This window comes from Podarcis liolepis (assembly GCF_965112155.1).
Source record: "Podarcis liolepis genome assembly, chromosome: 3".
NCBI classification, from domain to species: domain Eukaryota; kingdom Metazoa; phylum Chordata; class Lepidosauria; order Squamata; family Lacertidae; genus Podarcis; species Podarcis liolepis.
In genome coordinates this window covers 101,167,565-101,239,653 of record NC_139557.1, presented here as the reverse complement: position 1 = coordinate 101,239,653, position 72,089 = coordinate 101,167,565, and the positions used below count along the sequence as shown (strand labels likewise).

At 44.5% G+C, this 72,089-nt stretch overlaps 3 long non-coding RNA genes across 4 annotated transcripts; all 3 read left to right on the top strand.

Annotated features, from left to right (window-relative positions):
• The first annotated feature begins 5,494 nt into the window (after window positions 1-5,494).
• On the top strand, window positions 5,495-6,274 carry LOC310702858. The gene is made up of 2 exons (XR_014523712.1): window positions 5,495-5,616; window positions 5,777-6,274. It is a non-coding gene; the product is annotated as an uncharacterized lncRNA (long non-coding RNA).
• A 13,194-nt stretch (window positions 6,275-19,468) lies between these two features.
• LOC310702829 lies at window positions 19,469-21,986 on the top strand. Of its 2 annotated transcripts, none has more exons than XR_014523648.1 (3): window positions 19,469-19,661; window positions 20,653-20,772; window positions 21,803-21,986. It is a non-coding gene; the product is annotated as an uncharacterized lncRNA (long non-coding RNA). The 2 variants fall into 2 exon arrangements; XR_014523649.1 differs by having other exon boundaries at window positions 19,482-19,661; window positions 20,656-20,772.
• A 23,833-nt stretch (window positions 21,987-45,819) lies between these two features.
• Window positions 45,820-68,495, top strand: LOC310703026. Its single transcript, XR_014523904.1, has 2 exons — window positions 45,820-46,122; window positions 68,220-68,495. It is a non-coding gene; the product is annotated as an uncharacterized lncRNA (long non-coding RNA).
• Window positions 68,496-72,089: the final 3,594 nt, after the last annotated feature.

The window sequence follows — 72,089 nt, the reverse complement described above, 5'->3', positions numbered from 1 at the left end:
ATCCTGGACCAATAAATGAACTGAAGCAAAACTATCCTTTAATACCTTTGATTATCTGATCCCATAATGGAATTATCACAGTTAAGACAGCAGAGGGATCCATTCTGCAGCATAATGGTGTATCAGACTTACACAGTTCACATCTCAGAATGTATTGCAGAGGCTTCTCTTGAGCAGCTTCTCAGTTATGTGGAGAAACACCACTCTTTCCTTTCTAACAAATTTAGCACCAACATACCTTTCAACACCCATCTGGCCTGAAACACAGCCACATTCACGAAAATTGTGTATCGTACATTGACCTCATGGATCTTTAGTGCATGATCATATCCCATGCTATTTTTCCAGGTACCTAAACTCACAAAACACCTCCTTTGTTCTCTTATAATGGTAATGGTGCCCACCTGAGAGGTGCCGGAACTGAGTTCCAGAAAGTCCTACCTGGGAAAAAGCATGCACTGCCACAGTAGGATTTTTCACCAGAGTGATCTGCACCCACTTCCACTAGCACAGAAAGTAGATCTGCCTAGGAATCTGTCTAAGCTAAGTGTTCACAATGTTGTTGTTTTTTCCTGTTTGCAGAAGGATTGTGTGCATTTGCACACTCTACGCAGGGCTACCTCTGAAGGCGAACAGAAAACCTCAGGTGCACACAGAGAGAGAATATAATGCTTTTATATAATTTGGTCTTTCTATCATTGTTTGCAGACTTGAGAGGGCTCTCTAGCTCGAAAGATTAAAGCTGCTTGGAAGTTGACATCTACAACTCATCTTTGATCAAAACTCCTTCTCTCAGCCCTGGAATAAGGAACTTACCTTCAGGAGGAAGATAGATGAAAGCACAGAAGGCAAGGAGCAGGATTTGAGCCATCGGGATCAGCTTGGAATCAAGAGGATTCTGTCTGCCACGTAGCAATTCAGAAGGAGGTTTCTTGATCCCCACTCACTTCCAGCTAGATGGACAAACTTTCTGCTTTTATTGCATTGATGACATGACTGCATAGGCCCCTCAAGCCTATGCCTATTTTTGGCATGGACAGAGAGTCTTGTAGTTTTCTTGGCATGGATCGGACCTCTTAGGTGCCATGAACTCACAAACTGGCTGGACAGTGATCAAGAGTGGACTGGGAGATTGCAACACCACTAGGACTGAAACCAAAATGCATTGGTTAAAATGCCCCCCTGCTGTGGATGTGTGGTAATGGAGAAAGGACTGGCATTTAAATCCTGAAAATGTTGGGTGGCCGCTAGCAAAATTGACCTTGGGTGGGACAGAATTTTGCCACCCAGCCCCAAATGTCTCAGGTGATGATATTTTTGCTAATAAGAGGTTAACTCCAACTTTGAATTGTGTGATTACTGACTGGCATGTTCTGGTGACAGCTAGGTAACAGATGTATCTTTGTACAATAGTCTGCTTTATAGCTATGCAAAAGAGAGAGATTTACACACACACACAAACAAAGAGGCATTAATATAGTTCAAGGGCACAGTTCATAAACATGTCCTTGGCAGTGTGCAGCAGAGCCAGAGAGTTGTGCAATCTGGAGGGGATGTGGACTTGGGAGAGCTTCAAGGGCCGGAATCGATGCAGGGAATATAAAGGAATATAAGGGAAGAAGTCAGAGTACTTAAATAACATTTAAGAGTGCTTATAAAATTAATTCTGGATCAGGCATGCACACAGTGCACTGATAAAGCACTGCTCAAAAGGCAATGTACAATTGCATTAAGACTTCCCTGTAATGTCACATTTGGCAGATTCCTTTTGCCTGCAGTTTTCCTAATTTGCTTCCCATCTGGGATGGTCAGTGCAAATGAATGGAGGGGGGGAGGGAGCAATAGTTACATACACTTCAGATTAAATGTCAAAACCTCTTTCCACCCAATCTGTTTTATTTTCGGTTCAGCATTGTCCAGAAAGGATAAGGGAAGCAAAATCCATGCCTGATTTGAGTTTAGGATTCTATGACTGAAAATGAATTTATTTCCATTGTCTCAAGGGTGCACAACACACTGGCATAATGTTTATGACTGATCACCCCACTATGTGTGTTGCATACAGAACATCACATGTTCAATCCCTGGCATCCCCGAATATAAAAGGATCAGTGAGCAAGTGGGGTGGGCGACAGGCCTCTGGCTAAGAACCTGATTAGCTTCTCCCATTATGAGAATTCAAAGGGCACCATGTTAGTTAATTCATTAATTTAAAAAACCATGAAAAGCCTGATTTATTGGGCCTCCCTCATTTATCTTCTCTCCTCCTAAGGGGACGTGATGTTCTCTTGGATTTTGGTTGAGGTATGCCATCATATGGGGGCGGCGAGGAAGCACCTACTCCATTTTGGTGAAGGCCCATGCCGCGGCTTCTTTTGTCCACATGAGCCGATCCCATTCAGATGTGTCACAATGTGTGTGTGTGTGTGTTTTAATGAAATGGGGGTATTATATGTAAACTCAATTAGAATCAGTTCTGGAATAGATACCAACTGATATATTTCATTCAAGTTCATTTAAAATGAGCTTTCGTGAATTAATTATTATACAGTGGTACCTCTGGTTAAAGACACTTTAGGTTACAGACGCTTCAGGTTACAGATGCTTCAGGTTGCAGACTCCGCTAACCCAGAAATAGTACCCCAGGTTAAGAACTTTGCTTCAGGATGAGAACAGAAATCACGCAGCAGCAGCAGTGGGAGGCTCCATTAGCTAAAGTGGTACCTCAGGTTAAGAACAGTTTCAGGTTAAGAATGGACCTCCAGAACGAATGAAGTTCTTAACCCGAGGTACCACTGTATATGGTTAATGATTATAATGGTGGTGTTGTATCCCCACAATTATATATTCTTTTTTCTGTAAGTGGGCTGATAATGATTGCTTGTCACACCACTCCCCCTTTTCCTTTGATCATCCTAAATGGACATGATGTTGTCTTGGGTTCTTGTTGAGATGTGTCATCAGTGGGATTAAAGAAGGCGCTTGATCCAGTCTGCTGATTTGGGATTTGCTTTGACCCAGAACCCTCCTGATTCCAATATGACTCCAAACAATCAGATCCTGCTTCTTACAATCTGTGTCCTGCTCCTCCTCAAACCTGGAGGTCAGATTGACTGACAAGGGAAGAGGGAAGAATTTTCACTCAAGTGTAACCTGCAGAAAGCAAACCTTGTGCAATTCCTTGGCTTGGCTTGGCTGGCAATGGATCGACATGTCAAAAAAATAGATGAGAGTGGCCCAATTGCTTTCTAAATCCGGCCCGTGGACGGTCCAAGAATCAGCGTGTTTTTACATGAGTAGAATGTGCATTTTTATTTAAAATGCATCTCTGGGTTATTTGTGGGGCATAGGAATTTGTTCATATTTTTTTCCAAAATACAGTCCGGCCCCCCACAAGGTCTGAGGGACAGTGGGCTGGCCCCAAGCTGAAAATGTTTGGTCACCCCTGCTATAACTAATTGAAATTAATTTAAAAATAGGATTCATAGTTAATTATATACACGTAAATGCACTTATAATTGTGGGGTTGTATCTATTACAGCTTCTTATTTTGTCCACAAGTGGGCTGATAGGACCACACTGCATTCTCTTTGATCCCCCTCAGGGGACATGATGTTCTCTTGGATTCTTTTGGAGATGTCTCTTCATGGGGATAAAAGGAAGCCTCTTCTCCAGTTTGCTGAAAGCCAGTGTGACTTGAGCTTTGCTGTGACCACAGAACCCTCTCAGTTCCAAGATGGCCCCAAAGAATCAGATTCTGCTCCGTGCAATTTCTGCCTTTCTCCTCCTCACATCTGGAGGTAAGGTCTTTAAGGAAATGCTGCAGTGTAGAGCACTCCTGCTCAATGCTTCTGACAGCCAGCCACATGCTCCTCCAAAATACTTCCCTTGCCCCTCTTCCTCCACTCCCCACCTAGTTAGTATTCTGCAACCACTGGACATGCGTGTTCCTCATGGGGCTGGAACCCCACCACAATTAATCTCTCCCCATAAAAGGTAAAGGGGCCCCTGACCATTAGGTCCAGTCGTGACCGACTCTGGGGTTGTGGCGCTCATCTCGCTTTTATTGACCGAGGAAGCCGGAGTACAGCTTCCGGGTCATATGGCCAGCATGACTAAGCCGCTTCTGGCGAACCAGAGCAGCGCACAGAAACGCTGTTTACCTTCCCACCGGAGCGGTACCTATTTCTCTACTTGCACTTTGACATGCTTTCGAACTGCTAGGTTGGCAGGAGCAGGGATCGAGCAATGGGAGCTCACCCTGTTGCAGGGATTCGAACCGCCGACCTTCTGATCGGCAAGTCCTAGGCTCTGTGGTTTAACCCACAGCGCCACCCAATCGCTCCCCATACTTCTCTTGTATTTATCCCTCTCTTCACATGATTATGTGACCCCCTCCTGTACTTTGGGTGGTTCGTGATGCCTCGTTGTCAATGGTGCTGTTTTGGATGCTTAAAAACATTTATTCTGAAACATTGGAAATAGGGGGGATGACACAACATACATATCATTGTGAAGCTACAGAACTCAATCATAAATGTGGGGCAGAGGAAGCAGTCATAATAAATTATTGAATCATAGAATTGGGAGGGACCCTGAGGATCATCTAGTCCAATCCCCTGCAATGGAGGATGCTCCATTGGTGCATGCTCTGGTTATCTCCCGCTTGGACTACTGCAATGCACTCTACGTGGGGCTACCTTTGAAGGTGACTCGGAAACTACAACTAATCCAGAATGCGGCAGCTAGACTGGTGACTGGGGGCGGCCGCCGAGACCATATAACACCGGTCTTGAAAGACCTACATTGGCTCCCAGTACATTTCCGAGCACAATTCAAAGTGTTGGTGCTGACCTTTAAAGCCCTAAACGGCCTCGGTCCAGTATACCTGAAGGAGCGTCTCCACCCCCATCATTCTGCCCGGACACTGAGGTCCAGCGCCGAGGGCCTTCTGGCGGTTCCCTCATTGCGAGAAGCAAAGCTACAGGGAACCAGGCAGAGGGCCTTCTCGGTAGTGGCGCCCGCCCTGTGGAACGCCCTTCCAGCAGATGTCAAAGCGATAAACAACTACCTGACATTCAGAAGACATCTTAAGGCAGCCCTGTTCAGGGAAGTTTTTAACATGTGATATTTCACTGTATTTTTGGTTTTTATGGAAGCCGCCCAGAGTGGCTGGGGAGGCCCAGCCAGATGGGCGGGGTATAAAAAATATATTATTATTATTATTATTATTATTATTATTATTATTATTATTATTATTATTATGTAGCTGTCTCGTTTTGGTATCGAACCTGTGACCTTGACATTTTCAGCACCATGTTTGAACCAACTGAGCTATCTGTAGGCTGATGGTTCTTCAAATTCGTCACCAAATAGCCCAAACAGTAAAAAGTTGTGCTGTGAGAAAATTATTGCACAGAATGTACAATTCAGTGTGAGTTTGAGCAGTAGTTTGGAATGTGCTTAATTGTGAAAAATTGTCTTTTGGAGCATATCCTTTGCTATGTCGGGACTGCACAGTGACTGAAGAAGGATGTATTGGAGTTGAAGGCTCTGACCGGATTTGCATAGCTGACCCTGAACTGGAAAGTTGCCATATAGCCAACGCCTATGAAGGTAAGAAACCTCACCCTCATTCTTTAGATTCACTGTTCTCTGTGTTCATGCCTGATCTGTGTTGAGGACAAAGAAACTGGACTGTGTTATACTCTGGATAGTTAATATGACCAAAGTGGCTCACTGCATCTTTTCCTCTTCTTTTTCTGGCTCATTTTAGAGGGGAAAATAATCTGGACATATGTTGGCTGTGGGCCAAAAGAAGTATGTGATACCAAACAGCAGGTGACCAAGCATATCCATGTTGAGTACAAATGTTGCGAAGAATCAAAGCCTTCAGTAGGCCTTGATTTCTGCAATGACGGATTATAAATGAGGTAAAACTCGCCAATGGAAGATTTGCAACATAGCTAAACATGTTAGCCACCTCCACTTATTTTGGCATCACAACAGAGGACCCACAGAAGCAGTTAGCACTTTTCATATATGTATGTAATTAAAGTTGAAAAATTGTAGGATATAGCATACAGATGAATTGAGTTTCCAACAGTCATTTACATGGATCAACGCGTGTTTCATAAAGTATGCATTTAATGTTCTTTAAAGTCAATATGATGTTCTTTTGTCACAAAATATTATTCTGTGCCATAAAGGGGAGCCCAACTAGTAAGAGAGCTCCTGGAATTCACATTCCAAAATAAAAATAGCCCAGGAGAAAGCCAATTTTTCATTGACATCTTTATTTTGGACTAAGCTGTGAAGAGTGAAGGCTGGTCTTATTAATGTCAGAAGATCCCTGCTGGATCAGAAAGAAAATGAATATCTAGTTCAGTATTCTGTTTCCCATTGTGGCCAAGCAGATGCCTCTGGGAGCATAATATGGAGGCAGTCGCTGTCTCCCACTGTTGATCATTAGCAACTGATAACATGAGCTAATCTGTCCCAGGCCATGGAAATACTATATAGATATAGACATCTGCCTTGGTCTGACCACCCCTGGAATACTGCCACCAATTCTGGGCACCACAATTGAAGGTTGTTGACAGGCTGGGACATGTGCAGAGGAGGACAACCAAGGTGATAAAGGATCTGGAAACTCGGCCTTTATTAGGCTTCGGGGAATCAGATCCCTCTCATGGTGGCAGCAAAGAATCTGAGAAAAACAATGAAAAGTTCTTACCAATTAGTTTATTCAATAATCACAATAGGTTAAGGACACCTTCTGGTGAGGCTAAAACACTCAAGGATGATGTGCTGTAAGGCCACTGAAGGGAAATTCTGTATCATTGTATAAAAATGAACACTATAAAACAATTACAAGCGGCCATTGTAAACAATAAACTGAGGAAATTTAAAGCTGTTTTCATTAGCTACTTAAGGAAAAGCAAATACTCACAGATGAAAAATGAAACGGAAGAAAGCAGTTATCAGAATGGGTTACCTCCTGACGCCATCTCCTTCCTAATCTCTGCCCCGCAGCAGCAGGACCCAGGGTGAGTTACACAGCTTGAAATTCAGAATTAAAAACAGTTCAATCAGATCACTCAGGTGTCAATCATCTCAGGTGTCAAAAGCCATAAATAAAATAACTTGATTTTCAATAAATAAATTAGACATAATAAAAAACTAACAGTGAAAAAGATGAAGGTGTTAAGCAAGACAAGTGGGGGGGGGGAGAGAATAAGCATGTGCGCTTTATTGGCTATGGTTGTCTCAGTGGCTGATTTAAAAACAAAACAAAACACTATGGTATAGCCCATAGTCCAAATAATGGTTCCCCACACCTGTAGTAGAACCAACCAGCCCTTGAGTGGGGTGATAGTGACAGCATTAGGTCAGGGGTGACTTTTACTGCCCTGAATTATTATTTCTCCCCATCACCCAAAACCTTCCTGGTTTCACAGCCTATAAATGACATAAGCCGAGGCTGATCTATTTGGGTGGATAAGGAACTGCCCCAGCAATCTCTTCCAGCCAATCAGGGTGCAAGTCTGCCTCTCACTCTGGCTCCATTAGCTGTTTGTCTCCTTGCCTTCTGCCCTCCCAGTCCAACTGTGTAGCAGCCTCTATTGAACAGGGTAGTAAGGAAATGAGGGCCACATTTTGCTCTGCCTTCTAAAGTGGCTTCATCTTGGAAACAAGATCTGGTAACCCAGAGCTCCAAAATTGGAGGGGGGGGCAGCTGATTTTTTTCTTAGAAAATTTTTGCACAGTGCTTTTGCACCCTGATAAATCAACCAAGTAGTCAGGTTGGCCATCCACTGACCTGATATGAACTTTCTAGTTCTTGGGCTGCCAATTAATGTGGTCTATTGGTAAGCGTACACTTTTGCAACAGTACACTTCTTACAGCAGATGAAAATGATAGTGGAGGTGCATTTTATGGGGACAGACAGAAACTGGTCACTGGTCAGGATGGATTATTCTGCTTTCCAACTGTACCATTTAAATAAGTACAATGTGCTTTGTGTACTCTGTTTATTGTCCTTTTTGGAGTGGTGTCGAGGACTGAATGCAACTTCCTAATATTAATGAAAGGAGCTTTGTGTACCTAGCTCCAGCATAGGCAAACTCCATCCCTCCAGAAGTTCGGGGACTACAATTCCCATCATCCCTGACCACTGGTCCTGTTGGCTAGGGATGATGGGAGTTGTAGTCCCAAAACAGCTGGAGGGCCGGAGTTTGCCTATGCCTGACCTAGCTGATAGGCAAAAACCTATCAGTTTGGTTATGAAAGCAAACAATATTTGTCTATCTGTTCACCAGCAATGCCCTCACCATACGGACTATATGGTCTATAGTCCATATGGTCCATAGGGCATCACATTCTACAGTACCATGCATATTGCCTGTGCTATTTGAGCTGCTGTCATGGGGGAGCTGACAAAAAGCACACTTGGCTAAGAGCAGAGAGAAACAAGGCCAAGCAGATGCATATGAAAGGATTCCTTGAAGAAGCTGGACATGAGAAGGAGTTCATTTCCTTCATACACATAAATCACCCCATAGATGTGCTAATCACTCTGATCCTAAACTTCTGCTGCCTTGTAAGATATTGTGGGGAGAAGAAAAGACTAAGGAGTAAACCCTGCACAAATCCAGAGTGGAGTCCCTAAGATGGTTGGATAGTGTCTTGTACGCATCCTTCTGGCAACTCCTGCAGCCAAACTGGTGCCAAACATATTGCTCTGCTTTCCTTTGGACCACATCAGTGAGGCTGAGATGGGGGTCTTCTCAAATGAGCAGCCCAGGACCTCCATATACACTGCCCAGGCTTGCCCCCAAGGAGGTCACTTCAGTGCTGCTAACACAGAGGTTTGACTTCACCCACAAACTCCATTCTCTCTCTTTTATGTTGTAAAATAAAATAAACCATGGGGGAGGGGGGAATCTATCTAAATACTTAATTCCATCTGTTGTAGCTGTGTGCAAAAACTCTCTGGTGAAATTCAGTGCATAGCAATGAATGCACAAAAGCTGGCATAATATGTGAAGAAGTCACCATTCAGTCAATCATAGGGTTTAGATCCAGCAAAATCATCCCATTAATGCAAAGATTTATGCCTGTGCAACAACACTTTCTCTCCTCTTTCTGTGCTACTGCCCAATGTGTTTTGCATCTCCACTCTCATTAACCCTCCAGAACAGATGTGGGGAAGACCCTGGGGACACATGGGTAGAGGAGAGCAGCGCTAACAGAAACACTAGTAGCACAGCCTCCACTGTCCCTTATTGTTATGGTGCTTTGTTCCTCTCACCAGCTTTCCCTTCCTGCTGCTCCTGCAGGTGCACAAGGAATTCTGGGAGTAGAGTTCTTCAGATGCACAAATCTCTCTGTCTCTCAAACTACAAGACAACCTTATTGGTGGACCATGTGTCCACAAGCGTTCAGGCAGTCCCTAAGGTACCTTGAACCTAAGTTGTCCAGGGCTTTGTCAATTAATACATGACCTGACTTGGTAGCAAACGGGCACTCTGTGCAGATGACATGTTGTCAGCCAGGTACCCAAATCCTCAGCTTGATAGCTGAATTCTCACGTGATCTGCTCAATAGATAGACAGATAAAATATCAGTAAATAGGTTTCCATAAATATTCTCAAGCAATACCTAAAATTTAGTCATAGTTCCCCCTCCTCTGAATGTTTGGGTACTGCCAAAGTTTACAGATAACATTCAGTTGCAAGATAGCAATGGAGGGGGGATGTTTTTATATGGGAGGGGGGGATGCTTTTATCCCAAATTACTGATATATATGGGAATAATTTATAAACTTTAGTGGGATCAGTTTTGGACTGCTATAATTCATTTAAAATATGATTCATGAATTAATCATTATTATATATACTCATGATTGTGGGGCTGTATGTATCACAGCTGCTCATTTCATCCACAAGTGGGCTGATTGGACCACGCTGTATTCTCTTTGATCCTCTTTCATCCTGCACTCCTGCTGCCACCACCTTCCCTGGCTTCCTTCCCACACTCTGCAACAGGAGTCAGAGCTGGAGTAAATGTGCTGCCGTGAGTGGCAGAAGGGCTGAACAGACTGGGAGCAATGAGCATAAGTGAGCGGTGAGTGATGCTGAGGAGAACAGGCTGAGATGACATCCTGTCATTGTCATCCCCAATGGTGCAAGCCTTCCTGTCCTGCAGAAGATACCTCGTGGTAGATGAGCAGGAGGTGGCTCAGACAAGATGCAAGGTCTCCTTTCCACTCCCACTGCATGACCAGCCCCCCATCCTCTGACAACTGAGGTTCACTCCGGATGAGCCTAATCAGGCTGTGTCTCAACCCACTGTACATACACAGACAGTTTGTGATTTCATAGTCCATTAGACTCACTGCCCATGCAACGAGTAGAGGCAAAATGACCCTTGAGCTGCTGGTGCAGCCATGTCCTCAATGAGATAATAAGAAGCAGCTTGTCTGTCTTACTGGATGAGAATGTAATACAGTATCTCCAAGAACATTGTGGCTCGAGATAAGAGAAGCATTTCTTTCTAGAACAGGGATACACCCTGTACAAGCCCTGTTTTAGTCACATGCACATTGCAACCCATCAGCCCAATCTTCACCTATGTACTCTATGTGAGTGACCAGTTTGTGATTTCAGAGCCCACAACTCTCTTCACCCATGCAAGGAAGAAGGACAAAATTATCCTCAAGGTGCCTGTGCAGTCATGTTGTCAATGCAATAAAAGGAAGAAGCTTGTCCATCGTGCTGGGAGTGAGTGTAGATGAGTGCTCCTCCTTCTGCATCCTGGAGTTCTGCTGCGGCAACACAATCCTCCTGATTCCAATATGTTCTCCACTGACATCATTCACAGGCTGTGAAACCAGGAAGGAGGAAATTCGGGTGATGGGGAGAATTCAGGGCAGTAAAAGTCACCAACTTCCTAATATTAATGAAAGGAGCTTTGTGTACCTAGCTCCAGCATAGGCAAACTCCATCCCTCCAGAAGTTTGGGGACTACAATTCCCATCATCCCTGACCACTGGTCCTGTTAGCTAGGGATGATGGGAGTTGTAGTCCCAAAACAGCTGGAGGACCGGTGTTTGCCTATGCCTGACCTAGCTGATCCTGGCTGGCTGGGGGGGGGGGCTGTCCTATTTAGGACCCCTCTCAGGTAGATACCATTGCCATTATAAGAGAACAAGGAAGGCATTCGTGGTGATTCCCGGCACAACCTTTTCCAGAAAATTAGCACTGCTTTAGTCCATAATCTGGCTCTTGAGTCACTGTGTATAAAATGAAGCTCAGTGCTTCCCATTCATTATAAGGGCAAATATAGCAATGGTTATAACTTTTCCCTCTTTTGCTCAGAGTGGATGCAATTTGGAGGGGCAAGAGCCCCACTAGAGGGGCAAGAGCCCCATTAGGACTTCCAAGGTGTTGGAATCCAGAGGTTTGCTTGCAGGACACCTTTGAAAAGTCTATAAGCTTTTCCTTCTCTCCCAATTTCGAAATGGCAGCTGCAGTAGTTTGGGCAGCTGCAATAGGCGGTACCATTTTCCGGCTGGGGAAAAGAGGGTGGTGCAAAAGGAGCATAAATCTCCAGGAAAGATGGTGGTGGAGACAATATCCTCAGCATTAACCATCTCACCCCAAGGGTAATTGGTGGGGCTGGTTCTTTTTTCCACTCCTAGATTTTTTCCAATATACAATGCAGATCTCTACGTTGAATTGCATACGGGAAGACATACATCTATATGATAAACAAAGATTGCTTAACAACCCCTTCCAAAATCTGTGGGAAACAATTCACTATGATTAAATGCTGGATTTTCCTGTCAGATATGCTTTTTTGACATCTGGAGCCACTGAGAAGTATCAGAAATTTCTCATCCTTCCCTGGATGCGTTGTTAACTGTTCCCATAGACCAGGGGTCCTCAAACTACGGTCCGTGGGTTGGATCTGGTCTGCCAGGCTTATAAATCCAGCCCGCTGGCCAAAACGCCGCACCGGGTTTACTTCAGCGTGCAGGGACTGACTGAGTGAAACGCTTCTGACTGACTGAAACACCACACTGGGTTTACCTCAGTGGGCGGGAACTGACTGAGTGGGCAGCGAGGCTTCCGACTGGCCGCAGGAAGCGTGGCAAGGTAAACCCAGCGTGGTGTGGCAATTCCGTTGAAAAGAACGAACGCATGTGCTTAGTCCCTTTGGCCCGTTGCCTTTTACACATGCATGCACACCCACCACTGAGGTGTGGTCAGGACGTGGAAGTGGGCGGGGCCTTTTGGAATTTTGGCACAAGAGTACAAACTGGGCATTGAGAGGATTCATGCATGAGCACTGGGCAGGACACACACCTGAGGGAAAGGAGCAAAGAAAAAAGGGGGTGCTGCATTCAGGAACTCTCGGACGGATGGAACAAAGCAATTCGCTCTCACACAGGTACACATGAGCCCTTGTTCTCTGGGGCTCCATGGAAATTTAAAATAAAAAGAGAAAGGGTGGAGAGAGGTAATGCACCGGCGCTTTTGTGTTTCCTCACTGGCAGCAGCAGCGGGGGGGCGGGGGGCGGGTGTGGTGCTGATATCACCAACTTCCGGGCAAGACCCTTCACTAGAACAGAGAAAGTGTGTTTGTGCTCCTATAATTTAAGCTCCAGATATCTTGATGGCAGAGGAAGGGAGGAAAATACTGCTGCCAGTCCTAATCCAAAAGTATTGCAATATTATTATTATTATTATTATTATGTTTTTCTAACAGGACTGCTAACTTTTCAACGCCATTTGAGCAGTTTCTCTCTCTCTCTCTCTCTCTTGTTGTCAAGAGGACATTCCAAGGAGATGCCCCAACAACCCTGATAGAATCATCTGTCTGTTCTGAGCATGCCCAGACCTGTTTTCATGAAGGCCAGATCTCCCTAGCTTTCAGCATAGAGAGAACTTTGAGCATGCTCTGGTAGCGAGAGAAGCAACTGGTAGCACAGTGTTTCCTAATTTAATGAGCTCTTTCTGTTTAGAACGTGGACACAGTCTCTCTCTATAATAAATGCTTATTTCTACTTAATCATTTTGCAATTATTTTTGTGAATTGGGACTTGTAGGATAAAAACTACAGGTTGTCTTCTTTGTTGTAATCTCTCTACTCATTGGATACAGAATCACTGGTTCTTTGGGGCCCTGGACAGAGGGAATCAATTAAGTTCCCCTTCATATGTCAGTCATTGTAATTCATTGCAACTCTTTGCAGGATAGGTGGGATCAGTGCTCCTTTCCTAGAAAAATAGGTGCTGGTACTCGCCATGATGTTGTTACAGTAAGTGCCACACTTTTTAACAACAACAAAAGAGGTGCTGGTACTGTGTACCCTTGAGTACCCCCTGGGGGGGGAAGCACTGGGTGGAATGGAGACAAAGTCATTATCTAGGGCTGTGCATGGCCTGATCTGACCTGGGGTAATCCATGGCTGACCCAACATGACCTGGATTTATGTCCCAAAATGAATCAGGGAGCAGCCCTAATGTTAATCAGGGTTTTAAACATATGGTCAGTTCAGGGGGAAAGATGGAGTTGCAGTGGGATATGGACTTTGTGTCCAAGGAGGAAAATACTAGGGTTGTGGTCCCTGCCAGGCTGCACTCCTGCCACCAACACCTTCCCTGGCTTCCTTCCCACACTCTACAACAGGAGTCAGAGCTGCAGTAAATGTGCTGATGTGAGTGGCAGCAAGGATGAACAGGCTGGGAGCAATGAGCATAAAGGAGTGGTGCTGAGACCAGTCTGAGATGGCATCTTGTCATTCCAAATGGTGTAAGCCTTCCTGCCCTGCAGAAGATGCATCATGGTAGAAGACCAGGAGGTGGCTGAGACAAGATGCAGCCCTTCACCCTCTGACAACCTTGCTTCACTCCAGATGGGCCTGACCAGGCTTTGCCTCAACCCACTCCTATCAAAGCCTCAATCAGCCTTAACTGGATCAATTCAGTGCATAATCTAGACTACCTTGATCCAAATTTTCTTTGTAACACATACACACACATAGAGAGAGAGATGTTCTAGGGGGGAGATAATAAGGACTCACCCTTTTTCAGCCCTTCTACACCTTCTTTGCAATGGGAAGCAGGTCTTCATTACATGAGGGTATTGGAGAAATGATGATTGTAAAAGTGAAGGAAGCACAGACTGCAGTCAAATTAAGTCAGTCGGGACTTATCTGTATGCTTCCATGCACCAAAAAGAATTCAAGCTATTGCTTTATTTGGAAGTATTGGTTGGAATTATGTTTTAGAAGCAAAATTCTAACCATACAGATGAGATCAAGAGATGATCCAACAGTCAAGAAGGTGGTTTTGCTCTTACTGTAGAGGGAAGTGAGAGGTAGATGGGGCTCATCAACCTAGAAAAGTAGTCCATCAAAAAGAAGGAAAACTCTTATCGTAAACTCTGCTGCTTTGTGGGGAGAAGAAAAGGCTAGGGAGTAAACCTTACACTAATCCAGAGTGCAGTCCCTAAGATGGTTGGATGGAGTCTTGTATGCCTCCTTCCAGCAACTCCTGCAGCCATGCTGGTGCCAATTGTTTTGCACTGCTTTTCTTTGGACCCATCAGTGAAACTGAAAAGGGGGGGTCTTATCATCTGGGAACCCCAGGACCTCCATACATACTGCCCAGGCTTGCCCCCAAAAGAGGTCACTTCGGTGCTAACACAGAGGTTTGACTTCACCCCCAGGGGCACACTCCATTGTCTCTCAAGAATCATGCATGCCAACAACAACAACAAATCCAATTGTGCTGCTTATTTTGCTTATGGTTGGTTTCTTGCCCCACTCTACTTTGTGTTTAATCCTCTTAAGGGAACATGATATCCTGTTTGGTTCTTTTTGACACCTGTCATCGTGGAGATAAGAGGAAGCATCTGTTCCAGTTTGCTGAAGGCCAGAGTGACCCACATTAACCCACAGAAACTTCCTGATTCTGAACTAGCCCTGAAGGAACAGATCCTGATCTTTGCAATCTGTACCTTCCTCCTCCTCACACCGGGGGAAGAGGGGTGGAAGAAGATTTTGCACTCAGGAGTGACAAGCAATTCCTAAGAGATTCATTTTACAAGAACTTAACCGGGCTGGCAAAAGAATCATGTGCCCGATAACAACGAAGAGTAGTTGTTCGAGAAAAATGAAAAGGGGCTTTTAAATATCATATCCAAATATTTATTTTAATCCAATGCAGCTGTGTGCACAAAAGCAGCCATAATGTGTGAAGAGGTCACAATTCAGTAAATCATTGAGTAGGATCCAATGCAGTCATCCCACTAGTGCAAGGATTTGCACCTGTGCCACAACACTTTTCTCCTTTTTCTGTGCTACTGCCCAATGTGTTCTGCATCCCCACACCAACCCTCCACAACAGATTTGGGGAAGACATTAGAGGCACATGGGTAGAGGAGAGCAGCGCTAGCAGTACAGTGGTACCTCGGGTTACATACGCTTCAGGTTACATACGCTTCAGGTTATAGACTCCGCTAACCCAGAAATATTACCTCAGGTTAAGAACTTTGCTTCAGGATGAGAACAGAAATTGCGCAGCAGCGGCACGGTGGCAGCTGGAGGCCCCATTAGCTAAAGTGGTGCTTCAAGTTAAGAACAGTTTCAGGTTAAGAATGGACCTCTGGAACGAATTAAGTACTTAACCCAAGGTACCACTGTAATTGGGACGTGGCAATTAGGACTTGCCGATCAGAAGGTCGGTGGTTCGAATCCCCTCGACGGGGTGAGCTCCCATTGCTCGGTCCCTGCTCCTGCCAACCTAGCAGTTTGAAAGCATGTCAAAGTGCAAGTAGATAAATAGGTACCGCTCCGGCGGGAAGGTAAACGGCGTTTCCGTGTCCTGCTCTGGTTTCAACAGAAGTGGCTTAGTCATGCTGGCCTCATGACCCAGAAGCTGTACGGCAGCTCCCTCAGCCAATAAAGCGAGATGAGCGCCGCAACCCCAGAGTCGGCTACGACTGGACCTAATGGTCAGGGGTCCCTTTACCTTACCTTTACTTTACCACTGTAATTGTATTTCAACAGCATCCACAGTCCCTAATTGTTATGGTACTTTCTCCTTCCTCTTCCTCTTATCTCTGCACTTGCACAAGGAACTCTGGAAGTAGAGTTCTTCAGAGAGCATGTCATCTGAAGATGTATAAATCTCTCTGTCTCTCAAACTACTTGTCCTAGTCTAACTGCAAAAACACCCTGGATCAGCAAGTGACAATTTGCAAAGTATTCCACAAGACTGAGCCGATGGCAATAAGGGCTAGGTTTCTTCTTGCTGCCAAATGAAGCTTGCAAACTCAAGGAATAATAATAGGATTCTTTTCCTGTATTGCAGTCATGGGGTTGTTTCTATCACATGACGGTGTATGTTTTCATTCCACATTGTGGGAAGTGACGGAGACAGGATGTTTGTATTACTGTGTTTCCATGATGTAGGACGCTTGTCCTTTGTTCTTTCTCTTTGCTGTCTGATGCTGAAGAGGAAGGAGCTGAGTTACGATGCTCTGAGTGTGTATATGTAAATAAGCGTGTTGTTGTTTAGTCGTTTAGTCGTGTCCGACTCTTCATGATCCCGTGGACCAGAGCACGCCAGGCACTCCTGTCTTCCACTGCCTCCCACAGTTTGGTCAGACTCATGTTTGTAGCTTCAAGAACACCGTCCAACCATCTCGTCCTCTGTTGTCCCCTTCTTCTTGTGCCCTCAATCTTTCCCAACATCAGGGTCTTTTCCAGCGAGTCTTCTCTTCTCATGAGGTGGCCAAAGTATTGGAGCCTCAGCTTCACGATCTGTCCTTCCAGTGGGCACTCAGGGCTGATTTCCTTAAGAATGGATAGGTGTGATCTTCTTGCAGTCCATGGGACTCTCAAGAGTCTCCTCCAGCACCATAATTCAAAAGCATCAATTCTTCGGCGATCAGCCTTCTTTATGGTCCAGCTCTCACTTCCATACATCACTACTGGGAAAACCATGGCTTTAACTATACGGACCTTTGTTGGTAAGGTGATGTCTCTGCTTTTTAAAAATAAACGTAGTTTAGCCAAAATGCTGTGCTACTGTGTCTGTATGCTGACTGCCTATGCTCTGCTGATCCTGAAGTGTGGTGATGCCTCTTAGGTATCAGTCACTGTGATGTACATGCTGAAGAAAGCTTTTGAATCTCCTGAACCATGAGGGAGAGAACATGCCAGTCGAGCATGTGTCTCTGCCAGGCTCCTACTCATGTGTAGGACCTCCTGACACAGTGATGCTCTCAGTGATCAAGCTGGGATACAAGGGTTCAGGCAGTCCCTAAGGTACCTTGGACCTAAGTTGTTCAGGGCTTTATTAATTAATATTAAGCCCCACATTGGGCAAAGTCAGCCTCCCACTACAGATCAAGTGCTTCAATACTTTGTACACCTGCGTAACTTGGGGCGCACAGCTAAGACTTTAAATATTCAGTCAGCCGCTATTTCCATCTTCAGTAAATCCATTTGTTTTATGGACCCCTGTCCTGAATTTGTAGTCCACAGGGTGATTGAGCGATGGCGCAGGTGGCAGCCACCAAGCGGTGAGGGTTGAAGGCCTATCACGTTCAATCTACTTTGCCAAATACTTTAAAAAGTAAGAGTAATTTATTGGTCAAAATATGACTCTCGCTTGTTCTCTGCTGCTTTCTCTGTTACCCTCTTTGGCGCCCTAAGAGTGAGTGAAGTTGTTAATGAGGGTGATCCGGGATGCTCCTTTAGGGGGCTGCATTTGGAAGACGTAAATTTATCTAGTTCAGAGTTGGTGGTCTGCATCCGTCAATCAAAAGCCAACCAAATGGGGAAAGGTGCCCTTATCCGGTTCACAGCATCAGAACATAAGGTCCCTGTCCTGTTAAAGACACCAGGAAATACATTTACCTTAGGCCCCCTGGTTCGGGTGTATTCCTGATACATCAAGATGGTACCCACCTCGCCCACCATCAGTTCAGGCGGGTGATGTATAAGGCCATGGCATCCTGTGGCCTCCCGGTCAGAGAATATACTGCTCATTCTTTCAGGATAGGCACTTCCATGATGGCTGCTCATTGAGGCCTGCCTACAGACAGAATCAAAGACATGGGTCGTTGGAGACTGGATGCTTACAAAGGCTATATTCGTCATGATTTGTAACCAGACTTCACCACTTCTAATCCTGCACTGTCATTGTTTTATTTTCAGGGGCTATTGGTGCTCATATGTGGATGGTGGGTCTCAGCATTGTCCACTGGGCCCAAGTGTGTGCTGTGGACAGTGGCTTGGGGGTGCAGCCTGCCGATTGCCTTATAACATCCGAGTTTCCTGGATATTGAGGCATGGAATGCGATGGGAAGAGTTTCTGCTGGTCGTGAATGCCTGGATAGCTCACTCGGCCCTCCCAATTGCTTTGATTGTGCAGCTGGGAGAGTATTACTTGGTCTTCAGGAAAGGCTTGGACTTGACTTGGAGCAATAAAAGGGACTTTGATGAGTTGACAACAGCATTTCCAAACATAACACTAATTAGGACAAATGCTCCTGTGGTGTTGCAGTTTTTGTCCAGCTGCCACTAACTAGGCCAGGAAACTCGTGAACTGAGTGGTGACACGGAAGGTGGAAGAGCTGAAGGGTCAGGAGATTGCATACCCCACCATTATGTTCAGCAAAGAGGCCTTGTTCCATGTTGATGGTGTACATCTTTCCAATTGGGGAAATGATGTTTGGTTGGCCATAGTCCTTGAGGGCATTAGAGGTTGGTTGAGGGTGTGAGGGTATAGGCGGTGAGCCTTACCAGCATGAGTGACATTAGGCATTGGTAAACCTGGTTTGGGGGAGGGGAGGTGTGGCCATCACCTGCCCTCCCATTCTAAAGGGTATTCCATTAAAGGAATCCAGGGGTCGTGGTTCCTGTCTGAAGCCTCCGGTGACCCTGGAGGAGCTCCTAGTTGATGTGCATCAGCAGGGCTCCCCCTGCTGGTGGATAGCCCTCGTGAGACTTCCTGCAGGCAGGAGTCAGATATAGTTGGTTCAATTCCAATCCCTAAGCCAATACTGCTCACATTGGCTAACCAATAAAGTTGTGGCCTAAATTTTGCCCATATATGGTGTCCATCTGTCAGTATTCAACATAAGGGGGAAGCCTCGGGGTCTTGGCACACAATTGCATTCAGTTGCAAGATAGCATTAGAGTGGGGAATGTTTTTATATGTGGGCATTATTTATAAACTTTAGTAGGAACAGTTCTGGATCAGGATCTGGAGCAAATATGAAATGCTGTAACTCATTCAAATTAATTTTAAAAATAGGATTCATAGTTAATTATATACACGTAAATGCACTTATAATTGTGGGGTTGTATCTATAACAGCTTCTTATTTTGTCCACAAGTGGGCTGATAGGACCACACTGCATTCTCTTTGATCCTCTTCAGGGGACATGATGTTCTCTTGGATTATTTTGGAGATGTGTCTTCATGGGGATATAAGGAAGCCTCTTCTCCAGTTTGCTGAAAGCCAGTGTGACTTGAGCTGTGCTGTGACCACAGAACCCTCTCGATTCCAAGATGGCCCCGAAGAATCAGATCCTGCTGCTTGCAATCTCTGCCTTTCTCCTCCTCACATCTGGAGGTAAGGTCCATTGACAAGGGATCGGAGAAGGATTTTCACACAGAAAGCAATTCCTAAGGGAAGACCTGGCAAAGAAAGGAATCTCGTTTCAAAAAATGGAGAAGATTGGTCGTTCCACAAGCAAAAATGGCAGGGCCAATTTAGGCGTCATATTTCTTTGTGGTAGAAAAACATGAGGGAAATTTAGCCAAATATTCAATCCAATCCAGCTGTGTGTAAAAAATTATCTGCTGGAATTCAGTGTCTATATATGTATGCAGAAAGCTGGCACAGTACAGGCAAAAAGTAGGAGTTCATTAAATCATAAGGTAGGTTCCAGCAAAGCCATCCCATTAGTGCAAGGATTTCTTCCTCAGATGCAACCTATTGCTTGACACTGCTCAGTGCTCATGGCCAGGGTCCAAGGCCTCTCTCCATTCTGATCAATTCCTCTGGTCACTCAGCCTCTTTGTTCCTTAGTGTTCCTTAACAACATTCATCTTCTTCTCTTTCAGCCCACTCAACTTAACAGCTTAAACTTCCCTGTTATGTCTGAACAGGACCTTCCTTCTCTAGTCAAGTGTTCTTCAAACTTGGGTCAGCAGATGTTGTTGGGTGCATAACATCCTCTCAATCTCCCCAGTCAGCTTACCCAAGGGTCAGGGTCCAGAGATGATGGGAGCTGCACTCCAACAACATTTAAGGATCCATAGTTGAAGAACAATGCTCTTGTTCCTTTGATCCACAGACTTCAGTCAAGATGAGTTTCTACTTCCTCACAAAAGCTAAATTATTTATGCAATGGCATGACAGTGACTGAGCCACAAGGGAAAACCCAGGGATAATGAAAATGGGTGACATTTCACCTGGATGACCTCTAGCCTCAGGGTTTCTTTTCTGCTGTATACATGAAGTATTGTAACAAAATTTGTCAGCTAAGGTTGTCTGGTCCTTTCTTAGCTGAGATTTGGGTTGGCAAGAGATTTGATCATGTACATTTTGTCTTCCCAAGCAGATGCTTTGTTATGTACGAAAGGCAAAACCAACGTTCTAACCAGTGAGGCTGGTGAACGAACTGACTGTCAAGTGCCGTCTGGACCACATGCCTGCTTTACTATGCAGGAGTTTAGAGGTAAGCTTTATGCAGGAGCTCCAACAGCATATACCCAAACTGTTGGACCTCATCTCCCCAAACTTGCTCTTCTTTTGTTTTAATAAAACAAAGAGGGAATTCTTGCTGCAAAAATACTAGTGTTCTCTCAAAAGATGGTGAGGGGGGAATACAGTCCCAGAAGCCCACTGTTAGGCCTCTCCTTTTTCCTGCCTATTGAAGCCGCACAGCACAGTCTCAGATCCTCCCACTTTGGAGGATTTGAGCCTGGGTGGTTGGTTTTTGCACTTTCATGAATGTCTTCCTTGCATGCAGGGAATCTTTTTGCAAAGAAGCAGAACTGCACAGGATCCTCCCACATAAAGACAAGCTAGACTGATCCTGCAAGGTGCACGCCTTGGTCCAAAGTACGGCACATTTGTCTTGCGCCAGGGTTATAGTCCTCTCTGAGCAGTGGACCCTTTTTGCTTATCTCATCTCTGGAGGAAGGAGAATGCGAGTAGCTTACTCAAGGTGTATCTCATGAGGACATGCAAGTTTTAGACATCTTATGTTGGCTGGTTTTAAGAGGGGGGGAAACAACCCACCATCCACTTTATTTATTTATTTTTAACTGATTTCTTGGCAACAACAAAAAGTGCAAACAAGCAAAACAAATTATCAGAATTTTAAACTATATAGCATCACAGCCTGGAAGACCAAAATACAAAGATACAGTGTGCCTCCAAAGGGACAATAAAATATGAACTCAAACTCATCTAAAGATTCCTTTTACAAATAATAAAGAGTATTCGCCATCTGTGAGTTCCATTATTATTGAGAATATAAGTTCAATATAGCCTTTAATGAACCAGCCATTTGCATATACTGACGACACAAAGCGCTCGTGTGAATCAGTACAATTCTGTATAGGAAATAAAATCTATGAAATATATGAAAAAAGTCGTTTGAGCTGTGCCTTTAAGATACTTTAGTTTATGAGACACCTATTCAAGAAGGGCAATTTGTCAAACCCTTTCTTTCCTTATTTTCTCTCTGGATCTCGTTCTAGGAGGAACGCTGGCTGCAATACACCAAGACTGCTGTTTCAACTGTAAGCCACCTGTAACTAGTACATTTTGTGGTATCAAAAGCGAATATCCAGAAAAGGACGGGGCCATCAATATTGACTGCTGTGACGACCGTGACTATTGTAATATAATTGGAGATGGGCAATAAACCGAAACATGCATGGACCCTTTCCTTTCGGCCGCTTTTTCTTTCTCCCAATCAGATTGCATAAAGATCCCACAGGTAGAACTTGTGAAACACACTCTTTGTGAGACTGCATCTGAAGATGGAGTGAAACCTTCAGTTTCTTGAACAATATAGTCACCTGGTCATTCAATTTGTAAACTTTGCCAAGGCTCAAGCATTTTTGAAGGCAGATACTTTAGTTTAAAATTCATTATAGTAATTAATATCTAATCCAGAAGTAATTCTAAATAATAATAATAATAATAATAATAATAATAATATCCCTCCCATGTTTCTATAAAAGGACTGCCAGCCCCACTTGAGCAGCTTCACACACTCTCTCCTGTTGTCAAGAGGACATTCCAACGAGATGCCCCAACAACCCTGATAGAATCATCTGTCTGTTCTGAGCATGCCCAGACCTGTTTTCATGAAGGCCAGATCTCCCTAGCTTTCAGCATGGAGAGAACTTTGTGCATGCTCTGGTAACCAGAGAAGCAACAGGTAGCACAAGGTCAGATGTATGTGATGCAGAAAGTTGCACTGGCAGTAAAACTTGGTTTTGTTACCAAGTGGTGAAAGCTCCTAAATTATTGGTATATGAACTCAAGAATGGCTGGTGAGAGTCTTGTGGTTCAACTGGAGCAACCAGCTCAAACCTCTTCACACGCTGTGATTCTCAGGTAGACTGAAGGGGAACAATAGGCTTGATTAACATTCCCTTCCAAAGTAAGCTAAACCTGGCAGGACAGCTTACTGTATGGTCCTGAAAGACCTACATTGGCTCGCAGTATGTTTCCGAGCACAATTCAAAGTGTTGGTGCTGACCTTTAAACCACTAAATGGCCTTGACCTGAAAGAGTGTCTCCATCCCCATCGTTCTGCCCAGACATTGAGGTTCAGCTCCAAGGGCCTTCTGCTGTTTCTTTCACTGCAAAAAGTGAGGTTACAGGGAACCATGCAAAGGGCCTTCTCAGTTGTGGTGCCTGCCCTGTGCAATGCCCTCCCATCAGATGTCAAGGAAATAAACGACTATTTGACTTTTAGAAGACATCTAAAGGCAGCCCTGTTCAGGGAAGTTTTTAAGGATAGATGTTTTATTGTGTTTTTAATATTCTGTTGGAAGCTGCCCAGAGTGGCTGGGGGAACTCAGCCAGGTGGGCGGGGTATAAATAAATAGATGATGATGATGATGATGATGATGCCCTTCATGTCTTAATTAGACATAAGCATGTTGTTTATGTGAGGCTGGTTATCCCACAGTTTCCCTGGAGGGTCAGTGAGAGAGTAAGCATGGCAGAGTGTGCTGTATTTGACTCCACCAGAGCATTTACATAGCACTGGCCTCCTAGCTCCGACTCATCCTCTAAGTAATTTGCAGCATCTCCACTGCTGGAAAGTCAGGTAAACACTTCTCCTCCCTGAAAGCTGCCACCTGCACATTCTGAGCCCCCAAAGAGCAATCAAACTGTGAGGTGGGCATGAACCTTTTCAAAAAATTCTGAACATCCTGGTGAAGAATGACGGAGACATGTCAGGGAAAACATCTACACTGATGTACAGATGGTCAGTGATGCGAGGAAGCGAGGATTGGTTATACACTGGATTAAAAAGCACATCTCCACAGAACTGAGAGATTGCCAGGCCAAGTTCTGGATTCTAAGCATTCATCTCTCGCTGCTTATAGCCACGTTGTAGCAGGAGGCTGGGTACTGAATGTGGTCCTCTCTATATGGCCTCCCAGTTTCTTCTTGGCCAATCCTTCACACCAGGCCATGCCACCATCTCACCTGTCTTTGCTCTGCATCCTCTCTCAGTCCATTTTACCATTTGGAATGTGTCCTACAGCTCTGGTCATGCTTCTTCCTCCCAGGAGAGAGGAATGAGATATATGGCCTTGTGTAGCCTAGACACCTGTCATTTAAAGTCATTCCACCCTGGTCTGGCCCTGCCCATATGAAAGAGTATATGGTCCTAACCTTTAAGTTCAACACAAAAAAGCAAGTAGAGCCTATCTTCACATTCCCTCGCTCATTCATTCAGCACAGTTTTAGGTTTGGGGAATGGTGGTTTGTTTGTTTTTGTTTGTTTGTTTGTTTGCTTGCACAGTTAAATTAGTGTTACAAAAAAGTTTTATACACCGCTTTGAGGGGTTTTTTATAATAAAGTGGCATATAAGTTGTATGAAATTAACTAAGAATAAGCACACAGAAGCCTTCTTAAGTATATCTGTAACACCTGTGAGGTTTGTGCCTAGGGGTGGGGGAGAAACTTGATTCAGTTTGCATTTAAAGGTGAATATGCCAAATTTACACTTTGGGAAATAATACGCGACCAGATTCAGGGTCCTCCTTCAAAATTCACTCGTCTCTGAATTTTGCAATACAAGTAAAGTGCACAAAAATGTATCAACATAGGCAAGCTCTCCAACATGCTGAGTCCCAAAATTAGGACACACATCTTCCCAGCTGTGCTCCCATGTGAGTCAAGTGACCACACAAGATTGTGGCACTGGAAAAAGTGGGTTTTTTAGAGGCGAGATCTTGGTGAGAAATCGAGGTGCCCAAAATAGCTAGCAGGCTCTCATGCAAAGAAAGGGATGCCCTGCTTGTGGAATATGCTTGGGTATAGTATGTTTTACAAATATGTTTATATTAGGAGAAAAAATCATATTAACATGTCAATGAATTTTCATGAGGACTTCCTTTCTGAATAAAAAAAAAGTGTCAACTAATTTGAGGATGTGAAGCATGGATTAGGGAAAATGAGAAACTGAGAGAAATCAAAATCGGCAGAGTCAGCCATTACTGATTTTGCCACTTATTTTCCAGGTTTTCTTCTGCAACCTTATGGGGGGGGGGGAATTAAAAATAAAACCAAGACACCAGAATAACATAGTAGCTTTCATTCTTATCAGTTCACAGAATTACAGAGATAGCCACAACTTCAACTTGATCTTCTTGAGAAAGGAAATGGTGAAGGGCAGCCAAAGGTGTAAGAATATATATATGCTGGTTTATGTTGAAGTACTTCAGGTGACTTTAAGACTTTTCTATATATATTTATTGCAGTAGTCACTGTCACTGCAACATTCTTTGAAGATTTTGGTGTTATCAAAGCCTATTTCACCATTGCAGTCTTCGTTTGCCCAGCATCCACGTTTAATGAAGTATAGGTTTCCATCTAAGGGGGGGGGGATGGAAAAAGAGTCAGCCGTGCGATTTTTACCATAATAATTAATTATTCCTATTATAAGTCTATTCGCCATATACACCTGCACTGGGCTACTAATTGTCAGGGACTGGGCAGAGGAGGAATGGTGGAGACTGCCTCCCCAGCTTGACTCTTCCAGGGAGGAGGAAGAAGACAGTTCAGAATTACAACAAGGGTTCGAGTATGGTCACAGCTCAGAGGCAGATGAGGGGGGAAGTTGGGAAATAATGGGAGAGGAGAAGGAGGAAGCATCAGGGGGCGACAGCTGATGGACACTGTGTCTTTAGAAAGCATTCCAGATCCCCCCTGAACCCAGGAAGCATTGAAAGCAGGAGAGCAAAGAGGACAGAGACAATGAAATTGACAAATGAGGAAGTGGGAGAGACGAGGGGAGGAGATTCACTCAGGACAATGGCATTATCCAAGAGGCTGAATTCTATAGGCTCTCTTTGTAAATACTGAATAAAAAGAGGATGGTAAGAAGCATTCCCTTGTCTTTGTACATTCCTGGGCAACCAGTCGGGAGTCGTTCCGTGAAGTGGGACTATTGTCCTTTGTTCTTTCTCTTTGCTGTCTGATGCTTGAGAGAGAGGGAGCCATGTTGCAGTGTTCCGTGTGTGTTTATATGTAAATAAAGTAGATTAGACAAAATGCTGAGTTGCTGAGGTCTGTCACACAAGTTGCGCAAACTTTGCAGATCCCTAAGTGTGTTGGTGTCAGTTGGCATCAGTCACTGTGATGGTCAGGCTGAAGAAAGCTTTTGAAGTTCCCGAACGATCGACCAGGAGGGAGAGAAAATACCAGGGTCCTACTTGAGTGTAGGACAAGCTCCTGACAGGCAGAGGCTACAACCTCCCCTCCATCCAAGACTACACCTACCAATGCCTAAACTGCCACTTGAGCAAATGTTCACCACTAAACCGCTCACATCGGAAGCCAAGACATTAAACCTCCCACCAGGTCCGCCAACCATGCATTATTTCCCTCTTCGGACAGGTGTACCCCATCTTGTTGGAATGAGGCCTCGCTGTTGAATGTGATATCTGTGGGCTTAGGAAAACCTACCTTTGTAGATTTTGACTGCATAGCAGTTTTTGGTGTCAGGGTCAGCTTTGCAGGTGTCAAAGTCATTGTCATATTGACACGTCAGATCCGGTGGTATAGACTGGCATTGTTCACACAGCAGAGTATCTAAAAGACACGTGTTTAGAATAATAGCTATTCCAAAACAAAGCTTCAGCTGAGAATGAAATACACATGCCACACAACCACATTTCTTGCCGTTTTCCCTACAAAGAGCTGAAATGAAATCTTTAACTGATCTTCCAAATAAAGCTTCTCAATAAATATTCCTAGAGTTAGAACAAGGGCACAAGTGGGCAGCTACCGTCTATTACGAGGCAAAGCATGTAAAAGTTTAATGTGCATAAAATGCTATGTTTGTGTGTATTGTGTGTAGAGGTCCTGTGCTGCCCAGACAACAAGACACCCCCTTTCGGCCTCACTGATGTGGTCCAAAGGAAAGCAAAACAATGTATATTTGGCACCAGCTTGGCTGCAGGAGTTGCCGGAAGGATATCAGATCCAACCATCTTAGGGTCTCCAGTCTGGATTTTTGCAGGGTTTACCCCTTAGCCTTTTCTTCTCTCAAATATGTCCTGCAAAGTGGCAGGTACTAATTTTTCTTTTCTTGGGGCTTACTCCCAAAGACTTTCAGTGTTTATGTTAGTCAGTAACTCATGCCTTAGAGTCTGGATCTCTCTCTGAAGTTGCTAGCATATTGAAGAAGAAATTTTCCTATCTGAATCTTTCTATGGGACCAGAGAGAGAATAGTTGCGTGGCAAGTTCCCTCCCCCCAAAGAAATGAAGACACAGGACACGTTAGTTAAGGTTAATGGGCGTAAATGGCCACAACTTTATTGATTACAGAATTGAAGGTATTGGCCTTAGGCATTGGTTCCTATGACTACCCGGCATGGGAACCGGGAAGGGTTGAACACAAACCGTGGGGGTGCCCTGCTGGAGTACGCCAGCTAGGACCCCCACGGGTGTCACCGCTCGTGGGCGTGCCGGCGGCCCTCACCTTACTAGGTCTCGGACAAGGCAAACGCCCCCGGAGTCCTCTACCGGACTACCCTTTTCTCGGGGGAAGGTGATGGCGTGTCCTTCCCCCCCATCCATTTGCATCACAATAGACCCCTGCCAATGCCTAACCGCCAAAACCGTGAAAGTTGTGACGATTTGCTACGAGGTAGGCGAAAAAACCAAAAGGCTGCAAAGTCGCCAACTTGGAAAAATTCCTACCAGGCCCCTTGCGGCGACCAACCGAAGTCCATAGCAAGGTCAAGACTGCCTAACCTAAGGGTGGGTGGGCTGGGAAAAACTTCTCCGCTGCTGAGGGGAAAGAGGGAGATCCCGGGGCGTGCCTGGCCTTAAATAGCCCAGGCCACGCCTCCCCAGCCCGCCTATTGGCGGGCGGGGGGAAGGCGGAGAGGCACGCCCCCGGGGATTCCCTGGCTCTCGCGGGGCTAAACTCCAGCCCCGCGCTTGTGGGAGGGGCCAGCCCGCAACACCCTCTCCTCCCTAGCTCGGAAATGGCATTGCGTGGCAAGTTCCCTCCCCCCAAAGAAATGAAGACACAGGACACGTTAGTTAAGGTTAATGGGCGTAAATGGCCACAACTTTATTGATTACAGAATTGAAGGTATTGGCCTTAGGCATTGGTTCCTATGACTACCCGGCATGGGAACCGGGAAGGGTTGAACACAAACCGTGGGGGTGCCCTGCTGGAGTACGCCAGCTAGGACCCCCACGGGTGTCACCGCTCGTGGGCGTGCCGGCGGCCCTCACCTTACTAGGTCTCGGACAAGGCAAACGCCCCCGGAGTCCTCTACCGGACTACCCTTTTCTCGGGGGAAGGTGATGGCGTGTCCTTCCCCCCCATCCATTTGCATCACAATAGACCCCTGCCAATGCCTAACCGCCACTCGAGCAAAGCTCGCCGCCAATACCTTCAGGCCTGTAACCAACCCCTAATCCCTGCTAGGATGTCTCCCAGCCATATATCATTCCCTGCATCGGACAAGTGTACGCCATCCCGCCTGTAGAGGGCCTCGTTGCTAAACTGTATGCTTGGGTGTCGGATGATGCACCCGCCGAAGGCCACCACTCTCCGCTCAACAGCCCGCTCTAAAACTTTCCTTGCTCTATTCACACCCGCTGGGCTCGCACAGTCCCTCCATGTCCTCCTCTCGAGCAACGAGGACCACAGTATTTTGATGTTTGGGTACGCTGTCACCAGCTCGGACAGGTCATCAAAAATGTTCCATCTGAGATCTATCGCCTTGCGGTATGCGAGGTCGTTCTCGCCCAACTGAATCACTAGTGCATCAGGAGGCCCCTCATAGGCAGCCTTCGCCATCACTGCTGGCTTGAACTCACTCCAGCGCATCCCTCTCCGCGCTAGCCACGCCAGCTCCACCTTCGCAGGCAACTTCAGATTTTGCCCTAGCCCTGTGTTCATGGCCCGAATCCTGGCCCAATGAACTATACTGTGGCCCACCAACCAGATGCGCACCTTTTTAGATCCTGAAAAACAAGCAGACAGGGAAAAGGGGCTTAGCGGCATACCTTTTAGTCATACGCTATTTCTGACATATGTTTTATAAGCGTTGGATCTCCATCTCCCCATTTCTTTTATCCTGTTAGTGGAGAGCCCCAGATGCACTGCGGTGGTGGCCGCCCCAATACGGAAGGAATGTGCCGCAAAGTCAGCCGCCGGTAGCCCACATGCCGTCAACGCCAAACGCATCACTCTGGTGAATTGCTGCCTGGCCAATCGCGACCCGTCTGCGTGGATCAGCAGAGGACCTGGGCTTTTAGGCCTGAGATATAGAAAGCGTCTCGTGTCCCTTACCGGACAGGGGCCCTTGTCTTGAGCTGCTGGAAGGCGGAGAAGAGTCCCTTTACCCTGTTGGTCCGTCTTTGAGCTCCGCACCCTAACTACTAGATCCGACTGTGACAGGGTTAGGTCGCTTAACAGGATGCCCCTCTGTGTATGGTTAACCCCCCCTTCGCAGACGACCTCCCCAATGCGTAGAGCACCAAAAAATGATATAGAGAACGCAGCCGAGAATAGGCGCGCTTCGTACTTAGACCAGCACACTGAGCGTAGTGCTTTGTGAATCTGTGATAATATGTCATACGTTATAGGCCGCCTCCTATCTGCACGAGGGGGGTGCTGTCTGCGCCATCCTTCCAGTGTCTTGCGTACTATGAAAGCCGCGCAAGGGTCGGTCGCAAAAAAGGCTTTACAGAAGTAAGAAATCCCTGCTGACTGGATATTAAGGGTTTTGGGTGCCCTGCCTAACTCTTTCAGGTGAGCCAAGTAGTGGAGGACCTCTCTCGTTGTTGGTGTAGAGAAGGGCCTAGCGCCCGGTGTCTTACTACGGAATTTTAGGAAATCCGCCCAAGCCTTCTTGTATGAACGCATTGTGGACGGAGCCACAGCACCGAATACTCCCTTCATTACTTCTCTCTCCCAAGATTCCAGAGATGCTCCGGGAAAGGCATCGATGATTGCTCCGCATCCGGCGCTAAAGAGCGAAAGCGCTCCATCTGAAAACGAGATAGAGCATCCGCGATGTCATTATTAACGCCAGGTACGAATTTGGCCAAAAAGTATATGTTCTGTTCTAGACATAGAAGTACAAAGGATCGTAGAAGGTTTCCTACTCTGGTGGAGCGCGCGGATTGTCTAGCCAGGACCGAAACCACTGCCTGATTGTCTGTATTGAAACAAACCCTATGATTGCTAAACTGATCCGCCCAAAGATGTACCGCTACTACTATCGGGAAAAATTCCAAAAATGTAAGGTCACGGGTAATGGGCTGACCCCGCCATTCCTGGGGCCACTCTCTAGCACACCATTGGCCTCTAAAGTAGACCCCAAAACCCAGCGACCCTGCTGCATCTGACTGAACCTGGAAGTCCGCGCTCAGTGCCATGGAGTCCTGCCATAGAGATATACCATTGTACCTTTCCAAAAATTGCAGCCAGACGCCCAGGTCAGCCTTGACCTCTTTGGATAGGCGTACCCTATGCTGTGGTGCCTTAAGGCCCGCCGATAATCTGGCCAAGCGATTACAAAAGGGGCGCCCCGGCGCCACCACCCTACAGGCGAAATTTAAATGACCCAGCAATGATTGAATCTGTCTCAGGGTAATTTTCTTTAGGGGCAACAGCTGCTGAATCAATGCCTTGAGTGCCAAGAGCTTATCTACTGGCAACCGTGAGGTCTGGGCCACAGTATCCAGCTCAATACCCAAATACACTAAACAGGTGGCCGGGCCCTCCGTTTTGTCAGCGGCCAGGGGTACCCCCAATTCCCCCGCCAATGCTGTAAAGGCCTCGAGGAGTGCTGAACAACGGGCTTTACTGTCGGCCGCCAAAATAAAGTCATCAAGGTAATGCGACACGCCCAACGACCCGGTTTTATGTTGTAAGGCCCAATCCAGAAATGTGCTAAAGGAATCAAAGGCTGCGCAAGCTACGGAGCAGCCCATAGGCATCGCCTTGTCGATAAAATAAGCCCCTCCGAATTTAAAGCCTAACCATCGGAAGTCCTCTGGACGCACTGGGAGAAGGCGGAAGGCCGACTCGATGTCACACTTGGCTAAGAATGCCCCTTGCCCAAATCTCCGAATCATTTTTACTGCCTGATCGAAGGAGGCGTACTTAACAGAACAGAGCTCCTGGGGAATTGCATCGTTGACTGAGCCACCCCTAGGGTATGAGAGGTTATGAATCATCCGAAATTCCCCAGGGGCCTTTTTTGGGACGATGCCCAGGGGAGATAGATGAAGTCCTGCCAAGGGTGGCTCATCGAAGGGACCGGCCACTCTTCCTGCCCTGATTTCCTTCTCTATCTTTTTCCTAGCTATATCGGGCCTCTCCCTAACTGATTTTTGATTTTGAGGTACGCAGGAATTGGGGGGAACAGCGACCGGGATTCTGAAACCTTTGGAGAAACCTTCCCATAGGTAGTGTGCAGCTTCACGATCAGGGTACATTTTTAGCAGGGTATTTAAAGGCTGTAAGCGGATAGGGGAAAAAGCCATGCCGAGATCGAAATTATTAGCTGATACCTGAAACCTAGTGGAGGGATCTGCTGATGTCACAGGTAAAGCTGGTGAAGCTGTGCAGATATTACTGGCGGTTACCTGGTCCCAATTGCGATGATCCGGGGGCGCCCCTGGCATTGCCGTGGGAGTACCCCCTGCCACCCCGAAAGGGCTGTTGCTTACCCTTGAAGCAGGCAGAGGCGGGATGGTTACCCCAGCAACGTTCACACTCGTGAAGGTACTTACAGAAGGGGCGTGAGCACACACCCCTGTTGAACTCCCAACACTGGCGCCGCCGTTTTACCTCGGTCTTACCCACTTTAGCCGAATCCAGATTTTTCTTATCAATGTAGGGGTTTACATCCTCTCCCCAGTAGTTTGGATCAGTAAGGTCCCATCGTGTGGAAGGGTGAAGAGACGCGTTTCTGCGAAAATTCTCATCATAAATCAGTGCAGCGTTTTCTCCCGCGAGTGCGCGGGCCCTCCTTACGTGAGCCATATAGGCCACGAGATCCATGGCGCGTCTGGGATAAGCAGCGCACACGACCCCCATGAGAACCTGGTAGCCATCTAACCAGTTCTCGAAAGTGCGCTCCGCTCTAGGCGTTCTATACTTTCTCTTACCATAAGAGCGCCTCTTTTCACCTCTGCCCACTAATTTGGTAGGAGGAAGGAGGGTGAATATATCCACGTACTCCCCATTAAGGATTTTATTCCTCTTTTTCTGAGTTAGATGGTTCCCCAAAACGAAATCAGTGGGCTGGTTGGTGGCAACCTTTACCTCCTCTACTAGAGCCCCATCTTTCCAATCAAGCACCCTATTAAAGGTCTTCCTATGGGAATTGGCCCTCCGTTGATGAGCCCACAAAGGAATCCCATGAAGGCCTTCTCCCTGACCCCAGTAGCTATTCATTGGGCCTTCGCTATCAGAATCTGAGGAGGACGTACCTGAGTCCTCATCCGTGTCCGATTTGCTGCTCCTCTTCTTTTTTGCGGAGGTGTGTTTCTTCTTTGACTTCCTCTTACCCCCTTGCGCGCCTGCGTCGGCTGCGTTGGTTTCAAGGGCCGACTGAGGTGGTTGCGGTTCCCCTCGGTCGTCATCGGACCCAGAACCTGCGCTGTCCTCGGTGGAACTATGTTGAGGCTCTTCCTCCTGAAAAACACTCGGAATACCTGATGTTTGTGAGAGGGGTATGACGTTGGCACCCTTAGCCGGAGCCTTCCCTTTGTCCACACGCTTCGCAGGTGCCTTGCCCTTGCTGCCACCCTGCGCTGCCTTTCTGGTTAGTGCGGACTGTGCGCGTGTATTGGGGCGGCTAGCTGTTGATGTCCCAGGCCGGGCATTGGCTGCTGCTAGGAGAGGTGCACAAACCTGACCTTGGTCGGCTGGTGGCGTGTCAGGTATAAAGTTCTGTGAGGGCTCAGGGGCCGGAAGAGCCCCGGGCACAGGTCTGCATTGTCTATAGAAAGATTCAAATGCCCTGAAAAGCTGATCAAAAGTTTGAGGATTGCAAGATATTGACACCATGCGTGCACCCTCACCCCCTGCAGGGCCTGCTGACTGATTGCCGGAGGTGGAAGGTTGTTGCTCGCCTCCGGAAGCCATTGCAATCACAACTGCTTTTCAAAACTTTCTTTCCTTTTTTTTTTTATTTATTTATTTTTATTTTATTTATTTATTTATTATTTATTTATTTATTTAATTTTATTTATTTATTTGTAAATGTATGTATGTGTGTGTGTGTGTGTGTTTATTTATTTATTTATTTACTTACTTATGTATGTATGAATGTATGTATATAGGTATGTATGTATGTATATGTATGTATTCGCTTATTTATTTATGTATCTATTTATTTAATTATGTATCAATTCTCCCAGGTAGAGTTAGTATTACGTGTTGCCAAATCAAATTGAATAATCCAAATGGCTCTGCGTGCTAATGAATGAATAATCTGTGAGGAGGGTGACTCTGATTAGCTGTAAAATGAATCCCTTCAACCGCTGCTTTCCTCACAGGCCGGCCCTCAAAGCCAGGCACTCCACATAGAAGGGTTGTTTAGAGACCACGTTGTTAAATTGCAGGCCTCCTGCTTATATTAAGTGATGCTATTATGTCTATAAGGTAGGTATAGCTAACTGCTCCTCAACTAATACGCAAGAAAATCTGTAACAATGAAAGAAAGTTTTATTTTCTTTTTTATTATTATTATTATTAATTATTTATTCATTTATTTACTCTATTTTTCCTAAAGAGAAATATTTAACTAAATACCCTTATTATATAGCAAACATCAACTGTTGTGTGAATAGCCTTGCTGTTGAAAGAGGTAGAACACTGCAGAAATAAGTCACCGAATCACGGGCTGCAGTAACAAATCCTGCCGCTAGGTGGCAGTGTCACCTAGGAAGTAGCAAAAGCGACCCACGGCTGCCGACAGAAAAGGCAGCTCGAGCACACGAATAAAAAGGCGGCAGAAACTACAGAAAAACAGGTAATAACAGAAAGGAAGAAACCACTAAATAACCCCTAACTGAAATAACCCCTAACAGAAGGAAAAGCGGGGGTAAAGTTAAATGTCCCCGCTCAAAATGGCTGCCTGGACGCACCACAGGGACCTTCCCAAGATGGCGACCGGGAGGGGGATGCCCACAGTTAAAATGGCGTCCACCACGTGGTTATACAAGATGGCGCCGGCTAACACTATTTAAGAGCCCCAAGTAAAGATGGCCGCTGCTGCCTCAATGCCCGCATCAATAGGACACCAATCGTCGGAGGAGCAACCGCAACTTGCAACAGTCACGAACAACCCACAAACAAGCAAAGACGGCTGACGAAAATAAACACCCGTCCCCCAACAATTAAAGTCAATGCCCAAGGGAATAGCACCCTGTAGAGCTGAATACAAACGGGATAAGGGGGACGGAACAAAGTGTAGAACAACTCCGCGGAACACTCTGGCCAAAGCAAGCACCGGGGTAGGGAAGTAAAGACCGAAAGGTGGAGTGGCAGAAAAAAGAAGGCACCAAGCGGGGGGATGACGGGGGTTTGTAGTGTAGTTTGCGCAGGCTCCCCCTAGGCAGGCTCCACACTCCCCTAGACTAACGCGAAAATAGACAGAGGATCCCCAAATAAAAGCACCAATACGACCTGCTCAGATGGGCGACAAGGAACGACTGCGGAGGAGGGCGCAGGGGAGCGATCAGCTGTGAAGCGGTACGCTGCTGGAGGCGCTCCGGAGGGCGCAGGGGAACGATCAGCTGTGCAGCGGTAAGCTGCTGGAGGCGCTCCGAGAGGCGCAGGGGAACGATCAGCTGCGAAGCGGTAAGCTGCTGGAGGCGCTCCGGGAGGCGCAGAGGAGCGATCAGCTGTGAAGCGGTAAACGGCTGGAGGCGCTCCGACCGAGTTAACACGAAGAGGAAGCTCTCGACCCCTTCCGCTGCCAAGCGATGAGAGCGTGGCCACGAATCCTAGGAGAATAAGCCCCCCTGCGAAAGAACCCCCCCAAACTATCCGCTTTCTTGCGTTAGCCGAGGAAGCGTTCGAAGCAACTGCCGGGACGATGCACGAAGAGATGAAAAAACTTCTCCGCTGCTGAGGGGAAAGAGGGAGATCCCGGGGCGTGCCTGGCCTTAAATAGCCCAGGCCACGCCTCCCCAGCCCGCCTATTGGCGGGCGGGGGGAAGGCGGAGAGGCACGCCCCCGGGGATTCCCTGGCTCTCGCGGGGCTAAACTCCAGCCCCGCGCTTGTGGGAGGGGCCAGCCCGCAACACCCTCTCCTCCCTAGCTCGGAAATGGCATTATTGGACGATATTAAGAAGTAAGAACTTAAAACTGGACTACATTGCTAGTTGTTTAAGAACAATGAATTGATTTGTATTTTCAACATTTTTGTAACAAATTTAAAGGCAGCTTGCAGTAAAACTTTGGAATTCTTTGTTGGTTTGAAGAGCTTATTGATTCAAACTCCGTACAATGTATTTATTTGATTTGATTATTGTATACTTACTGTTATGACCTTACATGTTATGATTTCCTCCTTATTCTCTACATTTTCTATTTATATTGTACCTGCACATAATTCATATACTGTGGTACCTCAGAAGTCGAACAGAATCCATTCCAGAAGTCCATTCAACTTCCAAAATTTTGGGAAACCAAGGCACGGTTTCCAATTGGCTGCAGGAAGCCACAGAAACCGTGTCAGATGTTCAGGTTCCAAGGAACATTCACAAGCCAGAACACTCACTTCCGGGCTTGTGGTGTTCTGGAGCCAAAACATTTGAGTCGCAAGCCATTCGTCAGCCAAGGTACGACTGTGCATCTCTTTCTTTATTGTTGATGAGATTAATTAAATCTGATGAGGGGAAGCCAATTTCTCTCCAGGCTATGAAAATTTTGGTTCTATTTCAAGAAGAGAAGGAAGGAGTCGCTGTTTATGTATTACACACTTGCTGAAAAGTCTTTCTCCTGTGCCTTGCCAATGGAACTTACCTCCAGGTGTGAGGAGCAGGAGAGCACAGATTGCAAGGAGCAGGATCTGATCCTTTACGCTCATCTTGGAATCAGAAGGGTTCTGGGTCAAAGCAAAGCCCTAACTCCTAGAGGTAGAAACACTGATCGCCGCTCCCTGCCCTGTGGAGTAGGCAGTTCCTTTTAACCCCTCTGATAACATGCATGCACAACCCACTTGAAGATACCCTGTCTTCATAAGATGGGGAAATGAAAGGGCAGTGGACCATAACCTGGCCACATGAATATGAGATATGAAATATGAGATATGAAAGCAGGAAACAGAGAGAGCTTTGAAAGCTTTATTGTTTGTTCTTTTGTTCTCTAAATGTTCTTTGATGGCTTCTGGGTGCACTCATAAGTTACACTTCATGGAATTCATTGAAATCAACTATACCTAAAAGTGCAAGTAAATGTTTATGGACAGGAGTGGGATCATTATGATCAGTGATATTTCAGTTTCTTGGGACAGGCTGAGATGTGCCTCAACTGAGCATTCACCCTACGTACAATGTGCATGTAGTGCCCTCCTAATCACAGGTAATTGATGGAAAAGAGAAATGTGCCAATCTTAACACAGATTCTTCTGAGAGACCCCTGCCTCCTTTCATTGTGAAATATTACCCCTTGGATAAGCTACATTCCCCACACCCTCCAACATTCCTCAGATGAAAATAGGCACATTTTTCACTCCCCCCAACTGACCCTCCTTGGCTCTCCATTTTTTTGTTCCCACCCACCACAGAGCACTCCAAAAATCCAAAAAAGGCAAGTGCCGCCATCTTTACACCAACGGGACACAACACACACACCCTCCACTGTCCTGAGAAATCCTGATTTTATTTTTATTTTTATTTATTGAATTTATATATCACCCTATACCCGGAGATCTCAGGGCAGTTCAAAAGTCTTTGGTAGATTTACAAAAAGAGAAACACACACCAGTAAATAAATTTTAGAAAAGGGTAAGATTAGATGTGGATGCACAAGGCATTAAAAAAAATAATTCAAGACTCTTTGCCCTCTACTCCACTTTCCCCCTTTTCCTGCCCAGGGCTTGCCTTGGAAATAATACCTGAACAGAAATACAATCATTTCTTCAAAACTTGCTTGGGTAAAGTATGCATATAATGAAGATTCAAGATATATTACTGTAGGTGAAAAATCACACAAAAATGCTGTTGGATTTTTATGAGGACTTCATTCTGTAAAAAAAGATAAAATTCACAAACTGATTTGGAAATGTGCAGAAGTAAATTTAAGATTGGGAAATAGAAAACAGGGAGAAACTGAAATTGACAAATTCTCCCATTCCTGTTTTGCCAGATGTTTTCCAGGTTTTCTTCTGCAATCTTATGGTTAGAAACATCCCCTTTTACAATGGAATAATTACAACAGAGACTTCAGAATATCGCAGTAGCTTTGTTATCAGTTCATGAAATCACACATATAGTCATAACTTTGACTAGATTTCCTTGAGGAAAGAAAAAGGAGTTTCAGCCAGAAAGATAATGGCACATACTTGCTTTGATATGTTGAAGTCCTCCAGGTGGCTTTCATTCCTTTCTATACATAGACATAGAAGAAGTCACTGTTGCTGCTGGGAATAGTGTCCTCGGGATCACATTATTCACTTCTGCCGCAGCCTCGTGCAATGTGCATGAGCTCTCCTTCTAAGAGAAGTCAGAGAAGGTCATGAAGAGTCAGCCATTGTTATTTTGCCCCCTGCCCAAGTTATTCACATTAAATATCCAAGTCTACTCAGTGTACAGTTGCGTGGCAAGTTCCCGCCTCCCCCTGGTAGAAATAAAGACACAGAACACAATACTTTAGGTTAATGGGCTAAAATTCGCCACAATTTTATTGGTTACAGGTAAGAGCGGTATTGGCTTAGGCATTGGTCCTATCAGACTATCTGGCTTCAGCCTGTTTGCTTGAAAACCGGAAAGGGTTAACACCAGCAGGAGGAGCCCTGCTGACGCACATCAACTAGTTACTCCCCTGGGGTCACCGCTTGGGGGCGCACTTTAGGCCCTGGCCTCCATAGGCTTCAGACGAGGCAATGCCCCCCGGAATCCTTTACCGGACTACCCTTCAAAATTTGGGGGAGGTGATGGCGCTCCCCCCCAACACATCTACATAACAATACCCCTACCAATGCCTAATTGCCAAAACCAAAAGAGTTGTGACGATTTGCTACGAGGTAGGCAAAAAACCAAATGGCCAGTGGCAATTTGTCATGTGGGAAAAATTCCTAACAGGCCCCTTAATGGTGACCAACCGAAGTCCATAGCAAGGTCAGAAGTGGGACCTTAGTGGGTGGGAAACCAGATCAGCTGCGTGGACCAAAGAGGGAGATCCTGGGGGCCGTGCTTGCCTTAAATGAGGCAAGCCACACACCCCCAAGCCAGCTGATTGGCTGGCTCATGGGATGACGCAGCCCCAAGAATTCCCCTAATCGTGTGAGGCTGAAAACCAGCCTCTGTGCGCGTGCTGGGGGCATGAAGCCCGCAACACCACCTCCTCCTTATGTCGGAAGTGGCTCTACTATTATACCCATATTACAGATTAGCTCAAATTGATGTCCCATTTTTCTAAGCCATAGTTCCATGGGTATCCTGTGAAGAACTGCTGAGCTCTGAACAAGCACAGAGAGAGCTGCAAGCATGAGAAAGGATTTAACTTCTCAAAAGTTTTAAGAGGGTCCGTGGGATTGTTATAATTGCTTATTTAAGAAAACAGTTATAGAATCACATGGCTCTTGTTCATTCTTCATGCTTCTTGTGAAATTGTCATATGAGTTAATGAACACATTATTTCATAATTGCAAGAAGCAGAAGCTGTTCCTTTGAGGTCATCTTGGAATCTGGAGGTTAATGGGACAAAGCAAAACCCAAGTCACACTGGTCTTCAGCACTCTGCAGCAAGAGTTTCCTTTTATCTCCATGATGATACATTTCAAAAAGAACCCAAGAGAATACCATGTCCCCTTAAGAGGATCAAAGAGAAAGGGGCTGGGCCAATGAAGCACAATCACAGTCATTAACCCTATCATAGTATCCATTAATTTTTGAATGCTATTGTAAATTAATCTGAATAGATTATAACATTTGAGATCTAATCCAGAACTGATCCTAGTAACATTTGTAAATAATGCCCTTTTTTCATTAAAAAAACAACAACAATATTATGACACATCTGAACAAGACCATCAGTTCCTATTACAGGGATCAAAGAGGAAAGGGAGTGGACCAAGAAATCATAACTGGACCGCTCATGTACAAAAGGAACATGAGCATTGGCCTTCAGTAAACCGGAGCAGTGCTTTCTTTTCTTCTCCATGATGATGCATCTCAACAAGAACCCAAGAGAGCATCTTGGGTGAGCCAAGAAATCATAATTGGCCCACTCACAGACCAAATAAGCAGCATGTTGAATACAACCCTACAATTATAATTATTAACCATACATAGTATTGATCGACTCATGAATGCTTTTAGAAAATAAACTGAATTATTTATTTATTTAATTAATTAGAAATTAACTGAATCTTATCCAGAACTGATCCTAATTAAGAAGAAAAAGTGAGAGACAGCCCAAAGAGTAGGGGCGCATGCATGCCTTAAGTCAGGTGGCCCTAAGTCCTTTCTATATATATTCATTGCATAAGTCTCTGTCACTGCAGCATTGAACAATGAGATGGCAACCATGCAGGCCTTCTTCACCATCAAAGTTTTCTTTTCTCCAGCAGCCTCTTGTGGTGGATTCTTGTATTCCATCAAAGCAAAGCCCTGACAGAGGAAGAAACACTGGTGCATGTCATCAAGGGAGGAAAAGGAACTGGTCTACCCTATCCCCACTGATAGGGTAGACCAGTTCATTCTCCTCCCTTGATGACATGCATGCACAAGCCCCTTCAAGGACACTCTGCCCTTGTAAGGAGGAGAAGTCATGAACTGGCTACATAAACATGAGATTACAATGTGAATGAGGGAGAGAGAGTCTTGGAAACTTATGCATTCATATACTGCACTTCCTGGAGTTCATCAAAATTAATTATATATGAAAGTGCATTATTATGAGCAGGAGTAGGAACATTATTTCAGTTACTTGGGACAGGCTGAACTGTGCATACACTGTGCCTTTTAGTTATCTTCACACTATGTACAATGTGCATTTAGCGTCCTCTTAATTTCAGATCATTGGTGGAAAATGGAAATGTGCCATTCTTAACACAGCTTCTTCTGAGATCCCCCCCCCGCTTGCTTTCATTGTGAAATATGCCCTTTGAGTAAGCTATATGCATGGCTTGGTGCTGGTGCTGACCTTTAAAGCCCAAACAGCCTCAGTCCTGTATACCTGAAGGAGCCTCTCCACCCCCATCATTCAGCCCAGACACTGAGGTCCAGCGCCAAGGGCTTTCGGATGTTTCCCGCACTCTGAGAAATGAGGTTATAGGGAACCAGACAGAGGGCCTTCTCGGTAGTAGTGCCTTTCCTGTGGAACACCCTCCCATCAATTGTCAAGGCAATAAGCAACTATCTTCCTTTTAAAAGGCAGCCCGGTTTAGGGAAGTTTTTAATGTTTAATGCTGTATTTTTTATATATACTCTGTTGGGAGCTGCCCAGAGTGGCTGGGGAAACCCAGCCAGATGGGCGCGGTATAAGTAATAAATAAATAAATAAATATTTATTATTATTATTATTATTATTATTATTATTATTATTATTATTAGATTATTCCCTGCACCAATAACCCCATTTGCACTGACTGCAACCTTGAGGAATTTCGTGCAATGAGTACAAGGTCTGTGTTTGGCTGAGTATCCCATTACAAAGTTAACAGCGAAATTTTTCTTGAGTTTAAGATTCAATTCACCTATCCTTGACTGCTTAGAAGGAAAGTGTCTGGCAGGTATAATGGACAGAACCGTTTTTACAAGTTCTTTGTGCATACTGCCATGGGAGTAGGGGATGCATTCCTTGGAGACTTGACCTGCTGCGTTTATAGATCTTTGCCCTCTACTCCACTTCCCAAGTCTGTTTCTGTTTGTCAATCACGGTCATCAGCCCAGCAGCTGACATCATACCGTAAAAACAGAAACGAGCCGTGAGCTTTTCATGCTCAGACAACAGATCGTTAAAGTATTAAAGGTGCCAAGTGGACTCAGGTGCATCCCAGCACATTTGCAACGATCGAAGCTTGGGAAAGTAGGAGGAGACTGGGCGTGAAAGAACTTCTTTGCTGGAAGAAGTTTAAGAAACGCCCACTGACGGATTCTGCCAGTGATTGAGACAGCCACGGGTGAGTGGCTGTCCGGACAGAAAAGGTTCACTTAGGCAACCCAGCCAGGTGTGGCTCCGGCTTACACACGAGCAACCCCTTGAACCATTACAGGTACTGTTAAACTTGACTCTTTAAACATTACAATAGCGAACTGCATTTACTGCCCGTCAGTGGACAATTTATTATCAGTAAGGTGCTCTGCTCATCAAGGCATAACTGTGCGTTTCCTAAAATCAATGTGTGAGTTTTTCGATGGGAACAAACGTCTATTGTATGCCCAGGAATCTGATGGTTTGTATTGTATGCCCGGGAATCTGACAGCCGCATTGCTGTTGCCGGAGAGCGCTAACTTTTTCCTGTGGACAATTCGATTTTAAAACAACTACCCATGAGTAGAACGGAAAATTGGATTTTTCAACGTCTTAATTTGGCACCGAAACGGGGAGGTTTCAAACAGGAAGTCTGCCTTCCCCTTTTGTAAATAGACTGGAGCAAAAAAGCTGCAAGCTAAAGTCTTGGAAAGCTTTCCTTAAAGGATTAAACTTCCATTGGCTAAAATCATCAAACCCCCCTTGGAAGCAGGAGGAGAGGGGGGAATTTTTAGATCGCGCAAGCCTGCAGGAGAGAGTGAAGAAAGTCAAATTACCACCACTCTGAACCTGGAAACGGGCTGCTAGTAGGCCTGAAGTTTTGGATATGTTCATTGATTGTGAATAGATCGTTTGTTGACAGTAAGTTAAAGAAGAGAAATGCATTGTTTCCATTGTCTCCTTCTGCGTTTAAAAAGGAGTAAATGTAATTGAAAATTGAAACTAACTTTATTGTTTGAACTGTGCTTAAAAGGACTGATACAAATAGAAATTGTTTCCCCCTAGAGGAAGCCTTTGAAATTGTTACATGAGCTGAGTGGGGAATTACCAGCTGCAAGACAAGATCGTGAGAATCTGGGATTGACCTTGGACTGTTAAGAATGTTGACAGAAGAAGCCTTAGTGGTTGCATTATGTAAGATTAATGACTCACTGGAACAGCTCCATAGGAAGATGGATGTGACGATTATAAAAATTGATAACTTGGAACAAAAAGTGACTTATTATGGACAAAAAGTGAATATTAATACAGAAACTATTCAGGAATTGATACAGGGATCTACCTTGACATGGCAAATTGAGGAGAAGGCGGGGGAGAAAGTTGTTAGAGCCCCAGCCTCACAGATGCAACTTGATGACTATAAGTGGATGCCTTTTATGATGGAATCTAGAGAAAGTCAGACTTTGAGGATTGGAGCCCCGCTTGGACTGGAAAAGGAAAGTTGGATAGATCCCTTCATGCAGGGATTCACTGACTTTTGGGACTTGGGCCAGGAGGAGACTGGAGTTGTGGGGACTGCCAGACTTGGAGGAACTTTGAAATACGACTGGAAATACCTTGTGAATTTTAGTCTTAACAATGGAGATCTGGCTGATTTGTTGAGAAGGAATAAATGCATTGCTAGGTGGGAATTTCCTCAAGATTTACTTTTCAACATCAGAGGAAGGAAAATAAGAACAAGACCAGGAGAAGACAAAGTAAAGTGCATGTATAAACATGAAGAAGACTCGCAGAAGGGACTTAGAAAAGAGATAAGAGCCTTGGACAGAAGATCACCAGGTTGATGGGCTATATGGAATTGATGGAAATGACTGGCAGAATCCAAGACCAGGGAGAAGAGACGGTGGAAGAATATTGGAAAAAATTTAAAATCTATATATGGAAATAATGTAAAATTAATGAATGTTAGAAAAATGTTGGAAGGAAATTATATGGCTTTAGTAGAAATGCCTTAAGGAATTAAGCATAAATAAGTATTATAGTTTTAATGGAAAATAAGATTAAAATATGTTAAGATAATCATATGACAGAAAATAGAGAAAGATGGAAAGGATTTGCTGAAACATTTAATAGAAATGGAATACAAAAGGGGAGGTGAGAGGAGGTTGATGAAACAAGGGAATGAAAGAGAGGATATTGAGATGGTATGATGTGTGTTTTTTGAAATGTTTTTGTGTTAATGTTGTGTTGTGTTTTGTTTATATATTGTATTGTAGGTTTCTTTTCTTCTTTCTTTTTTGTAAGGCTTAAAAATAATAAATATTATTTAAAAAAAAGGAATGTAAGGCCACATTCTGGGTGTGTCCATGAGGCGCACAGAATTCTGGGACATCTGAATTTTGCTGATGTAATTAAGACAAAGAATATTGTTAATGGCCTCAACTTAAAAGAATGTAAATTCTTTATGCAATGTCTATCCTGTTGCAAAAATAAGATCAAGGTTGCACGCAAGGGTAGGTGCTCAGATAGGAAAGTAACTGGGCCATTTGAGCGTGTACATTGTCACTTAGTTGGGCCACTCCCATCATCATTAGGAGGTTCTAAGTACTGGCTAACTCTCATAGACCAGTATAGTAAATATTGTTGGACTTATGCAATAGCTGAAAAGTCCCAAGCATTTGAGAAGTACAAGGTTTTTTGCAACTGGGTAACCAGGGTGGGGAATTTGTGGCTTTCTGACCAGGGTGGGGAATTTGTTTCTGAGGATTTTGAGAATTTCCTGGAAGCACAGGGGACTACTCATGAGTTATCTTGCCCCCGAAGTCCCTGGCAAAATGGGCTTGTTGAAGTTCTGCAGCGTGACCTGCAAGCAGGGGTTAAAACTTATCTGCATGATGCTAATCTGCCCAAAGTCTTTTGGGCTGAAGTGCTCCATGCCTTTTGTTAGAAATCGCAGTTATCATTCTGGTTTAGATGTCACCCCCTATGAGAAGTTGTTTGAAAAACGCCCTAATCTGAAATACCTACGCTTTTGGGGTTCAGATGTAATTATGCATTATCCCGCTAAACAGAAATTGGGTGAGCGTAGTGTTCAGGGGAAATTAATGGGCTACCAGCAGGGGGCGTACAGAATTTACATACCAGCAACTAGCAAATTTCATATTACCAGAAGCATGATACAAACTTTAAATTGGAATGGAGTTGCTGTTTTCCAAGATACTAATGGTATAGATAATACTGAGGAAGAAGAGGAAGCAGCAGCAGCAGCAGCAGCAGCAGAGAATAATGGTGCTTGTGAATCAATGGGAAAAGACAAAAAGCCTGTTGAATCTGATAATTTGTTTGATGATTTAAAGTCACAGGCACCCGAGGGGAGGTTAGATTCTCTTGAGTTTTCTGACCGTGAGCTTAGCCAACAGGCATCTCTTCAATCTGATAGTGATGATTTACAGCCTGAAACTAGTAGTTCACTTAGTCCCATTAAGTCTGAGGAGTCTGACTCTCCTTCCGGACTCAGACGTTCAGATAGAAAGAGGCAGAAACCACAACGATTTGCAGATGAACATTTTAATACTGTGTATGCCAATAAGGCGGTTTTTGAGCCAAAAAGCTACTATGATGTTCAGAATTTACCTAAGCACCCAAGCTGTAAATTGCTATAAAGCTATGAACTCTGAGATAGCTTCTTTAAAAGAGCATAACACTTGGTCTCTTGTACCACAAACCCCAGATATGAGACTTATAGATTCAAAATGGGTTTATAGAGTTAAAATGAATGACAATAATGAAGTTGAAAGGTACAAGGCGAGATTAGTTGCTAGGGGTTTTCAACAAATTCCAGGCAAAGATTATGATTTGTGTTATTCACCAAGTGTAAAATACGAAACAGTTAAGCTTTTGTTAAAAGATGCATCACAACGTGGACATTCTGTTTATCATCTAGATATAAAAACTGCATATTTGTTTGCAGATTTAAAAGAACAAATTTTTATGCGTGTTCCTGAAGGCATAGGCGCCGCTGAAGGTTTGGTATGCAAATTAAATAAATCCCTTTATGGTCTGCACCAAAGTGGGAGAAATTGGCACCAAACTTTAGCAAAAGAATTGCTGGATATTGGTTTTTCACAAGGAAAGGCAGACAATTGTGTGTTTATAAAGGAAAGGGAAAACTCTGTAACAAAAATATGTGTGTATGTAGATGATGTATTAATTTCTACAAAAACTAAACAGGAATATGAACAGGTAGCATCACAGTTACAGAAGAAATTTGATGTGGTGGAATTAGGCATAGCTAAAAATTACTGGTCCATGCAAATTGAGAAAGGCGAAAATGGATCTTTTCTGGTTCATCAAACTGCAAAAATTGATGATCTTGTTGAAATGCTATGTTTAGAAAATGCAAATGGGAAGGAAACGCCTATGGTGTGTGGTTTCACCTTTACAGGTGAAGATAAGCCATTTCCTAACAAAACTTTGTATCGTTCTGCTATAGGCAAGCTAAATTTCATTCAAAGAATCTCAAGACCAGATATAACTTATGCTTTTCACTTTCTGGCAAAATTTGTGGAAAAGCCCACTACGCAATGTTTCTCTGCTCTTAAAAGAGTGGTAATGTACCTTAAACATACCAAACATTATAGATTGCAGTTTACATCAAGTATTGACGAAGGTCTTGAAATTTTCTGTGATGCATCTCATGCAGTGGAACAAAATAATTGCAGGGGTGTGTCTGGTATGGTGTTTTGTTATAACGGTTGTCCATTTGAATGGAAGTCCCAGACACAAACCATTATTTGTCTCTCCACAACAGAGAGTGAGTTATGTGCATGCGTTCAGGCCACTCGTGATGTAGAATGGTATCTGCAAGTATTTGCTGACCTACAGATGCAAGTTACACTACCAGTAAAAGTTTACCTTGATTCCCAGAGCGGACTTGCTATCCTGTGTTCAGAGACCAATACGCAGCGCACTAGAGTCTTAAGGTTACATTTACAGTTTGTAAAGAAACTAATTGCTGATGAAATGGTTGTATTTGAATATGTTCCAGGTGACAATCAAATTGCGGACATTTTTACAAAAGCACTTCCAAAGGTTACACATGAAAGACATGTACAAAATATGCTTTATGTTTTTGTTCCACAATGATGAACCACAGGGGAAATGTTGAATGGTTTCTTTAAATGTAAAGGTCTATCATTGTTCCACCCAATGTGTATGTCTTTAAGGGGCCAGAGCAAGGGCCAGAGCAAAATAACGTGACCCAGCTTTGCAGCTGTGAAACATAGCAGGTGCTGCTGAGTTGTATTGATTAAGCTGTGTCAGCAATTGGGTGTAGTATATAAGGAGCAGCACCTAGCTCTCCCATTACCCTGGGGGATGGGTTGGTGTTTGGGTCTGGTTTGTTGTTGATGTATTTAGTGTATAAGGAGTTTTTGTTTTTATTATTAAAACCTTGTTTAAGTTATTTTTGAGTCCCTTTTTTAATGCATGGTCTCCCCAGCAAGCTCTCTGCAGCGCTACTAAACTGCAAATAGCCAACAAGAACAACTTAAGGTTTATGTACAGAGGTTGCAATTGGGTTGAACCACAGGTACTACAGGTTACACGGAAAGGGGGAGGATGTTAGGATATTTCCATTCCACCTTAAAAGGGGAGCTGGTTGTTGTGTCACAGCCTGCATATTTCCTGTTCACAAGAAGTTTCTGTTTTGTTTAGAGCTGTTGTTTTTCTCTCTATGCCTGGACATCGAAGCAGGCAGTCTTGTTTTTTTCTTTGTTCTGATCAACGCTGAATAAAGTTGTAAATAATGCTCTCCTGAGTGCATCTTTCGCTGTGCGAACTCTGATGATAAAGCGTGCACCAGTCCTTCGAATGTGGAAAGCTATTTCTGAGGCTTGTGTCGCTAATTGACTGATACTGCATTTCTATGGGAGGTCGATGGATCGTCCGGAGCAGACGTGGGGGCATGATGGCCTTTGTCTCCCTGGCAGTATCCCAACCCACCATCCACTTTATTTATTTATTTATTTTTAATTGATTTCTTGACAACAACAAAAGGTGCAAACAAGCAAAACAAATTATCAGAATTTTAAACTATATAGCATCACAGCCTGGAAGACCAAAATACAAAGATACAGTGTGCCTCCAATGGGACAATAAAATATGAACTCAAACTCATATAAAGATTCCTTTTACAAATAGTAAAGAGTATTCGCCATCTGTGAGTTCCATTATTATTGAGAATAAAAGTTCAATATAGCCTTTAATGAGCCAGCCATTTGCGTATACTGATGGCACAAAGCGCTCGTGTGCCTCAGTACAAGTATAGGAAATAAAATATATGAAATATATGAAAAAAGTCATTTGAGCTGTGCCTTTAAGATACTTTAGTGTATGAGATACCTATTCAAGAGGGGAAATTTGTCAAATCCTTTTTTCCCTTATTTTCTCTCTGGATCTTGTTCTAGGTGGAACACTGGCTGCAATACACCAAGACTGCTGTTTCAACTGTATACCACCTGTAACTAGTACATTTTGTGATATCTAAAACGAATTTCCAGAACAGAAGTTGACCTTCAGAATTAACTGCTGTGACGACCATGACTATTGTAATATAATTGGAGATGGGCAATAAACCTAAACATGTATGGACCCTTTCCTTTCGACCGCTTTTTCTGTCTCCCAATCAGATTTCATAAAGATCCCACAGGTAGAACTTGTGAAACACACTCTTTGTGAGACTGCATCTGAAGATGGAGTGAAACCTTCAGTTTCTTGAACAATATAGTCACCTGGTCATTCAATTTGTAAACTTTGCCAAGGCTCAAGCATTTTTGAAGGCAGATACTTTAGTTTAAAATTCATTATAGTAATTAATATCTAATCCAGAAGTAATTCCTAATAATAATAATAATAATAATTATATCCCTCCCATGTTTCTATAAAAGGACTGCCAGCCCCACTTGAGCAGCTTCACACACTCTCTCCTGTTGTCAAGAGGACATTCCAACGAGATGCCCCAACAACCCTGATAGAATCATCTGTCTGTTCTGAGCATGCCCAGAACTGTTTTCATGAAGGCCAGATCTCCCTAGCTTTCAGCATGGAGAGAACTTTGTGCATGCTCTGGTAACCAGAGAAACAACAGGTAGCACAAGATCAGATGTATGTGATCCAGAAAGTTGCACTGGCAGTAAAACTTGGTTTTGTTACCAAGTGGTGAAAGCTCCTAAATTATTGGTATATGAACTCAAGAATGGCTGGTGAGAGTCTTGTGGTTCAGCTGGTGCAACCAGCTCAAACCTCTTCACACGCTGTGATTCTCAGGTAGACTGAAGGGGAACAATAGGCTTGATTAACATTCCCTCCCAAAGTAAGCTAAACCTGGCAGGACAGCTTACTGTATGGTCCTGAAAGACATACATTGGCTCGCAGTATGTTTCCGAGCACAATTCAAAGTGTTGGTGCTGACTTTTAAAGCACTACACGGCCTTGACCTGAAAGAGTGTCTCCATCCCCATCGTTCTGCCCAGACATTGAGGTTCAGCTCCAAGGGCCTTCTTCTGGCTCTCTCACAGCAAAATGTGAGGTTACAGGGATCCAGGCACAGGGCCTTCTCACTAGTGGTGCCTGCCCTGTGAAACACCCTCCCTTCCAATGTCAAGGAAATAAACGACTATTTGACTTTTAGAAGACATCTGAAGGCAGCCCTGTTTAGGGAGGTTTTTAGGGATTGATGTTTTATTGTGTTTTTAATATTCTGTTGGGAGCAGCCCAAAGTGGCTGGGGAAACTCAGCCAGGTGGGCAGGGTATAAATAAATTATTATTATGATGATGCCCTTCATGCCTTAATTAGACATAAGCATGTTGTTTATGTGAGGCTGGTTATCCCACAGTTTCCCTGGAGGGTCAGTGAGAGAGTAAGCATGGCAGAGTGTGCTGTATTTGACTCCACCAGAGCATTTACATAGCACTGGCCTCCTAGCTCTGACTCATCCTCTGAGTAATTTGCAGCATTTCCACTGCTGGAAAGTCAGGTAAACACTTCTCCTCCCTGAAGGTTGCCATCTGCACATTCTGAGCCCCCAAAGAGCAATAGAACTGTGAGGTGGGCATGAACCATTTCAAAGAATTCTGAACATCCTGGTGAAGAATGATGGAGACATCCTTTCTGTGAGCACCTAGAAAGGAATGCTGTGATCACCAATAGTCAGCATGGATTTCTGAAAAATAAGTCATGTCAGACTAACCTGATCTCGTTTTTTGACAGAATTACAAGCCTGGTAGATGAAGGGAACGCAGTGGATGTAGCCTACCTTGATTTCAGCAAGGCATTGGACAAGGTGCCCCATGATATTCTTGTAAAGAAGCTGGTAAAATGCGGTCTTGACTATGCTACCACTCAGTGGATTTGTAACTGGCTGACTGACCGAACCCAAAGGGTGCTCATCAATGGTTCCTCTTCATCCTGGAGAAGAGTGACTAGTGGGGTGCCACAGGGTTCTGTCTTGGGCCCGGTCTTATTCAACATCTTTATCAACGACTTGGATGATGGACTCAAGGGCATCCTGATCAAACTTGCAGATAACACCAAACTGGGAGGGGTGGCTAACACACCAGGGGACAGGATCACACTTCAAAACGACCTTGACAGATTAGAGAACTGGGCCAAAACAAACAAGATGAATTTTAACAGGGAGAAATGTAAAGTATTGCACTTGGGCAAAAAAAATGAGAGGCACAAATACAAGATGGGTGACACCTGGCTTGAGAGCAGTACATGTGAAAAGGATCTAGGAGTCTTGGTTGACCACAAACTTGACATGAGCCAACAGTGTGATGCGGCAGCTAAAAAAGCCAATGCAATTCTGGGCTGCATCAATAGGAGTATAGCATCTAGATCAAGGGAAGTAATAGTGCCACTGTATTCTGCTCTGGTCAGACCACACCTGGAGTACTGTGTCCAGTTCTGGGCACCACAATTCAAGTAGGACACTGACAAACTGGAACGTGTCCAGAGCAGGGCAACCAAAATGGTCAAAGGCCTGGAAACGATGCCTTATGAGGAACGGCTAAGGGAGCTGGGCATGTTTAGCCTGGAGAAGAGGAGGTTAAGGGGTGATATGATAGCCATGTTCAAATATATAAAAGGATGTCACATAGAGGAGGGAGAAAGGTTGTTTTCTGCTGCTCCAGAGAAGCGGACACGGAGCAATGGATCCAAACTACAAGAAAGAAGATTCCACCTAAACATTAGGAAGAACTTCCTGACAGTAAGAGCTGTTCGACAGTGGAATTTGCTGCCAAGGAGTGTGGTGGAGTCTCCTACTTTGGAGGTCTTTAAACAGAGGCTTGACAACCATATGTCAGGAGTGCTCTGATGGTGTTTCCTGCTTGGCAGGGGGTTGGACTCGATGGCCCTTGTGGTCTCTTCCAACTCTATGATTCTATGATTCTATGATTCTATGATTCTATGACATGTGAGGGAAAACATCTAGACTGATGTACATATGGTCAGTGATGCGAGGAAGCGAGGATTGGTTATACACTGGATTAAAAAGCACATCTCCACAGAACTGAGAGATTGCCAAGCCAAGTTCTGGATTCTAAGCCTTCATCTCTCGCTGCTTATAGCCACGTTGTAGCAGGAGGCTGGGAACTGAATGTGGTCCGCTCTATATGGCCTCCCAGTTTCTTCTTGGCCAGTCCTTCTCACCAGGCCATGCCACCATCTCACCTGTCTTTGCTCTGCATCCTCTCTCAGTCCATTTTACCATTTGGAATGTGTCCTACAGCTCTGGTGATGCTTCTTCCTCCCAGGAGAGAGGAATGAGAAATATGGCCTTGTGTAGACTAGACACCTATCATTTAAAGTCATTCCACCCTGGTCCGGCCCTGCCCATATAGAAGATTATATGGTCCTAGCCTTTAAGTTCAACACATAAAAGCAAGTAGAGCCTATCTTCACATTCCCTCTCTCATTCATTCAGCACAATTTTAGGTTTGGGGGATGGGGGTTTGGTGGTTTGTTTGTTTTCACAGTTAGATTAATGTTACAAAGAAGTTTTATAGACTGATTTGAGGGTTTTTTAATAATAAAGTGGAATATAAGTTGTATGAAAATAGCTAAAAATAAGCACACAGAAGTCTTCTTAAGTATATCTGTAACACCTGTGAGGTTTGTGCCTAGGGGTGGGGGAGAAACTTGATTCAGTTTGCATTTAAAGGTGAATATACCAAATTTACACTTTGGGAAATAATACGCGAACAGATCCAGGGTCCTCCTTCAAAATTCACTCGTTTCTGAATTTTGCAATACAAGTAAAGTGCACAAAAATGTGTAGACTTAGGCATGCTCTCCAACATGCTGAGTCCCAAAATTAGGACACACATCTTCCCAGCCGTACTCCAATGTGAGTCATGTAACCACACAAGATTGTGGCACTGGAAAAAGTGGGTTTTTTAGAGGCGAGATCTTGAGGCGAGGTTCTCAAAATAGCTAGCAGGCTCTCATGCAAAGAAAGGGATGCCCTGCTTGTGGAATATAATAATAATAATAATAATAATAATAATAATAATAATAATAATAATAATAATAATAACAACAATAATAATAATAATAACAATAATTTTTATTTATACCCCGCCCTCCCCAGCCAAGGCCGGGCTCAGAGCGGCTTACAAGCAATAATAAAAACAAGATGAATAATTTCAACTTAAAAACAAAAATAAAATACAACATTAAAATAATGGAACATTAAAATATTAAAATGTAGCCTCATTGCAGGAGGAGAAGTAAAATAAAAAAGAAAGAGAGGGAGGGAATCAATTGGCTCCAAGCCAAAGGCCAGGCGGAACAACTCTGTCTTACAGGCCCTGCGGAAAGAAATCAGATCCTGCAGGGCCCTGGTCTCATGAGGCAGAGCGTTCCACCAGTCCGGAGCCAGAGTTGAAAAGGCCCTGGCTCTGGTTGATGCCAATCTAACTTCCTTCGGGCCTGGGACCACTAGGGTGTTGTTATTTATGGACCTTGAGGCTCTCCGTGGGGCATACCAGGGGAGGCGGTCCCGTAGGTACGAGGGTCCTAGGCCGTGAAGGGCTTTAAATTTCAAAAGCAGCACCTTAAATCTGACCCTGTACTCCACCGGGAGCCAGTGCAGCTTGAAAAGAACTGGGTGAATATGCTCCCATGGGAAAGACCCCGTGAGGAGCCTCGCTGCAGCATTCTGTACCCGCTGGAGTTTCTGGGACAGCTTCAAGGGCAGCCCCGCGTAGAGCGAATTACAGTAGTCAAGCCTGGAGATGACCGTCGCATGGATCACTGTGGCCAGGTCGGGGCGGGAAAGGTAAGGGACCAACTGCTTGATGCGGCGAAGGTGGAAAAATGTCGCCTTGGCTGTTGCTGTAACTTGCGCCTCCATGGAAAGGGAGGTGTCAAGGATTACACCCAAACTCTTAACGGAAGGCAATGGCAGTAATTGGGCCCCCACAAGAGAAGTGAGTTGGTCCCTCATCCCCATGCCATCCCGACCTAGCCATAGGACCTCTGTCTTCGAAGGATTTAGTTTCAATCGGCTCCCACGAAACCATCCAGCCACAGCTTCCAAGCATCTGGTCAGTGTGTCCGGGGCCGAGTCGGTGTGGCCATCTATCAGCAGATAGAGCTGAGTGTCATCAGCATATTGGTGACATCCCAGCCCAAAGCTCCGGATAATCTGGGCAAGGGGGCGCATAAAGATGTTAAAAAGCATCGGGGAGAGAATTGCACCCTGTGGCACTCCACACACCAAGGAGTGGCGCGATGACATTTCCCTCCCTAGTGCCTCCCTCTGTCCCCGACCAGAGATAAAAGAGCACAACCAGTTATGGGCTATGCCCTGTATCCCCACGTCTGCGAGGCGATGGTCCAGAAGATCATGATCGACCATGTCAAAGGCTGCTGACAAATCTAAAAGGATCAGCAGTCCTGACCCGCCTCGATCCAGTTGTCTACGGATATCATCTGTTAGGGCAACCAGAGCCGTCTCCGTCCCAAAACCAGAATGGAAACCGGACTGAAATGGATCTAATGCCGATGTTTCCTCCAGAAACCTACCAAGCTGTTCAGCAACCGCTCTCTCAATTACCTTACCCAGGTATGGAAGATTTGAAACTGGGCGGTAATTGGATAGGTCTAAGGGATCTAATGAAGTTTTCTTTAAGAGTGGACACACCACTGCTTCCTTCAGTTCCCCTGGGAATGTCCCCGTGTCAAGGGACAAATTGATAATTTCAACCAGGGGGGTCCGCGCAACATCTGGACACTCCCTAATCAGCCAAGATGGGCACGGATCAAGGAGGCAGGTGGTGGGCCTACCAACTTGGAGGAATCTATCCACATTAGTAGGGAGTATCCGATCGAAATGGTCCAACACTGGACCTGAAGTCAGTCGAGGAATATGCTTGGGTATAGTATGTTTTACAAATATGTTTATATTAGGAGAAAAATCATATTAAGATGTCAATGAATTTTCATCAGGACTTCCTTTCTGAACAAAAAAAGTGTCAACTAATTTGAAGATGTGAAATTAGGAAAATGAGAAACTGAGAGAAATCAAAATCGGCAGAGTCCACCATTACTGATTTTGCCACTTATTTTCCAGGTTTTCTTCTGCAACCTTATGGGGGGGGGGGGATAAAAAAAAACCAAGACACCAGAATAACATAGTAGCTTTCATTCTTATCAGTTCACGGAATTACAGAGATAGCCACAACTTCAACTTGATCTTCTTGAGAAAGGAAATGGTGAAGGGCAGCCAAAGACGTCAGAATATATATATGCTGGTCTATGTTGAAGTACCGGTACTTCAGGTGACTTTAAGACTTTTCTATATATCTTTATTGCACAAGTCACTGTCACTGCAACATTTTAGGATGACTTTGGTGTCATCAAAGCTTCCTTCAGCATTGCAGTCTTCATTTGTCCAGCATCCACGTACAATGGAATATAGGTTTCCATCTAAGGGGGGGGATGGAAAAAGAGTGAGCCGTGCTATTTTTACCATAATAATTAATTATTCCTGTTATATGTCTAGTCGCCATATACACCTGCACTGGGTTACTAATTGTCAGGGACTGGACAGAGGAGGAATGGCGGAGATTGCCTCCCCAGTTTGACTCTTCCAGGGAGGAGGAAGAAGACAGTTCAGAATTACAACAAGGGTTTTAGGAAGGTCACAGCTCAGAGGCAGATTAGGGGGAAAGATGGGAAATAATGGGAGAGGAGAAGGAGGAAGCATCAGGGGGCGACAGCTGATGGACACTGTGTCTTTAGAAAGCATTCCAGATCCCCCCTGAACCCAGGAAGCCTTGAAAGCAGGAGAGCAAAGAGGACAGAGACAATGAAATTGACAAATGAGGAAGTGGGAGAGACGAGGGGTGGAGATTCACTCAGGACAACGGCATTATCCAAGAGGCTGGATTCTATAGGCTCTCTCTGTAAATACTGAATAAAAAGAGGATGGTAAGAAGCATTCCCTTGTCCTTGTACATTCCTGGGCAACCAGCCGGGAGTCGTTCCGTGAAGTGGGACTATTGTCCTTTGTTCTTTCTCTTTGCTGTCTGATGCTTGAGAGAGAGGGAGCCATGTTGCAGTGCTCCGTGTGTGTTTATATGTAAATAAAGTAGATTAGACAAAATGCTGAGTTGCTGAGGTCTGTCACGCAAGTTGCGCTAACTTTGCAGATCCCTAAGTGTGTCGGTGTCAGTTGGCATCAGTCACTGTGATGTTCGGGCTGAAGAAAGCTTTTGAAGTTCCCAAACGATTGACCAGGAGGGAGAGAACATACCAGGGTCCTACTTGAGTATAGGACAAGCTTCTGACAGGCAGAGGCTACAACCTCCCCTCCATCCAAGACTACACCTACCAATGCCTAAACTGCCACTTGAGCAAATGTTCACCACTAAACCGCTCACATCGGAAGCCAAGACATTAAACCTCCCACCAGGTCCGCCAACCATGCATTATTTCCCTCATCTTGTTGGAATGAGGCCTCTCTGTTGAATGTGATATCAGTGGGCTTAGGATAACCTACCTTTGTAGATTCTGGCTACATTGCAGTTTTTGGTGTCAGGGTCAGCTTTGCAGGTTTCAAAGCCATCGTATTTTTGACATGTCAGATCTGGTGGCATAGACTGGCATTGTCGACACAGCAGAGTATCTAAAAGACACGTGTTTATAAAAATAGCTATTCCAAAACAAAGCTTCAGCTGAGAATGAAATACACATGCCACACAACCACATTTCTTGCCGTTTTCCCTACAAAGAGCAGAAATGAAATCTTTAACTGATCTTCCAAATAAAGGGCACAAGTGGGCAGCTACCGTCTATTACGAGGCAAATCATGTAAAAGTTTAATGTGCATAAAATGCTGTTTGTGTGTATTGTGTGTAGAGGTCCTGTGCTGCCCAGACAACAAGACACCCCCTTTCGGCCTCGCTGATGTGGTCCAAAGGAAAGCAAAACAATGTATATTTGGCACCAGCTTGGCTGCAGGAGTTGCCGGAAGGATATCAGATCCAACCATCTTATGGTCTCCAGTCTGGATTTTTGCAGGGTTTACCCCTTAGCCTTTTCTTCTCTCAAATATGTCCTGCAAAGTGGCAGGTAATAATAATAATAATAATAATAATAATAATAATAATAATAATAATAATAAATTTTATTTATATCCCGCCCTCCCCAGCCGAAGCTGGGCTCAGGGCGGCTAACAACAATCAAAATAATCCAGCATTCTAAAAACATTCATTATAAAATTAATTAAAATCAAATTAAAATCAAATTGATGGCAACCATTAAGCAAGATTCTGTGCAGATTGCCAGAGGAGGGGGTCAGGCTGCGCCCTGACCAAAGGCCTGGTGGAACAGCTCTGTCTTGCAGGCCCTGTGGAAAGATGTCAGGTCCCGCAGGGCCCTAGTCTCTTGTGACAGAGCGTTCCACCAGATTGGAGCCGCGGCCGAGAAAGCCCTGGCTCTAGTTGAGGCCAGCCTAACCTCTCTGTGGCCTGGGATCTTCAGGATGTTTTTATTTGCAGACCGTAAATTTCTCTGTAGGACATACCAGGAGAGGCGGTTCCGTAGGTACGAGGGTCCTAGACCGCATAGGGCTTTAAAGGTTAAAACCAGCACCTTAAACCTGATCCTGTACTCCACCAGGAGCCAATGCAGCTGGTATAGTACCGGATGAATGTGCTCTCGCAGCGAAGACCCCATAAGGAGTCTCGCCGCGGCATTCTGCACCCGCTGGAGTTTCTGGGTCAGTCTCAAGGGCAGCCCCATGTAGAGTGAGTTACAATAATCCAGTCTGGAGGTGACCGTCACGTGGATCACAGTGGCTAGGTCAGGGCGAGAGAGATAAGGAGCCAACTGCTTAGCTTGGCGGAGATGAAAAAATGCCGCCTTTGTTATAACTGTAATCTGCGCCTCCATAGAGAGGGAGGTATCGAAGATTACACCCAAACTCTTAACGGACGATGCTGGCACTAATTGCACCCCCGCAAGAGATGGGAGTTGCCCCCTCAATCCCATATCGCCCCGTCCCAGCTAGAGGACCTCTGTCTTCGACGGATTTAACTTCAACCGGCTCCCACGTAACCATCCAGCCACAGCTTCCAGACATCTGGTCAGTGTGTCTGGGGCCGAGTCAGGATGGCCATCCATCAACAGATAGAGTTGGGTGTCATCGGCATACTGATGGCAACCCAGCCCAAAACTCCAGACCAGCTGGGTGAGGGGGCGCATAAAGATGTTAAAAAGCATCGGGGAGAGAATCGCACCCTGAGGCACTCCACACACCAAGGAGTGGCGCGATGACAATTCCCTCCCAAGCGCCATCCTCTGTCCCCGACCAGAGAGAAACGAGCGCAGCCATTGAAGGACTGTGCCCTGGATCCCCACGTCGGCAAGGCGGTGGTCCAGGAGTTCGTGATCGACCATGTCGAAGGCTGCTGACAGGTCTAGAAGAATCAGCAGCCCCGACCCGCCTCAATCCAGCTGCCTGTGGAGATAATCTGTTAGGGCGACCAGAGCCGTCTTGGTCCCATGACCAAGCGGAAGCCGGACTGGAATGGATCGAGAACTAATGTTTCATCCAGAAACCTACCAATCTGTTCAGCAACCACTCTCTCAATCACCTTACCCAGGAATGGAAGATTCGAAACCGGGCGGTAATTGGATAGGTCTAAGGGATCTAATGATGTTTTCTTTAAGAGAGGATGCACCACTGCCTCCTTCAGTTCCCCTGGGAATATCCCGGTGCCAAGGGACAAATTGATGATATCACCCAGGGGGATCCGCACCACGTCTGGGCACGCTCTAATCAGCCAAGACAGGCACGGGTCAAGAGGACAGGTGGTGGGCTTTACAGCTCAGAGGAGTCTGTCCACATCGGCTGGGGATATCCGGTCAAAGTGGTCCAATACTGGACCCGAGAACAGTCGAGGGGCCTCCAGTTCCTTTATTGTATCCAAATTGGCAGGGAGGTCATGGCGGAGCAACAGGACCTTCTCCGCAAAAAAGCTCGCAAATGCCTCACAGCTGTGTGTCAAATTGTTATTTAAATTTGGCTGTCCTTCAAGGGACGTTAAAGACCGAATTATACTAAATAATTGCGCTGGGCGAGAGCTAGCAGAGGCAATGGAGGCCAAGAAGTAGGACTTCTTAGCGGCCTTCACTGCCATCTCGTAGGTTTTCATAAAAACCCTATAAGATGTTCTTGAGGCTCCATCATGGGCACCCTGCCATACTCGCTCTAGCCGTCTGAGGTCCCGCTTCATTTTCTGAAGCTCCTCGGTAAACCAGGGAGCCCGGTTTCTGCGGGGTCGCAGAGGGCGCCTAGGTGTGATCTCATTGATGGCTGCTAGGAGCTGGATATTCCAGCCCTCAACAAGCTCAGTCAATGAGTCGCCAGGGGGAGCAAGGTCCCGCTAGGCCTGATGGAATCTATCAGGGTCCATCAGCCTCTGCGGGCGAGCCCAAATTGGCTCGCCACCTAAACAGGGTGGGGGTGGAAAATCAATCCTGGCTTTCAGAGCGTAGTGATCAGACCATGGCATCTTCATTGAAGTAGACATGATCACATCTATACCAGAGCCAAAGGTCAAATCCAACATGTGGCCTGCTTGATGTGTGGGGCCCGAAACAAACTGGGAGAGCCCTAGTGTCGCCATGGAAGACAACAGGTCCAAAGCCTGTGAGGAGGGAATGGCATAAGCATGGATGTTGAAGTCCCCCAATACCAATAGGTTAGGGAACTCCAAGGCCCAGCCGGCCACCGCCTCCAGCAGGCCTGACAGGGTGGCTGCTGGTGCGCTAGGTGGCCAGTACACCAGCCAGACAGCCAAGCTCACCTCGGAGCCCCACACTAGGCCAACACATTCAATGCCGGGGATCGATGGCAATGGTAGAGCCCTGAAAGAACAATCTTCCCGGATTAATAATGCCACACACACACCGGCCCACAGTCCGTGACTAATTTTTCTTTTCTTGGGGATTACTCCCAAAGACTTTCAGTGTTTATGTTAGTCAGTAACTCATCCCTTAGAGTCTGGATCTCTCTCTGAAGTTGCTAGCATATTGAAGAAGAAATTTTCCTATCTGAATCTTTCTATGGGACCAGAGAGAGAATAGTTATTGGATGATATTAAGAAGTAAGAACTTAAAACTGGACTACATTGCTAGTTGTTTAAGAAAAATGAATTGATTTGTATTTTCAACATTTTTGTAACAAATTTAAAGGCAGCTTGCAGTAAAACTTTGGAATTCTTTGTTGGTTTGAAGAGCTTATTGATTCAAACTCTGTACAATGTATTTATTTGATTTGATTATTGTATACTTACTGTTATGACCTTACATGTTATGATTTCCTCCTTATTCTCTACCTTTTCTATATATATATTGTACCTGCACATAATTCATATACAGTGGTACCTCAGAAGTCGAACGGAATCCATTCCAGAAGTCCATTCAACTTCCAAAATTTTTGGAAACCAAGGCACGGTTTCCAATTGGCTGCAGGAAGCCACAGAAACCGCATCAGATGTTCAGGTTCCAAAGAACATTCACAAGCCAGAACACTCACTTCTGGGCTTGTGGTGTTCAGGAGCCAAAACATTTGAGTCGCAAGGCATTCGTCAGCCAAGATACGACTGTGCATCTCTTTCTTTATTGTTGATGAGATTAATTAAACCTGATGAGGGGAATCCAATTTCTCTCCAGGCTATTAAAAGTTTGGTTCTATTTCAAAAAGAGAAGGAAGGAGTCGCTGTTTATGTATTACACACTTGCTGAAAAGTCTTTCTCCTGTGCCTTGCCAATGGAACTTACCTCCAGGTGTGAGGAGCAGGAGAGCACAGATTGCAAGGAGCAGGATCTGATCCTTTACGCTCATCTTGGAATCAGAAGGGTTCTGGGTCAAAGCAAAACCCTAACTCATGGAGGTAGAAACACTGATCACCGCTCCCTGCCCTGTGGAGTAGGCAGTTGCTTTTAACCCCTCTGATAACATGCATGCACAACCCACTAGAAGATACCCTGTCTTTATAAGATGGGGAAATGAAAGGGCAGTGGACCATAACCTGGACACATGAATATGAGATATGAAATATGAGATATGAAAGCAGGAAACAGAGAGAGCTTTGAAAGCTTTATTGTTTGTTCTTTTGTTTTCTAAATGTTCTTTGATGGCTTCTGGGTGCACTCATAAGTTACACTTCATGGAATTCATTGAAATCAACTATACCTAATAGTGCAAGTAAATGTTTATGGACAGAAGTTGGATCATTATGATCAGTGATATTTCAGTTTCTTGGGACAGGCTGAGATGTGCATCAACTGAGCATTCACCCTACGTACAATGTGCATGTAGTGCCCTCCTAATCACAGATAATTGATGGAAATTAGATTAGATGTGGACGCACAAGGCATTAAAAAAAATAATTCAAGACTCTTTGCCCTCTACTCCACTTTCCCCCTTTTCCTGCCCAGGGCTTGCCCCTCAGAGCCAGTGGCTTGGAAATAATACCTGAACAGAAACACAATCATTTCTTCAAAACTTGCTTGGGTAAAGTATGCATATAACAAAGATTCAAGATATATTACAGTAGGTGAAAAATCACACAAAAATGCTCTTGGATTTTTATGAGGACTTCTTTCTGTAAAAAAAGATAGAAGTCACAAACTGATTTGGAAATGTGCAGAAGTAAATTTAAGATTGGGAAATAGAAAACAGGGAGAAACTGAAATTGACAAATTCTCCCATTCCTGTTAGCCATTGTTATTTTGCCCCCTGCCCAAGTTATTCACATTAAATATCCAAGTCTACTCAGTGTACTAAGTTGCGTGGCATGTTCCCGCCTCCCCCCGGTAGAAATAAAGACACAGGACACAAAACTTTAGGTTAATGGACTAAAATTCGCCACAACTTTATTGGTTACAGGTAAGAGCTGTATTGGCTTAGGCATTGGTCCTATCAGACTATCTGGCTTCAGCCTGTTTGCTTGAAAACCGGAAAGGGTTAAAACCAGCAGGAGGAGCCCTGCTGACGCACATCAACTACCGTATTTTTTGCACCATAACACTCACTTTTTTCCTCCTAGAAAGTAAGGGGAAATGTCTGTGCGTGTTATGGAGCGAATGCCTGCGGCTGGCGGGGGGGATCTGCTGCAGTCGTGAGCAGAGGATCCATGGTTCCCCTTCCTTCCCTCCTCCGTGGTTACAAAGCATGGATCCACATGGATCCTCAGGATTTTTGCATTGGGCTACTCCAAACTCACTGTCAGATCACATGTCTGTGGCCACAGCATGAGCCACAAAAATCATATATCCACTATTTCGTTTAGAATATTTTTTTTTCTTGTTTTCCTCCTTTAAAAACTATGTGCGTGTTATGGTCTGGTGCGTGTTATAGAGCGAAAAATACGGGTAGTTACTCCCCTGGGGTCACCGCTTGGGGGCGCGCTTTAGGCCCTGGCCTCCATAGGCTTCTGATGAGGCAATGCCCCCCCCCCCCGGAATCCTTTACCGGACTACTACCCTTCAAAATTTGGGGGAGGTGATGGCGCTCCCCCCCAATACATCTACATAACAATACCCCTACCAATGCCTAATTGCCAAAACCAAAAGAGTTGTGATGATTTGCTACGAGGTAGGCAAAAAACCAAATGGCCAGTGGCAATTTGCCATGTGGAAAAAATTCCTAACAGGCCCCTTAATGGTGACAAACCGAAGTCCATAGCAAGGTCAGAAGTGGGACCTTAGTGGGTGGGAAACCAGATCAGCTGCGTGGACCAAAGAAGGAGATCCCGGGGGCCGTGCTTGCCTTAAATGAGGCAAGCCACACATCCCAAGCCAGCTGATTGGCTGGCTCATGGGATGACGCAGCCCCGAGAATTCCCCTAATCGTGCAAGGCTGAAAACCAGCCTCTGTGCGTGTGCTGGGGGCATGAAGCCCGCAACACCACCTCCTCCTTATGTCGGAAGTGGCTATACTATTATACCCATCTTACAGATTAGCTCAAATTGATGTCCCATTTTTCTAAGCCATAGTTCCATGGGTATCCTGTGAAGAACTGCTGAGCTCTGAACCAGCACAGAGAGAGCTGCAAGCATGAGCAAGGATTTAGCTTCTCAAAAGTTTTAAGAGGGTCCGTGGGATGGTTATAATTGCTTATTTAAGAAAACAGTTATAGAATCACATGGCTCTTGTTCATTCTTCATGCTTCTTGTGAAATTGTCATATGAGTTAGTGAACACATTATTTCATAATTGCAAGAAGCAGAAGCCGTTCCTTTGAGGTCATCTTGGAATCTGGAGGTTAATGGGACAAAGCAAAACCCAAGTCACACTGGTCTTCAGCACTCTGCAGCAAGAGTTTCCTTTTATCTCCATGATGATACATTTCAAAAAGAACCCAAGAGAATACCATGTCCCCTTAAGAGGATCAAAGAGAAAGGGGCTGGGCCAATGAAGCACAATCACAGTCATTAACCCTATCATAGTATCCATTAATTTTTGAATGCTATTGTAAATTAATCTGAATAAATTTTAACAGTTGAGATCTAATCCAGAACCGATCCTAGTAACATATGTAAATAATGCCCATTTTTCATTAAAACAACAACAACAATATTGTGACACATCTGAACAAGACCATCAGTTCCTATTACAGGGATCAAAGAGGAAAGGGAGTGGACCAAGAAATCATAACTGGACCGCTCATGTACAAAAGGAACAAGAGCATTGGCCTTCAGTAAACTGGAGCAGTGCTTTCTTTTCTTCTCCATGATGATGCATCTCAACAAGAACCCAAGAGAGCATCTTGGTGAGCCAAGAAATCATAACTGGCCCACTCACAGACCAAATAAGCAGCATGTTGAATACAACCCTACAATTATAATTATTAACCATACATAGTATTGATTGACTCATGAATGCTTTTAGAAAATAAACTGAATTATTTATTTAATTAATTAATTAGAAAATTAACTGAATCTTATTTAGAACTGATCCTAATTAAGAAGAAAAAGTGAGAGCCAGCCCAAAGAGTAAGGGCACATGCATGCCTTAAGTCAGGTGGCCCTAAGTCCTTTCTATATTTATTCATTGCATAAGTCTCTGTCACTGCAGCATTGAACAATGAGATGGCGACCATGCAGGCCTTCTTCACCATCACAGTCTTCTTTTCTCCAGCAGCCTCATGTGGTGGATTCTTGTATTCCATCAAAGCAAAGCCCTGACAGAGGAAGAAACACTGGTGCATGTCATCAAGGGAGGAAAAGGAACTGGTCTACCCTATCCCCACTGATAGGGTAGACCAGTTCCTTCTCCTCCCTTGATGACATGCATGCACAAGCCTCTTCAAGGACACTCTGCTCTTGTAAGGAGGAAAAGTCATGAACTGGCTACATAAACATGAGATTACAATGTGAATGAGGGAGAGAGAGTCTTGGAAACTTATGCATTCATATAGTGCACTTCCTGGAGTTCATCAAAATTAATTATATATGAAAGTGCATTATTATGAGCAGGAGTAGGAACATTATTTCAGTTACTTGGGACAGGCTGAACTGTGCATACACTGTGCCTTTTAGTTATCTTCACACTATGTACAATGTGCATTTAGCGTCCTCTTAATTTCAGATCATTGGTGGAAAATGGAAATGTGCCATTCTTAACACAGCTTCTTCTGAGACCCCCCCCCCCCGCTTGCTTTCATTGTGAAATATGCTCTTTGAGTAAGCTATATGCATGGCTTGGTGCTGGTGCTGACCTTTAAAGCCCAAACAGCCTCAGTCCTGTATACCTGAAGGAGCCTCTCCACCCCCATCATTCAGCCCAGACACTGAGGTCCAGTGCCAAGGGCTTTCGGATGTTTCCCGCACTCTGAAAATGAGGTTATAGGGAACCAGACAGAGGGCCTTCTCGGTAGTAGTGCCTGTCCTGTGGAACACCCTCCCATCAGTTGTCAAGGCAATAAGCAACTATCTTCCTTTTAAAAGGCAGCCCGGTTTAGGGAAGTTTTTAATGTTTAATGCTGTATTTTTTATATATATTCTGTTGGGACTGAAGGCTTCCGAGCAGGGAAAGTAGGAGGAGACTGGGCGTGAAAGAACTTCATTGCTGGAGAAGTTTAAGAAACGCCCACTGACGGATTCTGCCAGCGATTGAGACAGCCACGGGTGAGTGGCTTTCCTGACAGAAAAGGTTCACTTAGGCAACCCAGCCAGGTGTGGGGGCTGGCTTACACACGAGCAACCCCTTGAACCATTACAGGTACTGTTAAACTCGACTCTTTAAACATTACAATAGCGAACTGCATTTACTGCCCGTCAGTGGAAAATTTATTATCAGTAAGCTGCTTTGCTTGTCAAGGCATAACTGTGCGTTTCCTAAAGTCAATGTGTGAGTTTTTCGATGGGAACAAACGTCTATTGTATGCCCGGGAATCTGATGGTTTATATAGACTGTATTTCGCACCTACTCACAATCGCCTATAAATTGCAGAGCAGCACAGTCAAGCCAGGAGTTGAGGAATGTAAGGCCACAGGACATCCGGGTCAGTGCCTCCGGTAATGGCTTAATTCCTCTGACCGGGAGGGATTCACTTCATGGAAATTAGGGTCTGACCGCCACGGCGAAGGCAGGGACCCACAAAAAATCACAGGCGGGTGAAGCCTGTAAACGTGGGATTCCGCTGGCACCTTTTGCGCCTCCCCTACTCACGGGGAAACCCGGTTTTGGGGATCCGGAGTGACGTGGGGTGAGTGGCGCGGTGCTGCGAATTGACTGCTTCTTTCCCGGATGAAGCCGCATTGCTGTTGCCGGAGAGCGCTGACTTTTTCCTGTGGACAATTTGATTTTAAAACAACTTCCCATGAGTAGAATGGAAAATTGGATTTTTAAACATCTTAATTTGGCACCGAAACGGGGAGGTTTCAAACAGGAAGTCTGCCTTCCCCTTTTGTAAATAGACTGGAGCAAAAAAGCTGCAAGCTAAAGTCTTGGAAAGCTTTCCTTAAAGGATTAAACTTCCATTGGCTAAAATCATCAAACCCCCCTTGGAAGCAGGAGGAGAGGGGGGAATTTTTAGATCGCGCAAGCCTGCAGGAGAGAGTGAAGAAAGTCAAATTACCACCGTTCTGAACCTGGAAACGGGCTGCTAGTAGGACTGAAGTTTCGGATATGTTCATTGATTGTGAATAGATCGTTTGTTGACAGTAAGTTAAAGAAGAGAAATACATTGTTTCCACTGTCTCCTTCTGCGTTTAAAAAGGAGTAAATGTAATTGAAAATTGAAACTAACTTTATTGTTTGAACTGTGCTTAAAAGGATTGATACAAATAGAAATTGTTTCCCCCTAGAGGAAGCCTTTGAAATTGTTACATGAGCTGAGTGGGGAATTACCAGCTGCAAGACAAGATCGTGAGAATCTGGGATTGATCTTGGACTGTTAAGAATGTTGACAGAAGAAGCCTTAGTGGTTGCATTATGTATGATTAATGACTCATTGGAACAGCTCCATAGGAAGATGGATGTGACGATTATAAAAATTGATAACTTGGAACAAAAAGTGACATATTATGGACAAAAAGTAAATATTAATACAGAAACTATTCAGGAATCGATACAGGGATCTACCTTGTCATGGCAAATTGAGGAGAAGGCGGGGGGGAAGTTGTTAGAGCCCCAGCCTCACAGATGCAACTTGATGACTATAAGTGGATGCCTTTTATGATGGAATCTAGAGAAAGTCAGACTTTGAGGATTGGAGCCCCGCTTGGACTGGAAAAGGAAAGTTGGATAGATCCCTTCATGCAGGGACTTTTGGGACTTGGGCCAGGAGGAAACTGGAGTTGTGGGGACTGCCAGACTTGGAGGAACTTTGAAATACGACTGGAAATACCTTGTGAATTTTAGTCTTAACAATGGAGATCTGGCTGATTTGTTGAGAAGGAATAAATGCATTGCTAGGTGGGAATTTCCTCAAGATTTACTTTTCAACATCAGAGGAAGGAAACTAAGAACAAGACCAGGAGAAGACAAAGTAAAGTGCATGTATAAACATGAAGAAGACTCGCAGAAGGGACTTGGAAAAGAGATAAGAGCCTCGGACAGAAGATCACCAGGTTGATGGATTATATGGAATTGACGGAAATGACTGGCAGAATCCGAGACCAGGGAGAAGAGACGGTGGAAGAATATTGGAAAAAATTTAAAATCTATATATGGAAATAATGTAAAATTAATGAATGTTAGAAAAATGTTGGAAGGAAATTATATGGCTTTAGTAGAAATGCCTTAAGGAATTAAGCATAAATAAGTATTATAGTTTTAATGGAAAATAAGATTAAAATATGTTAAAATAATCATATGACAGAAAATAGAGAAAGGATTTGCTGAAACATTTAATAGAAATGGAATACAAAAGGGGAGGTGAGAGGAGGTCGATGAAACAAGGGAATGAAAGAGAGGATATTGAGATGGTATGATGTGTGTTTTTTGAACTGTTTTTGCTTTTGCTTTGTTTAATGTGTTAATGTTGTGTTGTGTATTGTTTATATATTGTATTGTAGGTTTTTTTCTTTTTTCTTCTTTCTTTTTTGTAAGGCTTAAAAATAATAAATATTATTTTTTTAAAAGGAATGTAAGGCCACATTCTGGGTGTGTCCATGAGGCACACAGAATTCTGGGACATCTGAATTTTGCGGATGTAATTAAGACAAAGAATATTGTTAATGGCCTCAACTTAAAACCATGTAAATTCTTTATGCAATGTCTATCCTGTTGCAAAAATAAGATTAAGGTTGCACGCAAGGGTAGGTGCTCAGATAGGAAAGTAACCGGGCCATTTGAACGTGTACATTGTCACTTAGTTGGGCCACTCCCATCATCATTAGGAGGTTCTAAGTACTGGCTAACTCTCATAGACCAGTATAGTAGATATTGATAGACTTATGCAATAGCTGAAAAGTCCAAAGGATTTGAGAAGTACAAGGTTTTTTGCAACTGGGTAAAAACGCACTTTAACAAACCAATTAAGAACCTATTTTCTGACCAGGGCGGGAAATTTGTTTCTGAGGATTTTGAGAATTTCCTGGAAGTGCAGGGGACTACTCATCAGTTATCTTGCCCCCGAAGTCCCTGGCAAAATGGGCTTGTTGAAGTTGTGCAGCGTGACCTACAGGCAGGGGTTAAAACTTATCTGCATGATGCTAATCTGCCCAAAGTCTTTTGGGCTGAAGTGCTCCATGCCTTTTGTTAGAAATCACAGTTATCATTCTGGTTTAGATGTCACCCCCTATGAGAAGTTGTTTAAAAAACGCCCTAATCTGAAATACCTACGCTTTTGGGGTTCAGATGTAATTATGCATTATCCCGCTAAACAGAAATTCGGTGAGCGTAGTGTTCAGGGAAAATTAATGAGCTACCAGCAGGGGGCGTACAGAATTTACATACCAGCAACTAGCAAATTTCATATTACCAGAAGCATGATACAAACTTTAAATTGGAATGGAGTTGCTGTTTTCCAAGATACTAAGGGTATAGATAATACTGAGAGAGAAGAGGAAGAAGCAGCAGCAGCAGCAGCAGAAAATAATGGTGCTTCTGAATCCCTTTATGGTCTGCACCAAAGTGGGAGAAACTGGTACCAAACTTTAGCAAAAGAATTGCTGGATATTGGTTTTTCACAAGGAAAGGCAGACAATTGTGTGTTTGTAAAGGAAAGGGAAAACTCTGTAACAAAAATATGTGTGTATGTAGATGATGTATTAATTTCTACAAAAACTAAACAGGAATATGAACAGGTAGCATCACAGTTACAGAAGAAATTTGATGTGGTGGAATTAGGCATAGCTAAAAATTACTTGTCCATGCAAATGGAGAAAGGCGAAAATGGATCTTTTCTGGTTCATCAAACTGCAAAAATTGATGATCTTGTTGAAATGCTATGTTTAGAAAATGCAAATGGGAAGGAAACGCCTGTGGTGTGTGGTTTCACCTTTACAGGTGAAGATAAGCCATTTCCTAACAAAACTTTGTATCGTTCTGCTATAGGCAAGCTAAATTTCATTCAAAGAATCTCAAGACCAGATATAACTTATGCTTTTCACTTTCTGGCAAAATTTGTGGAAAAGCCCACTACGCAATGTTTCTCTGCTCTTAAAAGAGTGGTAATGTACCTTAACATACCAAACATTATAGATTGCAGTTTACATCAAGTATTGACGAGGTTTTGAAATTTTCTGCGATGCATCTCATACAGTGGAACAAAATAATTGCAGGGGTGTGTCTGGTATGGTGTTTTGTTATAACAGTTGTCCATTTGAATGGAAGTCCCAGACACAAACCATTATTTGTCTCTCCACAACAGAGAGTGAGTTATGTGCATGCGTTCAGGCCACTCGTGATGTAGAATGGTATCTGCAAGTATTTGCTGACCTACAGATGCAAGTTACACTACCAGTAAAAGTTTACCTTGATTCCCAGAGCAGACTTGCTATCCTGTGTTCAGAGACCAATACGCAGCGCACTAGAGTCTTAAGGTTACATTTACAGTTTGTAAAGAAACTAATTGCTGATGAAATGGTTGTATTTGAATATGTTCCAGGTGACAATCAAATTGCGGACATTTCTACAAAAGCACTTCCAAAGGTTACACATGAAAGACATGTACAAAATATGCTTTATGTTTTTGTTCCACAATGATGAACCGCAGGGGAAATGTTGAATGGTTTCTTTAAATGTAAAGGTCCATCATTGTTCCACCCGATGTGTATGTCTTTAAGGGGCCAGAGCAAGGGCCAGAGCAAAATAACGTGACCCAGCTTTACAGCTGTGAAACATAGCAGGTGCTGCTGAGTTGTATTGATTAAGCTGTGTCAGCAATTGGGTGTAGTATATAAGGAGCAGCACCTAGCTCTCCCATTACCCAGGGGGATGGGTTGGTGGTTCGGTCTGGTTTGTTGTTGATGTATTTAGTGTATAAGGAGTTTTTGTTTTTATTATTAAAACCTTGTTTAAGTTATTTTTGAGTCCCTTTTTTAATGCATGGTCTCCCCAGCAAGATCTCTGCAGCGCTACTAAACTGCAAATAGCCAACAAGAACAACTTAAGGTTTATGTACAGAGGTTGCAATTGGGTTGAACCACAGGTACTACAGGTTACACGGAAAGGGGGAGGATGTTAGGATATTTCCGTTCCACCTTAAAAAGGGAGCTGGTTGTTGTGTCATCCTGGTGAAGAATGATGGAGACATGTCAGGGAAAACATCTAGACTGATGTACAGGTGGTCAGTGGAGCGAGGAAGCGAGGATTGGTTATACACTGAATTAAAAAGCACCTCCACAGAACTGAGAGATTGCCAAGCCAATTTCTGGATTCTAAGCCTTCATCTCTCGCTGCTTATAGTTAGGTTGTAGCAGGAGGTTGGGTGCTGAATGTGGCCCTCCAAACCTCTCTATATGGCCTCCCAGATTCTTCTTGGCGAATCCTTCTCACTAGGCAATGCCACCATCTCACCTGTCTTTGCTCTGCATCCTCTCTCAGTCCGTTTTCCCATTTGGAATGTGTCCTACAGCTCAGGTCTTGCTTCTTCCTCCCAGGAGAGAGGAATGAGATATATGGCCTTTTGTGGCCTAGACACCTGTCATTTAAAGTCATTCCACCCTGGTCTGGCAGTGCCCATATAAAAGATTCTATGGTCCTAACCTTTAAGTTCAACACAAAAAAGCAAGTAGAGCCTATCTTCACATTCCCTTGCTCATTCATTCAGCACAATTTTAGGTTTGGGGAATGGTGGTTTGTTTGTTTTTGTTTGTTTGTTTGTTTGTTTGCACAGTTAGATTAGTGTTACAAAGAAGTTTTATAGACTGCTTTGAGGGTTTTTTATAATAAAGTGGCATATAAGTTGTATGAAATTAACTAAAAATAAGCACACAGAAGCCTTCTTTAGTATATCTGTAACACGTGTGAGGTTTGTGCCTAGGGGTGGGGGAGAAACTTGATTCAGCTTGCATTTAAAGGTGAATATACCAAATTTACACTTTGGGAAATAATACGCGACCAGATTCAGGGCCCTCCTTCAAAATTCACTCGTCTCTGAATTTTGCAATACAAGTAAAGTGCACAAACATGTGTAGACTTAGGCATGCTTTCCAACATGCTCAGTCCCAAAATTGGGACACGCATCTTCCCAACCATACTCCAATATGAGTCATGTAACCACACAAGATTGTGGCACTGGAAAAAGTGGGTTTTTTAGAGGCGAGATCTTGGTGTGAAATCGAGGGGCCCAAAATAGCTAGCAGGCTCTCATGCAAAGAAAGGGATGCCCTGCTTGCGGAATATGCTTGGGTATAGTATGTTTTACAAATATGTTTATATTAGGAGAAAAATCATATTACGATGTCAGTGAATTTTCATGAGGACTTCCTTTCTGACCAAAAAAAAAAGGGTCAACTAATTTGAAGATGTGAAGAATGGATTAGGGAAAATGAGAAACTGAGAGAAATCAAAATCGGCAGAGTCAGCCATTACTGATTTTGCAACTTATTTTCCAGGTTTTCTTCTACAACCTTATGGGGGGGGGGATAAAAAAAAAACCAAGACACCAGAATAACGTAGTAGCTTTCATTCTTATCAGTTCACGGAATTACAGAGATAGCCACAACTTCAACTTGATCTTCTTGAGAAAGGAAATGGTGAAGGGCAGCCAAAGATGTCAGTATATATATATGCTGGTCTATGTTGAAGTACTTCAGGTGACTTTAAGACTTTTCTATATATCTTTATTGCAGTAGTCACTGTCACTGCAACATTTTCGGATGAATTTGGTGTTTTCAATGCGCATTTCAGAATTGCAGTTGTTGTTTCTCCAGCATCCACGTTTAATGGAATATAGGTTTCCATCTGGGGGGGGGGGGTTGGAAAAAGCGTCAGCCGTGCTATTTTTACCATAATAATTAATTATTGCTATTATATGTCTAGTTGCCATATACACCTGCACTGGGCTACTAATTGTCAGGGACTGGGCAGAGGAGGAATGGCGGAGACTGCCTCCCCAGCTTGACTCTTCCAGGGAGGAGGAAGAAGACAGTTCAGAATTACAACAAGGGTTTGAGGGAGGTCACAGCTCAGAGGCAGATGAGGGGGGAAGTTGGGAAATAATGGGAGAGGAGAAGGAGGAAGCATCAGGGGGCGACAGCTGATGGACACTGTGTCTTTAGAAAGCATTCCAGATCCCCCCTGAACCCAGGAAGCCTTGAAAGCAGGAGAGCAAAGAGGACAGAGACAATGAAACTGACAAATGAGGAAGTGGGAGAGACGAGGGGTGGAGATTCACTCAGGACAACGGCATTATCCAAGAGGCTGGATTCTATAGGCTCTCTCTGTAAATACTGAATAAAAAGAGGATGGTAAGAAGCATTCCCTTGTCCTTGTACATTCCTGGGCAACCAGCCGGGAGTCGTTCCGTGAAGTGGGACTATTGTCCTTTGTTCTTTCTCTTTGCTGTCTGATGCTTGAGAGAGAGGGAGCCATGTTGCAGTGCTCCGTGTGAGTTTATATGTAAATAAAGTAGATTAGACAAAATGCTGAGTTGCTGAGGTCTGTCACGCAAGTTGCGCAAACTTTGCAGATCCCTAAGTGTGTTGGTGTCAGTTGGCATCAGTCACTGTGATGTTCGGGCTGAAGAAAGCTTTTGAAGTTCCCGAACGATCGACCAGGAGGGAGAGAACATACCAGGGTCCTACTTGAGTATAGGACAAGCTCCTGACAGACAGAGGCTACAACCTCCCCTCCATCCAAGACTACACCTACCAATGCCTAAACTGCCACTTGAGCAAATGTTCACCACTAAACCGCTCACATCGGAAGCCAAGACATTAAACCTCCCACCAGGTCCGCCAACCATGCATTATTTCCCTCATCTTGTTGGAATGAGGCCTCTCTGTTGAATGTGATATCTGTGGGCTTAGGAAAACCTACCTTTGTAGGTTCTGACTACATTGCAGTTTTTGGTGTCAGGGTCAGCTTTGCAGGTGTCAAAGTCATCGTCATATTGACACGTCAGGTCCGGTGGTATAGACTGGCATTGTTCACAGAGCAGAGTATCTAAAAGACACGTTTTTTATAATAATAGCTATTCCAAAACAAAGCTTCAGCTGAGAATGAAATACACATGCCACAAAACCACATTTCTTGCCGTTTTCCCTACAAAGAGCAGAAATGAAATCTTTAACTGATCTTCCAAATAAAGCTTCTTGATAAATATTCCTAGAGTTAGAACAAGGGCACAAGTGGGCAGCTACCGTATATTACAAGGCAAAGCATGTAAAAGTTTAATGTGCATAAAATGCTATGTTTGTGTGTATTGTGTGTAGAGGTCCTGTGCTGCCCAGACAACAAGACACCCCCTTTCGGCCTCACTGATGTGGTCCAAAGGAAAGCAAAACAATGTATATTTGGCACCAGCTTGGCTGCAGGAGTTGCCGGAAGGATATCAGATCCAACCATCTTAGGGTCTCCAGTCTGGATTTTTGCAGGGTTTACCCCTTAGCCTTTTCTTCTCTCAAATATGTCCTGCAAAGTGGCAGGTACTAATTTTTCTTTTCTTGGGGCT